Genomic DNA, 69779 nt, shown 5'->3' with positions numbered 1-69779 from the left:
TAGAATGTTCTAGATAAAATGTATCTAGAATATTTATTTATAATTTAGATAGCAACGTGGAAATGGTCCTAGTGGAAGAGAATGGATGGGTGCACAATCTTTATGATATTTGATCACATTTTTATTAGCTGTAAATCCTCCTCATTGTGAAAAATATATTATAACTGATGAAAAATGTGAAAATGTATGGTTGTATGTTTGACATCCTTGGTGTAAAATTTATTTAAAGTAGTGCTCATCACAGACTCTTAAATTGTTTCAATTTTATTTGATCAAAAATCCCAAAAAATTTTTATCAAACTAAAGTGAGAGCATTAACAAAAGCTCATTTTTTCAGTGATTACAGCTGGTATAAAAGTTAAATATATGACTATAATCATTATTTTTCTTGATCAGTGAGCTTTATGAGTTTTTGATTATCCCAAGTAAAAAGTAAAATACATCAAATTTATTGTTTACTGTCCGTTTATCTAGTTACAAAGTTTTGTGGTTTACATCCATTACTGTTTTTTCAAAAGTGTACACCAAACTCCTTCATCCTCAGGAAGCAGAAGAAATCCTCACTTTTAAAAGTCACGCAGGTACATGAAACACTTGACCTACTGGCCACCTGGTCTCTGCGTCCACAGCAGACGCATGGTGTTGGTCCTTAGAGAGCACACTTCATTACAAACATGGATTGGATTATGTCTTCCAAAACAGACTGACCGTGTCCAATCACTCTACTGCGTCTTTGAATGAAGAATATTCACCTTATGTCTGGACTGGTGGATCGGGAACGCTGACACGCACACACACGCTCAGAGACCGGCCCTCCTGGGGACTGCTACATGGGGCTGATGGTGGAACAGCGGGGCATGAAAAGAAGCAAAGGTGTGTGTGCGGGGGGGGGGGGGGGGGGGGGGGGTGCGAGAAAGAAAGAGAAATGTCTTTTAAATGACATTACCATTGTGAGCTGGAGCAGGACGATGGCACTTTGCAAAACTGCTAACAATGAGCGTGGTAGAAATCCCTTATCCTACAGGGGCCTGGCAGCATGCTCACCATTACCATAGTCATTTAAATACAGTAATCTCATTTTCTGCCTCAGCCGAGAGGGCATGCTAAATTTCCCAGTGTGAAAGGAGGAGGGAGGGGAATGCACAGCGTTCAGGGCCAGCAGGATTAGTGACTTTTCCCAATTTGTGTGTGTGTGTGTGTGTGTGCGTCTGAGTTTATGAGCTTGCAGCAGAAACACACTGCAAGAAAACAAAAAAACACAGTGTTTTCTAACCCTTAAACTCTGATTCTCCTGTATTTGAACTTAGACCACTGTTTTGTGGTTGAGTCAAAAAGTCAGGCTTCAGACTATACTCTGTTTTAACAGTTTTCTTTAATCTGGGCTCCCTGTGATGTCAAAGAGAGTGGACATCTCTAATGAACACAGACGCCCCACCCATCTGTTTGCAGGGGGCAAGCAAAACACAGAATTTGGTATAAAAATGTATAAGTATAAAAAAAGGTATAAGTGGAAGTATAAAAAATAAGAATAAGAGTTCCCCAGTTCCCAACAGATGAACTTAAAGACTGCACGAAGACCCAGTATACCATTAATAAAGACTGTCTGTCCAGTAATGCCAATGGATCCAAGTTCTGTGTGATGCCAGTGAGTTGACTGAAAAAAATTGCACTATTTGACGCCACAAAAATGAGACTGTATTGAATGCCATCATCAAAAAAGATGTTACACAGGTCAAGAAACACATGAAGTCGGATTTTCTTCTATTAGTGGCGGACAAACTAATGAGAATGAGATTCAGTTTGTCCAAATTATCTTTTAGAATATGTTTTTGTTTCAAGAATTTAAAAAAATAACTAAACTAGCAATTTGTTTGATTAATTCCTAGTCTAATAATGTGCAAAGATTTATGATTAGATCCCTGACTAAAATTTCCCTGAATAAGATTTAAAAGTCCAAAAATATTTAATTTACACTGTAAGAAAATTTGCTTCTTTTTCCCCCCAGTTAAAGGGTCATTTAATCAATTCAGAATTAAACATCTAAACAGGTGCATTGTCTTAACTTTGAGCACCTAATATGATGCCGTCTCAGATAAAGTTGCATACACCATTAATTATCAATCCATCAATCAGTTTCCAACTATGGTTGTGTGGGTTTGGGTTTAGAGCTTACCCCAGCTGACAGTCCTAACCCAGAGGGAAAAATCATCTGCACCTGTGGTCAAATTCAATTCACCAGATAACTTAATGCGAATGAGATAATAGAACTAACGGCATCTTGTCTTTGAAAAATGTCAGTCAGATTTTTAAGTATCTAGTCTTTAATTCCAAAGCAAAAGAATACATCTAAGGCTAGAAAGAGCCTTCATGAGGCATAATACGAATCTGAAATAATGAAAATCAAGTATCTTTTTAACTTTTAAGACTCACTGATGGTAAGTATGCATGTAACAAGCCCGGACATCTTTTGCAGTGCAAAGCGTGCCTTTCAGGAGGGGAGGTGAAGTGTGTGAGTGTGTGTTTTTGTGTGTAGGGGTGGGGGTGTTGGTAGGGGCTGCTGCAGCAGCTTTGGGGATATCATATCAGATCGAACAACAAAAGAGGAGCTAGGGAGAGAAAGCTGTTTCCACACAACCTGTTTTCATTCTTCTCCGCTTCCGGTCCAGTGGAACAGTTGATGAAGTTTAAATGAAGCAGAATTAGGAGATCAAGCAGACACAGGAACCGGTGTCGATGGTATCTGCGAGCCCCACCTGCCTTCCCTGCACCCAGGAGAATCGAGCCACGGACAACTGACCTGGATGAAATTGAGAGAAAGAGAGCCACGGTGGAAGGAAAGAAAAGAAAGGCGAGGAGGAGCAGGAGGGGTGGGGGGGAGTAGAGCAGGGCGGAGCAGAGAGAGATAAGGGGATGAAGTATCTCCTAAATGTGATAATCTCCAATCACCTCTAACATCAGTTCTGTCAAGGCCCGGGTTAATGAGCTCACACCCGATCAAGCGTTATGCACCACCGCCCCCACCATCCCCTGATTCTCCCTTTCTCTCCCTCGCAGTTGCTCTCATCATCATTGTTGTTCTTTTGATTTAATCCCTCTTACTTCAGCTGATTTGAGCAAGAGGAGAAAGAGGGATGGAGGGAAGGGAAAAGCCTATTACCCAAGCTCCTCTGCTCTCAACTATCTAAATGCTAACGATGTGAGGGGGCGAGAGAGAGGAGGGAGGGAGTGTAGGAAAATGATGATAGGAGGAAGACACCGAGGGGAAATGGAAACGAGAGTGCGGACGTGTTGGCAGGAGAGGACAAGACGCAGCAGAGGGGGGCTAATCTGCTGTAGCACTGGGTCTCCGGGATCAGTTTGGTTATTTTGAAAGCAGGTTAGCTGAGGAGAGAGACCAGTGTCCTGTGTCCTGACCTTTCATCTCTGGGGTCAAACCACCTGTTCTCGGCTGTTTACTTTCACTCGAGCAGTTTTGACACAGCAACACTAAGAATCTCCCGCCGTGTCTGTGCTCATTTTTACCTGCTTTCACTTTTCTATTGATTAAAACACCGGGGGAGCACGTGTGCGTGCCGCACTGAATCACATCTTATATGTGTCTGATTTGCTTTGGCTGGTGTAGTTGGTTGGAAAACACTGGGGTAAAAGCTGCGGGTCACCTTGAACTGAGAGTAATGCCTGTTTCGATCTGGTTCTCTGTAGCGCACCGAGGGACCAGAGTCATTTTCAGATTATGTCGTTATGAGTTTCCACTCCTTGCTCCCTGCCTCCTGGACAATTGTTTTCTTAGTTAGGCTTCTTGATACAGTACCCAGAGGCCCGTAAAAACAACTGAGTCAATATTTGGCAATAGCTTGAAATGATGATTATGGTTTGGCACGACCACACCGATGCAGTGTTTGTGCGCTGAGCTTTAATTGGACTACAAATTCTCCAAAGAGTGTGTGTGCAATTCCAGTGTTCCCCGTCTATAATTTCACTTTTTGTGAACTTTGCAATCATGCAGCGGTAGGTAGCGAATCACCTGCGTGTCACAAATTAATTGCCATACAAGTTCACATGGCAGCTCAGCTAATTTACAAGGTGACATGAGGAAGAGAAACAAGGTGCCATGTGCCACTCTTTCAACTCGAACAATCATTTTGATTTGTTTTCACTGTCTGGCACTCAGCATTTCAATTCATCTGGAATACACAAGAACAATGGGAGGAATTTGCTCGAAAACACACGCACCCGTTTCACATCTCCCCGAGAAGCACTTATTCTGTGCATAACAACTCTACCCCTCAGATACTCCTCTTTCAAAAAAATAATAAAAAATCCCATTTGATTTCACATTGTCCAATGAAACAGTGGAGGGTGAGAGGCAAGTGAACAATCAATCTTTGTAATGTGATCCATGGATTGAGCGTGGTGAGTAAATGTTTGCACAGGCATCCATCCAAGCCTGCAGTCAAACGAATTCTGCAGAAAAGGAATCTATCCAGGGCAGGCCTCTCTCTTTATCTCTCTCCTGCCCGACAGCAGCAGGGTATCAAGCACATTATATTCCAGCGCTCTGTGCATTTTTCATATAGGCTCGCCTTTTATGTTTTATGTACGCCAGCTCAGGGGAGAACAGCTGTGTGGGCGCCGCATCCTCTGTAAGTTTAGAGGGAGAGAGAGAGAACTCATTTCAGTGGGAGAAGTGGAGCAGAATGCCAAACGCAGCAAGCGCAGTACCTGCGAACAAACAGGAGCTGCAGACCAAGGCCTGCCTCAACTATTACATTACCATAATACACGGAAACAACACCTCGCATGCTGTTACTGCAGTAATTTGAAAACAGATTGACAGGATTTACAAGTTCTCAGCTTATCTTCACCGTGACCTCTGTGACCTCCGTCTTCGCTGTCAACTTTTGGAGTAAACTCGTGTGTTCGAGGCTTATTTGCAGACTTTTCCAGGATAATCTGGTATTACATATACAAAAGTAAATAGATTTTTCTTTTTTATCATATTGCATTTGATTCTTTGGAACTATATACAGACCCCTTCCCCCCGTCCCCCCAAAAAAGAAGAGGAAAAAACATATAGTGTGATTTTATAATTGACCCTACTTGCTCTTCCGTGCAGAGTTGATAAATCCCCTCCGGCTCAGAGAATAATGCACTGCTTATATGGAAGAGCTCACTACAAGTCTTTGAGAGATTAAGCTGCATTGGAAATTAGTTTCTGTGCTGTCTGTACAAAATGTTAACATTTTTGTTTGCCGCTAATGCCAATCTGCTCCCAGTAAACAAAAGAAAAAATAAAATGAGACAAACATTGTATGTAAATAAGTCTGAAATGCAGAAGTTTTGAGATTTCTAATATTATTTAGATTAAAAGATTGATTAAACAGTACAGTGGAGTATATTTGTATATCGATTATGTGTTGCCCAGCCCTGAGTACAGCATATCGATTATACTATGTCACAAAAATCTCTCTCTATTTTTTTACCAGTATTTTGAAAGGGAGGAAAACTAATTCATAGAGACTCGGACCCTGTGGTAAGGTCTTTTGTGGAATATTTTTGCCTCAGTTAAGCTTCAGAGTGGTCAAACCTTAGTGCCTCTCACAGACTGAGCTCCTCTGCTGGAGGCAGGAGGTGAAATCTTTCCTGTTTAGAGGTACACACTGCCACCCAGTGTTATCGGGTCTAAGGCAGGAAGAGCTGAAGTCCACTGAAGTTTGTCCAGTGTGCTACTCGTTGCTTCAGCTTGAGCCATCTCTGCTTTTATGTTCCCATTTAGCCCACCAACACTGACTGTGTGATGCTTATGTAGAGTGCATTAAAAAAGCTTCTAAATTAAACATCATACTTTGTTAGAGTTTTCTTAACGGATGTATAAACTCATTGTCAAAATTTTTCATCACACATGAAGCGGCCTGCCAAGTCATGACAAGAATATATGACTCCATCATGGTTTAATCTTATAATGTGAATGTTGCAAGGTTGCTTCACATCATTTCATCAGTCTTTGCTTTCTTTTGGATAAAAGAAACAAGGTGACCTTTAGGAAGCAGTCATGAGTTTAGACAGTATAAGGAAAAATGTGGCTTAGCAGTTGCTGAAGCATTTAATTACCTCCATCCAATATTGTTTGGCAATTTGATTGTTATTAGGTGCTGATTGTTTTTGTTGGAAAACTAAAATATATGTGGATGTATGGATTATAGTGATATTAGAGGAGTACAGAATTAAAAGTAGGTCAGAAAAATGAAGAATAGTAAGTAATTATTTTTGAACCACATGATTTTGATTTTGATTTTTTTTTGTTTTGGCTTCTCCTACATATAACTCGAGTCTACCCTGCTGACACAGGGCTTGGGGCAGGTTAGTCCATCACAGGATAAGATATTTAAATTTCAGTGTGCACAGTACTGCAGAGGTTGTTGATCAGTTTTTGAAATGCGCGTTCCATTTTATTTTCTGGATTTTTCTATGAGTGAATTATCAGCTCAATGCCTGGTCCTCATTTCATTCCAACTGATTAAAGTCGTTATTTACGTATTTATGTTCAGTCATGAAGTTTCTGGCAATTCTGAGTTAATGTTGAAACTGTCTATCACTGTTGCATTCAAACATAAAACAACTGATGCCCCAATGGGTATATAAATAGCTGGAAACAAGTTGAAATACTTTATTCTGACTGGATCAGATAGTGAAATTATTCTTTATGGAAAAAATAATGACTGCTGTCTAGTCATGTTATTAATCCAAAGCCGTTTTCATTTGCTTATCAGTGTTATTCCTGAGACATATTGGCATAAACTACATAAATATCCATATATCAATAAGAGGATCCTCTGTACAATGAGGTCTATAGCAATTCTCCTGTGCAGTGCATCAGACAAACTATGCTCTGCTTTCAGTTTGTTTCTGTTTGTGCTGCACCAGCTTATGTTTGACGCCTCAGTTTGTATTGTAACAACTTGCCAGCTGTTTTTTGTAGTCATATATCTGCCCATTCACATCTACATCCAGCACATTTTTTGTCATAACAGTTCACTCACTGCTCTGTGTGGCTGCCTGCTAATAGTGACACAGTGGATGAGGAACCACCTCAATGACCCCTAGTGGTCAATTATTAAATCGCTTACCAAACGTCTCTACTTTTGTCTTATACTTTTGTATACTTTTTATTTGAAGAAAACAGAAGTGCTACTAGGATCAAATGTAACATTTCCAGACAAGTTTTTAAAAAACATGTATTTACACCTGCTACTTTTCATTTTGGATAAAGTCTGCAGGATGCTGATGTGGCTCTCTGTAATTTATAATTGATCACATTACTTTGTACTGTGATACATCAAACTAGCTAGTGTCAGCCCTATCTAGACACTTCAAGTACTTGTGTGGACTATTTGGATCCTAATTGATTCTTTTGTTCACCTTAATCCCCATCAGCATGAGGCTGAACCTCCATTATTGGCTAAGAAAAGGAGAGACTGAGAAATGGGCAGATAGAGCATGAAGAGAGATAGTTAGGGATGAGGAAAGATAACGAGGAGGACAAAGTACCCTGTAGGATTAGCAAAAAGGGTGGATAATAGGGAGCAAGTCTGGCTGCAGATAGAATAGCCTATCAAGTGAGAGTGAAAATGGGGGAAGGATTGGAAATGAGCGAATCATATGCTGTAACTTATCCTCCTAGTTCACCAGAGACCAAAGACGCTTTGGTTTCAGCTGCAGGAAGCCCGAAGCCCAGGTAGCCTCGGGGAGATTGAGGGGTATTTTTTCACACATGAGAGGGTCTTAGCTGTACCTAACTGGCCACATTGGCCACCAGTCTTGTACACTGGTCCCAGCTTGGTGCTTTGTCAATGTGCTGTGACTAATCCAGGAGGGGTTCCACATTTTCTCTCACCCTAATTAAAAGAGGATTAGGTGAGGTGGAGCTCTAGACCACTGCAACACGCACAGCCACCATCCCTTAGTTTTCCCCAGGATAATTGCACTTTGCCTGGGTTTTCTGTGCGTGCCACCACCTGAACTCAACAACCAGCTCCGTCACTAAAATGATTGGTGTTAATACTGAAGGAGCTTACAAATAAGGATTGATCCAAAAGAAAAAAAATACACTAGCACTTCGTCAACTGGTGTCTACATATGGTCTATACGCTCTAAATCTGCTCCAATTTTGTATTTCATTACTGACTGTAAAATTTAATCCTGATGGCTTTATCTTCATTTGTGCATGTTCTGTAGGGATCTGTAAAGGGATTTAAAATACCGTGGCCTATTAATTTTTCCTCAAAATACCGTTTTCTTTGATAATTATTAATTCTGATTTAGAGCAAAAGAAAAGAAAAAAATCCCAGTTTCGATGCATTCACATCCTTCAACATTTCATTATTGAACTCGTAGGTGTATCAGTGTTAAAATGAATATAAAGATAATAAAATAAAGTAAGCCACCTTGAGTGCCAAATTCAGGATTAACTGCATAAAGATAATGATTATTTCAGCCACAGATTATATCAGAAGTGTTCTGTGGATAAAATCTTTTCCAATTATTTGGCTTGTAGGTGGCTTGTGCAGTCTAGTCTTTTTTTATTTGTTTGTGTTTTTTTAGGATTTATTTTTGCCTTTTAATATTATTATAACATAACAATAGAGCTTACAGGAAAGGACTCAAACCTGGGCCCCTGCAATAGCCTTTTGGTACATAGGTAGTCTGCCCAGCCTACAGAGACTGACCAACTCTAATGTTTAGTATTCAACAGGTTTTTATGGTTGCTTTGTTTGACCTGGAAATCAATCTCATGCCATTTTGAAGCATGTCTTACTTTCTAAAATGCCTCTGGAGGCAACAGTAACAAGCAGAGAGGAGGCTTACTGGAGAAGCTGTAATCAGGTATTTACAGATGTGCCCTTGGCAGAAATGTTCTCCATTGATGAAAGAACAATGCCAAAACACTGGAACACTTAAACCATGTCAGGTGGAGGACTCTAAATAGCTAAACAGCTAAACAGGTGTGCCTTTATCAGGTAAACCTGTTTAGCTGCTTGATAACTGCTGCTTGGGCTTACAGAGAATGGTCCAAACAATAGAAGATTGAAAAAACACTGCCTGGTTTGATGACTGTCGATTTCTACTGCAACAGTTGGGGGGTTGGATCAGAACTTGGTGTAAACAGCATACAAGTATGGATCCATCCTACCTTGTATCAACAATTCAGGCTGCTGGTGGTTTAAATGGTGTGGCAGACTTTGGGCCACTTTTTATCAATTGAGCATTATTTAGACACCACAGCCTGCCTAAGTATTAGTGTTGACCACGTCAGTTCCTTTTAAACCACAGTGTACACATTTTCTGATGGTTGTTCCCAGAAGGATAACACAAAGCTACTGCAGTCAAATAGCAGATCTTAACCCAATAGAGCATCTTTGGGATTTTATGGAACAGGAGATTCACATGCACAGCCAACAAATCTGCCGCAACAGTGTGATGCTATCATGTCAACATGGCATAAATTCACTGAAAATATTTCATTGCGTGGGTTATTAATGGAAGCTACTTTCAGTTATTAGCATAACCCTCGACAGTAGCCTGTAAATAGCAGGTTAATTTAAATAGCTTCCAGCTGCCACACTGAGTAGACTGTTACTTCCACTACATTTTTTGTATGTGAGGAAGCCATAAAAAAGTCAACCTTGCTGATCTTTCTTTAACCTCATGAGGCGGTGCAGACTACATAATGTTTTTAAGCTCATTTGCAGTTGAATTGTCTGTCAAGGTCTATTGGTGTACCAGACCATCTTAAATAAAAAATGTGAGCTCCAAGCACTGAGCTCAATGTCTCACTTGAAGGTTCTGCCATTTTTTTTAAATATTCAACTACATCTCATCTCAGCTTCAGATGCCAACACCTACATGCACATTTTTAAGTCAAGCACATATTTGTGACATCATTAATGCTATATATTAGGCTTCAAAATGTAAGCAAACAGTATAATATTGGAAATACAGTATAAATATTGGGTCAAATATGCTTTGGATTCAAAAGTTAAGTATTAGATTTTGGTGGTCAAAGGATACTTTGATCTGTGTGAAAGTCTAGAATATGAGAAATTTTTTGTTTCAAACCAGAGGCGATGCTTATACATCTAGTATAAATATCTCCCCATCGAACTGAACACATTCAGTTTGACTTGACATGTTTTGTTTCTTTTAATGAGACTTCAGTAGGGATAAGAATGACAAAGTCAGGACAGATCAATCAAATTAGTTTTACAAGTCTTGAGCCACTCCTCACATCTTTATATTTTGCTTCCAAGGACCTATAATTTGTTGTAATTTTTTTCTTATTTATTCCTATTAATTTTTAAGCAATGTTTTTTCAGACTCTCTAAAATGTTTCTTTTGAAATTAAACCAGTAGAGAACAAAAGAAGAAGCGTCTGGCATAAAATACTATCTACAGCAGATAAACAGAATCTGAAGGTCTTAAGGAAGGGCAATAGGGAAAAGATTGTATTGGTATGCCAAATTGCACAAGAACTCGACTAAATATTAGCAGGTCTTATTGAGTGATGAATCCAAACTTGAAATTTTTGGTTCAGATCATTGTTGACATGTACAAAGGAGGTCAGGAAAGAGGTGCAATAGTGAGCGTCTACATCAATCTGTAAAACACAAAGAAGTCCTGTGATGTAATTCATTTCAGCCTATGGTGTTTGGGGACCTTGTTAAAATTGATAGTATTGAATGCAGAAAAGTACTCTTAGATTTTGATCCACTATGCAATGCCTTCATTTTTTTCAGTGTGACAGTCCCAAACACATTGGCAGTGCAGTGAAAACATACCTGGATAGAAGAAACTCACAATGGAAGTCGATGATGGATTGGCCTCCCCAGAGCTCGGAACTCAACATTACTGGCATCATCTTGACAGAAAAATTTAAAAAAAGGAAGTCAACATCCAAAGGAGAGCTCTGAATGTCCAAGAAACTTGGAAAACTATTCCTGAAGACCACTTATAGAAATTACTGGAAAACCTTCCTAAGAAAGTTCAGACTGTGAAGAATGACTGTGGTCACACCAAATATTGACTTTCAAGGTAATTAGAACAAACTGTGTTCACCTTATACGCTGTTTGTTTTGCCGCATATATTTAAACATTTCTTAGCAAAACATTAAGAAATGAGAAGTGACTCCAGACGTTTGTATAGCATGAACAATAGTTTACTGAATATGAAACTTCCTCGTTCTCTTCTTCTCCGGGTGGTTTTTCCAATGTTTTCTACAGTTATGGGGTATTCCAGGACGTGGAATGGAGCTGGGCTCAGCCACGCCCCCTTGCGTCAGATTACTGCAAGTAAAAACTTGGGTAAACGTCACCTCGTACTAACTGGCTGTCGCCCATAGTGAATAAATATATCGCTATCATTTCCTACTGTCACTGTTAGTTATTTATTATTTGGCCGGGACTATGGCTGACGACAACGAAGATGCTGAAATGAAACAAGCCCGAAGTCGCGAACGGCAGTTAGGTAACGGCTGCTTAATTTTCTACGCCTTACTGATAGCTGGACAGAGATGGCGTCATAAAGTCAGTGAGCATTGGCCCAGCCGAGTTATTTGGCTTTTTCTTTAAGTCAGCACTTAGCTGAAAGTTTTACTTTTAGATTAGCGTGAAATTTCTAATTAAATGTTGGTAAAAGTACATATTTTTTTAGTGATCAGTACTTAAAAAACGAGCTAGCTAGCTCTGACCGTTAATAAGCCGTTAATAAGTTCCACTCACACGTTAACCGTCCAGTAATGTTTTACAAGACGGTAGCGTTTAAGAAATAGAATTAAACCACGTAACATACATGTTAATTACTGTAAAAAAAAAAAAAAACTATTGTAAGTTAAGTATAAGCCGTTCATGGCATTCTGACTTGTCTGTTGAATGGATGTTGACAGAAGTAGAAAGCTGATTTCTTAATATGTTTGCTTTTTGCATAGCACATTTACATGTTTCAGGTCATCAACAAATTTTCATATTAGATAAAGAAAACCACAGCAAACGCAAAATGCACTTTCCATTTATGTATTAAGGGGGAAAAGCCATCCAAACCCTACCTGTCCTATGTGAAAAAGGAATTGCCACCTAAACCTAGTAACTGATTGTGCCACTCTTAGAATCAAGAACTACAGTCAGGTGTTTGGATGACTGGCCACATGTATTTCACACAAAAAAGCTTTTTTGGTCAGCATTGTGTTTTTTCCTTGGCACTCTTTCATAGATCCTAGTTTTGCTGATCTCCTTCTTATTGTTGACTCATGAACACTGTTCATTAGATGTTGTTTTATATTCTTTTGTGACCTCGTGGATGAATCGTTGATGTGCTCTTCTAGTAAATTTGGTACGCAGCCTCTTCCTGGGAAGATTTATTAACGTTACAAGTTCTCTCCATTCATGGATAGCGTCTTTCACAATGGTTTGCTGGAGTACCAAAGCTTTAGAAATGGAGCACTTTCCAGAGTGATAGATGTCAATCACTTTGTTTCTTTAGATTGTGGCATGTTGCATTGGGGGGTTTTTTTTGAGATCTTTTAGCTTACCTGCTTTGTCAGACAGGTTCTATTTAAGGGATTTCTTGATTCAACTATTTGAACTCAGCTGAGAGGAGGCAATTACTTTTTCACATAGGGCCAAATAGATTAGGATTTTTTCCTTCCATTTTACCTTTGAAAAATAAAATCTTAATTAAAAAATAAAATCTAAAATATAATTTCTTAGCATCTAGAAGAATACACATGTAGATATGTCCAAATATACAAGATTCAGTATGCATTAATATATTCTCATAGTTGGTACAAACCAGTTGAAATCATGCTGTCTGTCTTCTTTCCCCAGCTTTGGAGAACCCAAACACTGACATTGGCTTTTGTGGCAGGATTCTGGTTGGGCTCTCCCTCATTTTCCTGCTGGTTACTCTGCCCATCTCCATATGGATGTGTATTGTGGTCAGCTACTTAAATTGCAGTGCTATTTGTTTTATTTTAGAAACACCTTTTAAAAGCTGGTGACGCATGGTTGTTTACCATTCACCCAGATAAAATGCATCTTTACTTTACAGGAAAACTCATTTCTTTTTAAAAGTAGCATGCATAAGAATACCTCCATATCTAGCTGCAAGAAAAAGAAATTACTCTTATATATGACAGTGGGGTTGTTTTTCTCTGTATACAGATTGTGAAGGAGTACCAGCGAGCTATTATTTTTCGCCTGGGGCGCCTTTTGTCAGGAGGAGCCAAAGGACCAGGTAAGAAGTCATGTTTTATTTCTTTTTCTCTTTTTATTACACCATCATGTGTTTTTTTTAAATAGTCATCTAAATATACAGTTCCTTTATTGAAATGTTAGTAGTCTTTAACTCATAGATAATATATTTTTCATGCTTAGCTGTGGCTGCATGGATCATCATTCAAATGTCCTGACATTTCTTTGCAAATGTCAGTTGTTGGACATTTGTTTAAGTGTTTCAGTGGCTCACTTGTAGTTAATACAGAGCTGCTTCAAAGGGGCGGGAGGAGAACAAGCACTGGTCAGTGTCCTGTTACCAGCCATTTAGCTTGTCCGTTGTTTTAGATGCAGTCAATAAATTTAATATTGATTACTGCTTTTATCGGCAGACTTAATGACATCAGTTGCTATGGCAACCCAGAAACTCAAGGAGGAAATGCACTGTGATAAAGTATACAGGGCTAGGAAAGTGGCATATTTAGTTTAGATTTTTTGCCCCTGCATTCCAGTAGATAGTTTTCAATTAAACCTTTATCAGCTGAGCTTTAAATTGGAGGGTTTTTTTCTTGCATTAAATTCAGACAAACAGTGTAGAAAACTTACCCATCGTCACACAGCAGACCACAGTCACTGGACTGATTGACATAAAATAAATTTTTCATATATGATGTGTATTGTTGAGTTACATTTTTTTTCACCCTTTGTTTTGTAGAGCACGCCAGTTGTTTGGTTGGGGTTACTTTACTACAAAAACCTCTAATTCTATCAGTCTGCAAGGGAGCGCAAAAAGTTACATAATGTATATCCAAGTGTCATTACAGTGTGGTTGTTAAAATGCCGGCGTGGAGAAAGTACTGATTAGAGGTATGATCCGTTTTGCTCATATAGCAAAGTATTGGGCAAATTATGCACCCTGATGATGGCACCAGATGACAAAAAGAGTCATGAAATCACAGAAGCAATTGCTGTTGATTCTCGGGGCATATTAATGCGTGTACCAAATTTCATGGAAATCCACTTAATGTTTTTTTAAACAACTCGACTCAAAGTCACAAAAGCCAACTTCATTTTGGGGGATCACAGAAACATTACCATGCATCATCTGGTAACCAAATGTAGTGCCAATTCTTCCAGTAAATCCTGAGGATTTCTCATTGGGGGGGGGGGGGGGTAATGTGTGTTACTTACTATTTTGTGACAGTCCATAGTGTAGTTTTTGAGACACTGATTGACAGTCCAATATTTGTGTTGTTAAAACCATGAAAAAAACCATAGGAAGAATCAAAGAGAAGCATGGGGCAGTGGGTCCTGTTGTGTTGTGTTTACAAGAGCGTTTTCTTCCTGCTGTTGGGCAGAATGACACAAGGCATGTCATTGCTAAAAATTTAAATGTGATTTTTTGGTAGGCTTTATAGCAACAAGACCAAAGACAAAGTGGGCACTCAGGCCTCACACAGGGGCCCGAGTGAACCTGCACCCACAGAGCTGTTCAAGTGCTACAGCATATTTTTCTGAATGCCTTATCCATGCGATCAGTTATGTAACTTGTGTTTTGAATGGCAGCAGATTTGTTAGAAGCATAGAAGTAAAAAATACAGACTCCCACGAGGTACAATTTGCATACACCTCACAACTCACTGTCTCTTTATCTTTGATTTCTTGTTGTACTAGATCTAAAAACCAGCAGTGTCCTCTCAAAATGCTGAAACGTGGCTCCTCAGAGAGCCCCGGGCTTCAGTTTATGACAGCATGGGGTTAATAATAGCACCTGCAACCTGCAACTCTTGGCTTCTCTATCTACGGACTCACAAAGAAAGTTTACTGTAAAATCTTTCATTCTGCCTGAAACTGAGATGTTTATCGATAAACATGCTTATGTGCATCACAAGATGTTTTTCAGACTGTATTAGACCAACTGGGACCTTTTTACTTGTCTGACTGAGAGTGCTTCAGATTTCATGGTGGAAGTGGCACGGGGAGACTGTTGTTATCATCATTGCCCCTCCCGAACAGATGTCTGTGATCTCACCATTTAAATTTACAATATCTTGACAGGAATGGCATCCAACCACTCTCTATCTGGTGTGGTGTTAATGTTTGCTAAATGATTGCACACCTAGCACATGTCTATTTCACTAGTATTGTTTGATGCACTAATTCAATCATAGTGACTTGAAACAGGCTAATGAAAGCTGCAAATATCCACGGCTTTGCCTTGCTGTCAGTACAGCTGCAGTCTCATAAAGCGAGAGCTTGACTTGGCCTCCTGCCAGGATCTCATTCATCCTGGTCTTTTCAAACATTTGTGAGGAAGCTTCCTCATTATTGTGTTTACCGTAGCGTTAGTCTTTGTTGAAACTATTTGCATTCTTGTGATTCCACAGGCTTGTTCTTCGTCTTGCCGTGCACTGACAGTTTTATTAATGTGGACATGCGCACCGTCACCTTTAACATCCCACCACAAGAGGTACGACATGCACCCTTCCAGTTACATTAAGCAGATCACTTTCACAGGAATTCAGCTCATGTAATAATAACTGTGCGTAGTTATTTTATTTGTAGTTTTTTAGCTTATTACACAGTATTGTGTAAACACTGTTCTGCTCTCAGGTTTTGACCACAGACTCTGTGGCAGTGTGTGTTGATGGCGTGGTCTACTACCGGATCCAGAATCCTACTCTGGCCGTGGCTAACGTCAGTAACGCAGATGCTGCTACGCAGCTATTGGCCCAAACCACCCTGAGGAATGTCCTGAGTAACAAGAACCTGGCAGAGATTCTGTCTGACCGTGAAGACATTGCACATTTTATGCAGGTAAACTCCTTCAGCTCTTTTCTTAGCTATAACTGTGACCCCAAAACATGCAAGAAATAATTATACACTTCCAAAATTTACTTCTTTTTTTTTACATTGTTTACATTGTCCAATAAGCCTTTGAGCTGTCACTCTAAGGGTGTGTCCAAGGGTATGACCTTACACATTTGTTATATGTGGTATATCCAAAAGGTATTCCCTCATCTCTGTGAAGTCCTTCTGTCTCTATTGGCTCATTGTTAAGGCATTTTGAGATGCCATCTTGCTCTGAGCCTTGTTTACCAGGTGCATAATGCAGCTGTCACCCGAACTGTGTGTTACTGTTAAACTAACAAACTGCTGTAAACTGAGAGAAGCTTAGCTAATCCCATGTTTCTATGACGAGTCCAGCTTTTAGTTTGCTTTAGAATTTAATTATTTATTTTTTCCATTAAACTTTTACTTCCAGTTTATGGTGAGCTGCTGTAAATGATTAAATATTTATTTCCAATTCAGAGTCACAGAGACAGTAATCAGGAGGTACTTCAGGAAGTGGACAAATGTCTGTGACCACACCTCTTACTCGCTGAATTCAGCAATGCCGTTGGATTGTTTAGCTGGGTTTGGCCTGCGTCTCTTACTTCCACTTGAGGGAAATCTCACTGCTTCAGCTTAACAAGACATTTTGGACAATTCTATGCTTCCAACTTTGTAGGAATAGCCTGGGGAAAGACCTTTTTTGTTGCATACTGTGCCCTAGTATACAAAGCAAGGTCCACAAAGGCATGGTTGGATGAGTTTTGTGTTGAAGAAGCTGACTGAAAGTCCACCACTGGGATGAACTAGAATGGAGTTTGTGAGCCAGGCCCCCCTGTCCAACACTGGTGTCTGACCTTACAAATGCTCTTCTGGATGAATGGGCAAAAATTCCCACTGGTAAATCTTTGTAGCAGTAACAGCTTCCACTCCCAGAAGAGTTGTATAATCATAGTATGATCAACGATGACCAATAGACACTTTTTCATGAATAGTTTTGCTCATAAAATGTAAAAATAGACATGCAATGTGTGACAGTGTGTAGATGTAAAATGTGTGTCTGTTTCTCTGCTTTGTGAGAGAAACGTGCCACCACTGTCAGCTCCATCTGCTGGACAGTTTTGAAAAATGTAAAACTTTGAAAGATGAGGGACATCCTTCTCATTCATTTAAAAACTTTGTGATCTATTGTTGTTGGGTTTTTTTTAAACATAATTTCTATTTTTACAGATGTGGTACTACAAACGGTACATTGCATGGCTGTCTCCTCAGGTCACTCTGGACAATGCCACAGATGACTGGGGAATTGAAGTGGAGCGGGTGGAGATCAAAGATGTGAAACTGCCCCCTCAGCTACTGAGAGCCATGGCATCTGAGGCTGAGGCCACCCGCGAGGCTCGAGCCAAGGTAAGGCGGTTCTACATCCCCATATCACTGTCTAAACACAAATCTTTTAAGGGAAATGTCTTCGAGGACCATCTGAGAGACGAAATGCTGCAAATTAGCAGCAACTGAACTTTCAAAATAAGATCAAGGGGATTGTCTGGCCATTCATTTACTAATGTGTGGGAAACACTGACCTATTGTTCTCAATTGTTGTCATTTTTCTACACTTCAATTTCATAAAAAGGAGAAAAAAGTAACATTGGGAGATTTATGTAGTTTGTAAGGTTACATACTGGTCTAATCCTTTTAAACAATAGGTTATTGGAGATTTTAAAAATTGGTTTAAAGGAGATTTACAAATAAAACAAGAAATCTATCGCAACCCAGAAAAAAGGAATTCTGCAAGATTTTGTAATAAGAATAGTCGTAACTGTGGGTGTAGAGGCTTCTTCCACTGGGCTGTGAGATCAAGGAGCTCTTTTCATTTTCTTCCCTCCTGTTTCTCCTCTTAAGGTGATCGCAGCAGAGGGGGAGATGAGCGCATCGCGGGCGTTGAAGGAGGCGTCCCTGGTGATTGCAGAGTCTCCGTCAGCCCTGCAGCTGCGCTACCTTCAGACCCTGAACACCATCGCTGAAGAGAAGAACTCCACCATCATTTTGGCACTTCCACTGGAGATTTTGCCGAAATTCGTCAATACACGAGAAAGTGTCTAAAAAAAGGAAAGAAATGCACATACTCCCAGCATGCATCACTGAGCACATATACATGTGTAATCAACTTCATTGCCTCACCGTCATTACATCTGACAGCAGCCAGCTTATTTTCACATAGGTTTAATTTATAACTTCTTTTTATTTTTTCCCAACTTTATAATCAAAGAAAAAAGTGACACAATCTAGGGTACCATCTTCTAGCCCACAGGCCTTCTTTGAGAATGTACCCTTTATTACAAACCTTTGAAATTTAGCATATTCTGTGTTCATCTGAGCTGGAGTTGAATATTTGTTTTGCCTCAGGTGCTCGGGCAGGTTAGCGGGTAGCTTGAGCCAGCAGTGGCAATGCCCCGCAGTCATCTTGGTGTGTCTGCCAATAAATGACCACTGATTCAATATATTATATAATATATATAATAATAATGATATAGTATGAGTTTTTAGTCTTAGCATAACCTTTAACTTGAAGTTTTATTTATTTAATTGAGTTTTCTTTAGTTTTTGTTTTAAGTTGTTCCTATTAATTCATTAATTTGTTCATTTATTTATTTATTTGCAAGTTTGTTCATTTAAGGCTTCAGAAAGTGTCCAAGTATCAGGAAGCTGAAACATGAGTTATAATTTATCATATTTTTTCTTTCAGCGTGTAAATATTTAAACATGTTTGAATTTATATATTGTGAAAATGACACGTTTTAGTTCTGTTTTAATCTGTTGTTCTGCTTTCCTACATTTAACATAAGTGTTTGGACTGTTTGACCAAGAAGTGATTTATGCCTACAGCCACGTGAAGTTTATTGTTCTGCTGTTGCCACACAGAGGAGTTCTTTGTTAGGAAAGGGAAAGGTTGTTCGATTTTACTTTAGTAAGTCGTGTAGTTTTGGTTTCTGTTGCGGTAACAATAGTGACATTTAGGGAATTTTGATACATATGGAAACACAGCCAGTGGACAACACTGTGCTGCTGTGTTCTCTAAAGACTGTTTGATTGATTGTTGTCCAGTTTACCAGTTTTCATTGTAATGTATATGAATTTGTTTCTGTAAGAAAACCTCAGACACATGAATAACTTTTTGAAGTTTAGTTCAGGATTAATGCCTGCGTTTGCTTTGTTGTTGTTTGTAGCACACGTTCTTTTGTGCAGTATGATTTGATATGATTTTATTTTGAGTTAAGTGTATATGACTATAAATAAATCTGAAAGCACGTTTGTGTTGATTTAATTTCTTTCAGGTCAGTGTGAGAAGTTAAGTGTTTGTAAAAGCAGAGGCAGAAAACAGCTGGTATATTTTAATTTGGTTTATTGAATTGATTACAGGAAACCTTAGAAACTGCCACAGAAAGTGGAGCTAATAAAGAAGCAAAGCAGTGGTTTTCCGCTAAAAGACACCGCAGCAGAACACAAGCTTCCTGGGTGAGAATCTGTGGCCTTATTTTAAAATAAATATAACATCTAAAGGTACAAAAACATCAATAAAGACAGTACCCTTTAAAAAACAAGCTTACTGTAAGCTCAAGGAAATCATTCTAAGGCATTGGTTGTATTGCTTTTTATAAGCTGTTTTCTTGGCAGTAGCTTTTGTAATATTGCAGGAAAACCAAACTTTAAACTGTCTTCTTTTATGTTTGTTATATTTTGCTAGTAAACAGGTTTTTATTGTCAAACATGGGAAAATCGCCTTGAATGAGAGTCGTAGTTTGAGGCTATATGTAGTGCAAATCCTAAAGGAAAGCCTGTGTATCTGTTGAAGTTCTATTTGTACTGGTTGATTTCACTGGTTTCAAGGCACGACAGTAGCATTTGAGACAAAGTAAAAGAAAACAGTGATTCGTTAAAAAAAGAAGAAGAAAAGGGAACATGTAGCTTAAAAAAAAAATATTGCTGCATGGTGACAGGTCATGGCAGAGAGGTGGAAACAAGGGAATGTTCAGATGTTCAGTTCAGCCATAGCGCGCTCCAGAGGGTCGGTGGTCCAGTAGTCGTAGTCCCAGCCCAGGAACCAGCCAGTGAACGTGGGCGGCTCGAAGCCCTGCTTGATTTTGACAATGGGCGTCCTCGGGTCTCTCTTGGCCGGATCTGTCTCAATGTAACGGACCGCTGAGGAAGACGAGTTTGAATTAGTACAAGGATTAAAAGGGTAGCAGAAGATGCTTTATGCTTTGACTCTTGGTGACACTGCTGCTCTAGTTATGGAGCACTTTGCTGTTAATGTATGTATCAGTAATTATGATGTCTTTTAAATAAATACATTCTGTTTTTTGATTAAGTTTTAATTTTTTTTTATCTAATGATTGATGTTGTGTTAGATAATTTGCAATGCCAAGAGATTGTCCAAGCGGTATTTCTCGTCTCCTATTCCACATGGCATTGTTCTTTCTCCTCATAATTGCTCACCAGATGCCATAGCTTCAGTCTTCTCCTCCTCTTGGGCCTCATTTCCAATCCAGACAAACACCTAAGAATAAAAAAATAAATAAATAAATAAAGGTTTATTGTGGAGTTTGTTCTTTTTGTGGGCACTGATTTTGCTCTGAATGCATATAGTACAGCAAAGGCAGTCAGCTTGTTTTTTTTACCTGCTCCCAGGTGTCCAAGATCATGACATCATCAGTGGCAAGGTCATCTTGGGTCATCTCACCTGGTACCTCCTCAATCTGAGAAGGAGAAGACGGATTTAAGGGGGCTTTATTTTTATGTACACGTAACGAGAAATAAAGACACAGTGCACTGTTTTCAGCAGGTACTTTGAAATATTCTTGACATCCTGCACATGCTCGTGCAATACCAAAGACTTGAAAACTCGAGTCAGAACAGGACAAAACCAATGCAGCAGGAGAAGAAAACGTACTATAAAGTTTCCAGTCTTATTGGAACAAGCAAAGAGACGGGGTGGATGAGCATCCATCTTGTCCTTGAGTCTAGTGGAGGTGCGATACTCCGTCTTTCCACCCAGAGCCTCCCAGAACTGATCTGTAAAACGACAGAAACACTTCAACCATCAGAATTTGTAAGAGGGCAAAACAATAGTTTGACATTTGGGTAAATCTGTTCCTTTTTTGTTGGTACAAAGCCAAATCAGGTTTTTAGTTTAGCATAAAACCTGGAAGTAAGCCTGGTTCTGTCTAATGGGGAAGAAAACAAAATGCTTGGTTTACATTATCAGGTTATCACTATTTTTAACTGAGGTAACTGCTAGAAGTATCTGTTAGTGGACAGATGTTCCAGTGATTTCACTGTCATCACACTGAAGCCGGACGGATTCCTCTATTTGCACTGGGAGGTAGTGGGATAATAGATGTGCATGTGGGAAAATGTATTCTGAAAATTTCAGGTCAGCCAGTCTGACACTTAAGTCCCATTTCTCCCCGATCCTGGCTCTCGCTTCAAATTCCAACACGTCATCTTGACCATGCTTTCATGCCTATATGCACTGAGTTGCTGTCGTGTGATTGGTTGATTAAATATCTGTATTAACAACCAGTTGAATAGGTGTACCTAATAAAGTGTCTGGTAAGTGCAATTGCAGTGTTTCCCCACACATAGACTTTACTTGGGCAACCTTATTTTGCTATTTATTCATTTTATTTTGCCCATGTGGAAACTGGTGGTTTTCGTCAAGTGAGCAGTGGTTTACAGGAAAGATAAGAGCACTGAAAATGTCAGTGCTGTTACATCACCTGCCATAGAGAAAAAAATATATAATACCTGTAAACATATATAAAGAATGAAACAAACCAGGAGCTAAAAGCTTAATGGACCTGCTGAGGTGTTTGCAATATTGTGTAGTTTTTGTTACAATTATACTTGCCCTTCCAGCTATACAGCTATTTAATCAATTTTTAATATACAAAATTATTGTTAGAGCACCTTTAAGGGTAAAATAAAGCAAAATAAAACAAAGTGTAAATGTAAATTTGCAACCAGCATCTGTGAAACAGCAGGTACCTGCACAGTACAGCATCAATTTTGAATAGAAAATCTTTTCAACCATCAGAAATAAAATGGTGAGTTTCTCGTTTGTCTTTTGCGAGGCCCCAGCCGAGGCCAGTCCTCAAAAGCAGGGTGTTTATGAAAAATTGAATCTGTTATGTTGTAGCCTGAGGTGTTTTTATATGTGAAACTGTTAGCAGGGAGTTTCTTCTTCTTGAGCTTGGAAAGCAAATAACAAGACTTCTGACAACATCAGAAGGGGTGATGCAATCAAGTCTGCTTTGTTTCAATATGGATGAACATAAGCGCTTAGCCGAAATACAAAAAGGGAGCTATTTAGCCTCGCATTAAAGTGCTATTTTAACAGCCAGACCACACTTTGTAGCTTACACAGATACAGTTCTGAGTATGTTAACAGCTGTTGGGTCTCAGCTTGACTTAAATGCAGCAAAAAAATAAAATAAAGGAGAGAAGATGATAGTGGAGGTAACTGTGTTTATCCTGTTTCCTCACCGCTCTCTCCTCCCTCGGACAGCTCTGAGACAGACACGCCCAGGATGTCACACAGCTGCTGAGCTCCCTGCTTCTCTGTGTCGCTGGCACCCACTCCCACCCACAGGAAGGAGTCGCCGGGGGTCACCAGAATAAAAGCATCATTGGAGTTTAGGTTGGATGCCTGTGCGTCAAGCTGCATAGAAACAGAGATATTGCAAGTTATCATGAGGAGCTGTTGTACGGTGACCTTCTTAAGTGTTGGTGGTTTTTCATTTTTACCAATATTCATGCTAGCATAATGCTTTATTTGACATTTTATGCCCTCTAACAACAATTCGAGAGGATATTTTAAAGGAAAGGACATCGGTGTTTTCCATTCTTACTATGCATTTTTTCCCTTTTCCTCTTAAATACCCTTAAACCATTTACTGAATACTTAAAAAAAACCCTTCAAGTATCATGTGCTTCTGCTTTCCTTTAAAACCTCTAATTGTTACTTCATTGTTAATGGACAGCGCTTAACACATTTATTAGATTAGAACACAAATATTTCAGAAATCTGTTAGAAACTGCTTTGCAGAAGAGAGAAGAAAAAAAATAAAATAATCGAGGAATGATTAAATTCAGGTAATGAATGAGACGTTTCCTCTTACCTCCACAGCTCGTGTGTGTCCTGCAGAGTTGGAGCGCACCTGGAAGAGTCGAGTCTCAGCTGGAGCGGACTGACCTCCTTCTCTGGACGTTCCTCCCTTGTACACAATCATGGGCTTTCCTCCAAACAGACTCATCAAATGGGCCGGCTCTTTCCCCTGCACCACCCTCACCTGATACACAAATACTGAATTTAAATCTCTGCATCTAATGAAGTTGTTGTCACAGCAATTCATATCGAAAAATACCTCATGCATTTTGATGTTACAAGTGGTGCTACCAAATCACTGCAGACACATCCTCCCTAATTGTGTCCTGTGAAATATGCATCAACAAGGTGTGGAAAAAAAGTCTGCAGTAGTTCCTACCACTGACGCAAGATGGCAGCACAGAGCCAAATCATGCCATACCCTGAGGTGAGAGTGAGATCTGTGATATTAGTAACCATGGTGAAGATAAGGTATGTCCAAAACAGTCTGCAGTTTTTTGTAATAAATAGTCATAACTGTGAGGTGTTGCAGTCAGTGGTTCCCCTAATTCAGTAAGCACTGCACATTACACTAATCCTGAGCTTGCTGGGGCAAACAGAGCAGAGATAAATATTTACTGATGAGTTTACAGGGAGAAACTATTTGTATTACATGAAGTTTAACACAGAAAGCCAACATGCTTTTTTATGTTCTGCCGTTCCTTCAAATATTTGACATTTGATGCTTTTGGCTTGCTGCAGTTGCTGTTAGATTAAAGTTGAGTTCATAGACTGCATATACAAGTGTGAAAATTCCTTAATCCTGCAATGCATCCTATTTAATGGTCAGAAGGGGTCAACTTCTCTTAGTGAAAAAAGCCTCTAAAATCGATGAGAAACCAGCACTGCTCCTCACTTTGGATCCACTGGGACTTTGCTATGACCTGAGTAGAAACTTTCCTGACAAGGTTTTGGACAACGTAGCAAGTCTTATTTAACATAACATAATGCTCATCATCTAAATTAATGTAGCATATGCGTCTCGTGATTGACAAGTCCCTGCAATGAGAGCGATTTCTCAAATGAGACAGAGGTGAAAGAAAAGTTCAAACTCTGGCTTCAAGCCAGAACTTGACCAACAGGTGACATCACGCTTGCTATGCTCATCCTTAAGTACAGCCTGTGATCAGTTTAGTTTGACAGATGAGCAAATGCAAAAAGTGTTTGGTAATTGCAAGATGAGGAATCAGGAACATGAGGACAAATAAATGGGTCTGCTGCTGATTCCTACACACAAATTCAAACGCAAACAGAGTCGTGCCACAACACACGGACAATAAGAAGGCCGTACATGCACACGCGAGGAGTGAGCAGTGAATGACCAAAGATTCGTATGAGTTCAGAGCCACTCATGAATATTTAGGCCTCACAGACAGGCTAAGGCATCATAATGTTGGTGTGACATCAGTTCAGGACAAAGGACAAAAGTAGTGTGGCTTATTTATGCTAGCAGACCGAGCTGGCGACAGAGAAGGAGGGAGCCTCCCATGAAACTCCACAGTGGAATGTCCTGTTTGTGTTTCAACGAGTCGTTTTCATTATAAATTCACTTTAGCTCATTATTACAGTCACTAAACCTGAAAGGACTTCTCAAAAATGAATAAAACAATACCCTCCAGTAATTATAAAGAATGGGAGAATCGAGAGAATATGTCCTTGTTGCTTCTATTTTTTCTGTGGCTCTGGACACGAAACACATGAATCCCTTAGTGAAGATGAGGAGCAGGGAAGGAATGAAGGAAAAATACCTGAGTGGTTATAGGAGCACCAACAACCTGAGGAGATAGAAAAGGCCAGAAACCAAGCAAGTGAGGAAATGAGCAGCAGCACGGAAACCATGAGGAAGAGGGAACACAGTGAAAGGATGTAAAAGTCAGACAGGACGTGCTAAGGAAGCCAGACGTGAGCAGAGTCGTTGATGACAGCGAAGATCAAATAATATATAAGCATATGGAAAAAAAAACAGAAGCACACTAAAAAAACAATATGTTGTACCTGCACAGGACCGCCGCCGAGTTCTTCATCCAGCTGTGCGCCGAGGATCGCAGAAGCCCCAATTTCATCCTGACTGGAGTCCGCTCCCTGCCTGGGAAACAAGATGAGTTTATCAGCTCAGCATTCAAACATAACAAGAGGAACTGACTTGGACAAGGCATATGCATATAGCCCAACCTATAAGATTTATGACTGTGATTAATCTAATATATATCAACTTTGTGTCTCTCGCTGAACTTTCTGAACTTTGCACCTTCTCAATCTTTCCTCTGTGTACTTTTCACAGTGAAACAAAAGTGCAAAACTGAACTATGATTGGTTTATTTCCAGTGACTATTACATGAAATTCAGTGCTACCAAAAGATATATCCCCCTTTTTATAGTATTGAATGACTGATACTTAAATTTGTGGCAACAAGTTTAAGCTCCAGTGACTGAACTAGCTCTGAGAGGGGGATACAATGAGTGTATAATAACAACTTCATAATGTATAAATTTCTATGTGAAATCCCTTTGTGCTTTACAAACGTAATGTACCTACAAATTTATTTCTGACTCCTCAGCCTCAATGTTTACTTATGAATCAGTAAATCTGATCAGGCCCTGCTAATTATCTAAAAAAAAAATAATACAGCTCCACGCCGGCTGCTTATATTTTAGTGCTATAGTCTGATGACACCTAACTTTATGATACAGACTCTAATTATGATTCCACAGTCTTGAAAAATTTATGTCTCACCACATGTAGATGATGTGTCCCTGGCGCCCTCCATGAGAGTAGTTGTAAAGGATGATGTAGCTGTCTCCTCCATAGAACTGTCCATAAGTGGATGGATCCACTGGGACTTTGTCAGATCCCTCTATACGCCAGATCTAACAGGGGGAAAAAAATAACATGGAAAACATAAAATTAAAAAAATCACATTTAGTAGGCTGTAGATTTCAAGGTGCACCTGCTCCCCCTACTGGAATGGAAAGTAATGACACACACAGGCAGCACTGAAAGCAAATCTGACACATAATCACAAGATGAATGACAAACCCCCACCTGTTTCTCTCCGCTGCCATCGTCCACCATGCCATGCTGGGCGGCCATGGCGGAGGATTCATGTAGGGTGGCGGCATCGAAAGGCACCTTCTCAATCTTTGCGATACTGTTAGCGATGTAGGCCACGCCCAGGCCCACGGTCTGATCTTTATCGCGCCAGTCTTTGAAGAACTGCTTGAAGAGCGGCGTCTCGCCCATCTCAGGCAGGATCTGGACCTGCGTGTGTTTGGGGTAACCCATCTTCTTGATGAATTCGTCTGCTGCCTTCATCGCTGCTTTCCGCTCTTCCATGTTGGCGTCTTTGCCTGAAGAGAAAAGACATTAAATGCTGGAGAACTAAATGGAGAAATGTTACTGGAAATCAAAAAAGGAGGCCAGAAATTATTTCTAAACCTGGGTGAGAAAGGTCATTTGGTGCATTGACTTCCGCACTACTATAAATATTACAAAAGAGTTCTGAAAGTTGAAAAGAGTTGGTAACGAGAAGGTAAATAGTTTAACTTTTGTGAAATGCACGTATTTGCACTTTTGCTAAGAACGACATGAGACAGCTCTGTAGTCTGCAAGAGTGGAAAAAAGCAGCTCAGCCAAGAGCCATTTCTTGAGTCCGCTGCACCACCCTGCACTGACCTTTCCAGAGAAAGATCTTTCCATCAGAGCCGTGGTCCAGGATAAAGCAGTCACCAGACTCCAGGGTGCTCTGAGCGAAAGGGTTCTCTGCTGCCACGAGAGTAATCGACATGGCTCCAGTAGCATTGGACACCTGCAGGGGAGGATGGGAAGGAGGATGAAGGAGCTGCCAAGCAGGGAAAAGTACCGCTTTTCAGGAGATTGAAAGGCTGCTGTAGACGCTGCTTCCTCTTGATCTTTTAAGCCAGGCAAATATGAGCAAGGGTTTTATAAAAGATACGTCTCTTAATTGATGTCAGCTGGCAATTTTACTCTATGAATCTTAGAAATATGACGCTCATTACTTTATATTTTAACTGATGAATGATCACAAAAAAGGGGCTGTAGGAAACATTTTGGGGGTTATTTTAGAAAAATTGAATATTTTTCTAAAATAACCCCACAAAATGTTTCCTACTCTCTAACACATTATAGTTTTACCTTAATTATTATCTAAATGTGTATTCCTGATAGGGAGTTTGTATTTTTGGACTATATCAATTTACACTTACTAGTCACTTTATTAGGTACACTTTCCTTTTACTGGTTTGGACCCTCTTTTCCCCTCAGAACTGCCTTAATTCTTTTTAGCACAGTTTCAGCAAGGTACTGGAAACATTCCTCAGAGATTTATTGGCAGATAGATTGGTATGACAGCATCACATGATGGTGACTGTGGAGGTACAGTGAGGCCTGCCCAAGAAACCACTTTGAGATGATTTGAGCTTTCTGACATTGGATGTTACCCTACTTGAAGCAGTCATCAGTTGATGTGTACACTAGTAAGAAAGAATTGTCAGCAATATATCTCAGGTATACTGTGGCTTTGTGGTGTGACCTTCTACTGCTCTAGCCCATCTGCTTCAAGATTTGACATATTGTATCTTCAGAGATGCTCTTTTGCATACTTTGGTTGTGCTTATTTGAGTAACTGTTGCCTTTCTCTCAGCGCAAACATTATCCCTTATTCAGACCACTCTCTGTAAACTATAGAGATGGTTGAGTGGGAAAATCGCCTCAGATCAGCAATTTCTGAAATACTTGGACAAACCCGTCATATTTAAAGTTTAAAGTCACTTAAATCTTTTTTTCTTTCTCATTCTGATACTTCAGCAGGTCATCTTAATCATGTCTACCTGCCTAAATGCATTCAGCTGCTGTCAGGATTGCCTGATTACTTGTGTTAATAAGCAGTTGAATAGGTGTACCTAATAAAGTGTGAGTGTATATATGTGCAAAATAAACAAAACATTTATTACATTTTTTTTAATCTACTTTATTTTTAGTACTTTGGGTGCATCGTTCTGGAACTAAACTAAAACGTTTGGGGTTACTTGTAAATTGTTGTTGTTAACAATCAATCATGAATATATTAATTCATCATAAATAACTTGATTATCTTTTTATAATGACGTTTCTATATTGGTGTTTAGAGGCCCATTTCTAGCAACCAACATTTTTTATGTTGAAGAAGCCACATAATCAGCCTGTCCACAAACTCACAGGAACAAAAACTTTCCTTGCTCATGTGCCAGGCACGTTTTTAAGTGAGTGAACGCCATGTTTGTTTCTGTGTTGTTGTTTTTTCTTAACACAACCATGCTCTGACCTTGTAGAGTTTAGCCCTCATCCTGTTTGAAGCATCAGCTTTGATGTCATCCGAGTCTCCAGCTGGCAGATCTGGTTTGGGACCTAACACCTGAGGACAGAGGCAGAGATTTTAATAAAAAAGCGACGCATGAAGACCTAAATTTGATCTCATAATGCACTGATCGCACCTCTATCATCTTCTCTCTCTCCACCCCCTCATCGCAGACATAAACTCGAGACCTCCCACTGCGCTCATTATCACGGATCCCCTTGGCAACCTGAGTAGCCTTCAGCTTCTCAAAGCGGTTGCTCTGGGAGCCACACCACTGGTAAATCTCCTGTGGGGTGAAAGGAAAGACAGTGGATTGAATGAAGAAGAGCTTTTACAAGTCATTTTTTAAGATAAGATCTATGTATAAGATTTACATCTCCCAGGTCCAGGATGAAACAGTCTCCCGTGTTGAAGCTGTCCCAGCTGACCGGCACCTCCGTTGCCCTGACCACGCGGCGTCCTTTAATCTGGAGCACTCGCTGCACCGACACCTCATTGGTGACAACGTGCTTGAAACCAGATGCCACACCTCCTTTCTGCAACATGAGAATCGCATTTAAAAGTGAAATAAAATAAATAAATGAAAGTAAAGTTACTCCAACTGTAAATAAGTGAAATATGAAAAAATAAAATGTTATTTTGAGCCCTGTTCTCTCCTCAAATTTACTGCCCTCTTGATACATCTGTGGCAAAAATGTACATACACATAGAAACTGTATAGAAAAATCCTCATATATCAATATTTCACTTACACAGCTTGAACCCTTATCAAAATGATCAAATCTTCTATTTTTGCATCTTACAGTATACTATGGAGCCAACTAGGGGGATTTGTTTCTATGCGTGTGAAACATCTAAATTTACAGCAGATGTTTCATGTAACAGTGAACGAATAAAGGAACTGAGATTTTGTTTCAAAATATGTTATAAATATAAAGTATTTCTTTACATGAGCCTGGTTTTAAAAGCATCAAAAAACATAAAGGAAACACACCCCTCTAACCATTTCTCATATTCCTCTTAGGTAAATTCAAATGTTTCTGCTAGTTCAACAGTGGCACCTTACCATGTATTTGATTCCAGACTTGAAGTAGCCCAGAAAGGTTTTGGACTCGTGTCCCTGCACCTCACGGTACTGGATGGGTTTCCCCCCGAGGAAATCGTCCATTTGGACCGTAAAGATGGCTGCTGAGCCGCTCTCATCCTGGGTGCAGAAATCACCTGTGCGAGAGAAACCAAAGAAGGGATCCATCTTAAATCCAGCCCTCACAGTTCTGCTGAAAAATAACCCGGTTAGCCATATTTTGTGTCTGACCAGTTCTCCCAGTGAGGACTTCAGTGAGTTAGGAGATCAATATGATAGAGCAGCAGCGGGTCAGAGCCCATCCACACACATTAATACATGTAACATTGTTCTATTTATGGGCACACAGTGTAGTCCATCAGCATGTGGGTGGATTACATCACATCCTGTTTATTGGTAAACTGTCTGTGCCAAGATCAATCAAGCTTACGAAAACAAAATAAAATTAATAATCTGACTCAGCAGTGTAAATAATGCTTTACCTAGTAATACCCATTTCCCATTATAAATACCAACACACACAGCACAAATACAAACAGTGACAACTAACTGGGATTTGAAATTGGAAATGAAAATGTTTTGTCCTCATATTTGGTGATTAAGATGATTATCTTACCAGAACATCAATGTTGGTTGGACACATCCAATACACAATTATAACTTTCGCCCTGTCTCCCTCAAGACAGGGCAATTTTCCCCATTTTCCCTATTTAACAAAGTATTTTATTCTATTTGTACAGTACTGTATTCTATTGTATATAGTATTCTTTCTATTTTGTATAGTATGTTATTCTGTTTATCTTATTCTATTCTATTGTTTTTCTCTTTTTCTCTTTTTTCTCTTAATTTTTTACTGCTCTTGTATTTTCTGCCATGACCAAAAATTTCCCACGTGTGGGACTACTAAAGGTTTATCTTATCTTATCTTATCTTATCTTATCTTATCTTATCTCCCAAATTTAATCAAATAAAGAAGTATATAGTATATAATTACTTTAGCTTTCTCTGTAAAGCTCCTACTGCTTTGAAATTTTCCCTTGACATAAAGTTTTTTTTATTTTAAACCGTCATAAATAGTTATACATTAAACTGTATTGGGTAAGTCATTGGTGAAATAATCTACAAACTTTTGCATGCACGGTTTAAATTTTCAGCATTTAAATGTAAGACATTATGTTGCATTACTTGCAGCACTTCCTCCTCTTTCCTCTGCTTTTTTCCCCCTTTCCTCCCTCTCGGTTTTGGGTTTGCATGTGTAAGAGTTATTGTGTATCTGGGAATCACAATTAACGACACCGGCTGGTCATCTCCCCAAAACACCCGCTGGCTTTTCACTTCACACTCGGTCAAACAGATCGGCATCCTAAATGATAGTGCCAAATAGTAAATGGTTATACCAAACTCCTGTAAAAATACAAGAGTTTGCACAGCAAATTCTTTGCGAACACTGGTAAAGGTGTGTTCTTTACAATATGATCTGTGATTGATTTTTATTGCTGTGGATGGAGATGTGGAGCTTTATCGTAAAATCATAAAATCTCTATGAATATTACATATAATAGGAGCCAATTGTGTTAGAAAAGGGAAACCTGTAATCTATACAGCAAAGTCTTCTTTCGTTGTGTAAATGTTATATTAACTAGTGGCAGATAACAGCTGACACATCCAGCTGCCAGTACTGTACTGTACTGTAATTTAACAGGCAAATTTCTCATAGCGTGCAGTCAGGCTACGTTTTAGTTCTCACTTCCAGGTATTTCAATTTCCAGGAATTTACTTTCCTGTGCACCTGTGCACCAGGTCTTCACGTGGTATTCAAAACCAATTATCTGCAGGGCGGCTCCACCTGTCACATTCTTCTTTGGCTGACCTGCCTCTCACCTTATTTGCTCTTCCTACTTCAGCTCTCCACTCTGGCCAAGATTGCCTGGTCTCCTGTGCTCACCTTCTACTCACTAACATCGGGGTGACCTCCTCTCCAAAAACCATGTATCATTTTAAATATGCAATAAAGTAAAAAAATTTTCATAATAATCCTGTTTATGAATTGTTACTGAGTTCAAACTCATGTTCACTAATACTTTAGCTTAAAAGGTCATCTTTTACAAGAATCAGCTTTTTTAGGGATCTCCATACTTCATTTGCCACTGAGAATATCTTAAATTTAGTCCTTATTAGGTTTTAAATGCATGAAAAAAAACATCTACTATTAAACACCAATCCTCATTCGTTTCACAATCTGATAGAAATGATACAGTACTCCTTATTATCTGATAAAACTGTTTGCCAATGAGCCATGTGGTTTTCTGTTGCTTTATGGCACATGACTCACTGTCCTGACTAGTTTCAGCCTCTCCACTGCAGCAGCAACAACAGGCAAAATTATTTTCCAGGGCCTTTATCCTCGTACTGTTCCTCATCTGCTTTGCAAGTCAAACAAGATCACACTGGAAAACTGAGATCATCTTTATTTTTTGCCACATCACAATGGAAACAAATACAAAAAGGCATTTCTCCCATGTGCTACTAGGGGTTTTGTGCTCAGTCTCAGTGTGACCTTTGATTATTCGCAGTTTACTTTCACATTTGAATAATCCAAAAGAAAGAACAGCACTGTATGGTATCCCCTCCAGTTAAAATGGTCGACTCTGAGTAATAAGCCAGAGATCATTTCCCTTTCACGGCACTCACCCAACCAGAAGTGGAGGTCGTACTGCAGGCTCCCGGAACGCTGTTTGATAGTATTGAGGATGAGGTAAGCATCTCCGGTGTAAAATCCCCCGTGCAGGTTCTCAGGGACAGGCACCAGGTCAAAGTTCTCCACCCTCCACACCTGGAGGCCTGGCTGCTGTCCAGCTCGCTCAAATTCTGGGTGGTGCGCTGCCATCCTGCATGCAGGGAAGTCACAGACCTTAAGTTAAGGGCTTTTGCTACTGCACAGGCCTAAAAGAAATACAGGTCAATGAGCTAAACAATAAACTTAGTTGGTCAAAAGGCTACTGCACCAATAAAACTTGCAGAGGTTGTAATAACTTTAAAAAGTGAAGCAGACACTGCCCACATGAGAGCTATAAAAGCCACTCCCCTTAAAGCTCAGTGGTTGCCATGAATATAAAGATAAAGTTTTGTTCTAGTTAAGTATTAATACAGAGCAGAGTGATTCATCCACTGTGCTCGGGGTATTTCCTCTAGAGAGCAGCAAGAGGAAGCCATGGCAGTTATGACTCATTGTTATCATCATAAACTGTTAGTGATGGTGGCAATAGAAACACTTCTGTGTTTCTGTATAACTGTCTATTTGTATATCCTGCAACCAGGGGTTTAAAAAAGCCTTTAAATGTGTCTTTAGATAACTACATAGTGGACAAATCTGCTCAGAGACATCTGTCCAATCATAAACACACACACAGACACACACATAGACCCATTCATTCATATCTGACATAATGCCACCCACAAACAGTTTCAAGTAGGTGCCTGTGCTACACTAGATTACCGCCTACTGCCTTCTGGAACGTGTGAGCGGATGTCTCAGATCCTAAAATGAGAGCGGGGCATCCTGTTTAAAAAAAAATGTGGGTAAAATTTGAATAGTTTTTCACTTTTTGCAGCTGTTTTGTTGTTTGGGTAAAAATTTCTAATGCCAACAACACAATTCATACCACGATGAGGCAATAATTTAAAAAAAAGTATGCTACAAATTCTGCAGTAAAGATCAACAGCCCACACAGTCACAACATCCTGTACCAACTGCTTGTTACGACATAAACACTACAGAGATAACATTTTTTCTGCAGTGGAGTGGATTAGTGCTCTAACCCAAACTACAATATCAAGTTTAGATGTTATAAAACTGTATAAACTAGAGTTCATGCAGTTCAAAACGAACACAGAACCTAGTTTTCCACAGGAATGCTGCTCATGTACTGCCTTTCAATTTGCATGCACACTGAAGCAAGAATCGGCCATTCTTCTAGGCAGGCGCCTGCCCACAAACATGGCAGGAATCTGCTATTGACCTGGGAAGAGGAAAGTGGCTCCGAATTCATGCAACCAAGCCAACAAATGTGGGGCTTCTTTCCCCCCCATCTGTGCTCTCTTCTTATGTCAAACTCAGTGCACATTACTTTGTAGCTAAGGAATGGTTTGAGATGGAAAAGCAGGCGGATAATTTCACAGTGAAACACATGCAGTCAAAACAGAAGCTTCCTGGAGTCATACGAGGCCAGGCACCACCTGACCTTCCATGACTACACACAGGTTTGGCTGGACGGGAAAGATCTAAAGCCATGAGGCGATGCCATCACGGCATTATACACAGTCCTTGTAGATTTCCCCTTGTGAGAAGCTTGACGGTCACAAAAACCATAAATGATGCTTCTTTAGCCACATAAGAAGAATTAACTAACGATACCAATGTTGAATAGCCAGTTTCTGAAAGCCTCAACACACATAAGAATTCTAAAGAATTAGTGGCTTGGGTCATAAAGTTCTAATATGTTTTCTTTGATAAAAAACAGTGTAGAAATTGTAGAAACAGTGTAGAAATTTGTTGTGAAATTGTAACAATTTCACAACAAAAGTGACCAAGAAACTATTTCTAATTTGGATTTTATCTATCTTGGATCACCACATGGGCTAACCTCAGTCTTTCTACTTAAGCTGTCAAACACGAGCCAGCCAAATTTCCTACTGAATTCCTGTTTAGATCTATTGCTGTGGTCTGGAACATCAAAATGACACAGTTCAGCCTTTACATAACAAAACTTTTGAGTTCAATAGTTTCTGTAATGCTGTTGTTCAGGCTATATAGTGAGACTGTATATCATCAGTACCTTTTAAATTCGTTCTCGCTTTCTTTCCATAAATATCACAGGAAAAACTGAAGGTTTGCAACTTTTTTGGAGAGCTAGATGAGAGGTTCAGAGAGCTACCACTTCCATGTAGCATGCTGAATCCTGGCCTAGCATGAAAATTTAAAGCAATGGAAGAAGCTAGCTTAGCTCTGACAAAATTAAAAAATGCAGGGCGTTGTAACTTCCTGATGTCTTATTCCCACACTGAGGTTTTCCTGTACCCCCAGAGGCTGTAACACCCCCTCTAAGACCTCAAATTTCTCTTTTAAAAGTCTCTTTTTAAAAGTCATGTAAGTGCAGAAGCAACCACATCCTCCCAAGATGGCTACTTCCTGGCAACTAGCAAAACACTGTAGTGAGATACAATAACACTGTGCTCTCATGCAGCTGGTAATAAATCAGGTGCAATGCTACAGCATTTCTTTAATGAAACCAACATACCCAGAAATCTGCAAACAGCTTCACTTTAATTTGAAATCAAGCAGTAAAGGGAATATTTTTACCCCAAGCTGGCCATTACACAATCATTTAATATTCTCATGTAGAGGGTGCAAGTTTTATGAGAGGTTACCTCTAAATCACATTCTCAAAAACATACCTGAAAACAAAGCTAGGTTTCCTTAACAACTGAAGGGTTTTCATTTAGTAGCTGCTGAGTAGGCTAACTTCCCTCTTAAACATACCACTCGTGGAAAAGACAGCATCACTTCTGTGCAGCTTCATATTCTGAAGATGATCATCTCTGTGGCACTAAATAAACATGACTGGCTGTGACTGTGATCTTTTCCTCTGATGGAGAAAAATGTTCTGTCTTGTCTCCTGCACATCAGAGCTCTTTCATCCTAGAGTTAGGTACGATCTCTGACTTAATAAAGCAAACATCAGAGGGGATACACTCAGCATCTGAGCAACCTTTGAAGAATCAAAGCCAGTAATGGTGAAAAAAAGAAGATGAAAACTTACACGGGGAAAAGGTTAGAGAATGAAGTTTAAGGCACAATAAGACTCTTACAAATACAAATGTTTATGCTTGTATGAGGGGCAGCAGCTGACTAAAACAGCTATTCACTATTCAGGGTTGCTTCACACTGGATAAAGTGACTCAAGGAACGGTGGTTTGTTGACTCAACACAGCCTAAATAGAACCGGTCACATGACCTGTGGTCAGTCACAGGCATGCTGAAGAAGGGAGGCGTCTGCCACCAGCCGCACACTGGCATTCAGTCAGTTTGTACCCCCTCATCTGTGGACCCACCCACCACCCCTTCGCCTCCTAACAAACAGGGAATGAGAGCTCATTCCAGCTCCAGTTATCTGATCCCCTCCCCCATTCCTCACCAACCTCTCTTTTGTGTCTGCCTTCGCTTGAGGCCCGAGTGAAAACTCGAAACTTGTGCAGGTCACAGCATTGGATTCATATGACAAGAAATAAACTGTTACATAAGCCCTTGTGATTTGTCTGCTAGTGTCCATTCTTCAAAAACAAACTCAAAATAGTGTTATCTGGAAAATCTTGATTTTTGGGGGCCAAGGCAGCATATCATTCCTGGGTTTCTCCCAAATAAAACAATATTCCTCCTTCAGGAATGGTGTGTGTGTGCGTGTGTGTGGGGGGGGGGGGTATTTCTGGTGACTCATTTCCTCCATGCATGCCACTTTCAGCCTCTTCAAGGCTGCTGAGCTGCCATGTAGCTTGCTCAGGACATATCAGATAATGCTCTGTACAGACTCTGTAATAGCCACTCTGCTTCCCTCCCATCTGTTGACACTGTGTAAGACAAAGAGAATCAAAATGGCTGTTTATGACTTTGTAAATAACCTACCTGATTTATGGATGGCTGTCAAAGGATATGAGAAACTTATTTCAGGAACAATCAATATGTGAGTAGCCATAGCTGAAAAGCTCTGTAACCACTTCTCTTCTCATGTAATGTGCAGAAAGTTTCAAAGATGGGATTTCACTCTGTATGTGTGCATATGAAGTGAGTTTTCCAGTGAGTAATTAAGTAACAAGTAATGTGTTACACATTACTTTCTTTTAAACAGACTGATATTGTGTAGTCAATTTCACAGCAACAAAAGAAAACTACAGTAAAATGTTTGCTTTATGTATCAGTTATAGAGAAGTCATTATGATTGGGGTTGCACTGCTGCCTCAGGAACTTGGCAGTTTGCAGTCATTCGTTCATCTGTGCACTTAAAGTACCCAAAGACAACATGAGGCAGAAAGCTGAAGTTAAAACGTAAGCTGACCGTTAGATTAATGATCCTACAAACATAATTACATCCACCATGAAATCACTCAAAGCTAATAATTGGAGAGTTAGAGGAAGAACTACGAGAACTTTGCATGTTTAAAAAAATCAGAAGCCAATGTGAGCTACACACAAGACTTACAAGAAGTCAATTCTGCTTAATGGGACAAGACTAGCTTCTGGGGCTTGGGGTGTATTCACATATATTCACGTATATACAATGATGATCACTTTCACAAGTCTAATTTAAATGGCATTTAAAAAAAATATTTTATAAAAATACATAGATCTAAACTTAACTTTAACTTGTGGTTGAAGGCAGCCTAGATATCCTTAGTCCAGTTTGATTTATTTGACAGTCAAATCATAAAATAAAATTTTGCGGTGACTGAATGCCAAACATCCATCCATAGCCACCATAGCAATGCTTTACAACACTGACACACAATCTCAACTTTGTAAAGATTGGGACAATAGTCAATACTAGACTGCATGACCACAAGAGGCAGTTGGTCAGGAAATGGATATTTAAAAAACACAAGACATGCTCTCATTTTTCATACAGGGTCAGTCTGCCAGGTTGTCTGAACTTAGCAGCTTACAGCTCTCTTGGCCTTTTCTGACATAAAAGGTTGTCTTTTTCTATTGGTTTTGAGCCTCAACAAAGCAGACTGAGTGCTAAATTATAATATTAAAACTGCTATAGAAATTATTTTACTTTAATCCTACTGAATGGGGCAGCCCGGAATGTGTAATTTCTATTAAATCTCACAGGACCTTTATTTTACACAGGTAAAATATCCACTCCTGCTTATCTTAACAGTGTTATTAATTGTTAATTGAGTTCATGTTTGCAATGAGTTATAAGTATCAGACACTTTCAGGGGTTGGGGCATTCTTACTTTGACGGGCGCTGCAGATTTAGCATACAAAAATGCTCTGCTATGACAAAGACACACAGTACTCATTAAAGTAAGATTCTGTTAAAAGTTTGATATACAATATAAAATTTCTAGTGCTGTCAGCGTTAACGGGGCTCGCTCCATGCGAGGGCTGCATGGCATCAACGCATCAGCGCGGTTAGCTCATTAATGCGTTAGCGCCGTGTAGCAACTTGCATGGGGCGATCTGCGTTAACTCGCTAATGGAGATTTGCCGCGGTTATGGCGTTAACGTCATTTTAGCGAGATTAACGCTGACAACACTAATAATTTCACTATGAAATGATTTCTGAGTACAAATAAAATGTTTATGATCTATTGTACAAAATAAGACTGTACAAAGATTAACATTAGCCTGTTTTATCCATTCCAAAACCAGCTTTCATGTGTGTTTGGGAGCAATTGTCCTGTTGGAACATCCAACTGTGACCACGTTTCAATTGTCCAGCTGTTGATTTGAGGTGAAGTTGAAGAATTTAGAGGTAATCTTCTTTCTTCATCATTCTAGCAAAACAGCCCCACTGGTGATGTTACCACCACCATGCTTGACAATTGGTACCGTGTTCTTGAAATCCTCACTTTTACTCCTCCAACCATACCTCTTGTCATTGTGGCCAGATAGCTCAAAATTTCTCTCATCTGAACATAAAACTTTTTTCCAGAAGGCATGTGGCTCGTCCATGTGGGCAGCTGCAAGTTTCAATGGAGCTTGGAGCTGTCGATTTTGGAGCAGGGGCTTCTTTCTTGGTTGGCCCCTGGTCAGTCCATGGCGATGTAAAACTCGTCTCACAGTGGACAGTAATGGTGGTGTACCAGCAGTTTCCAGTTCATGGCAGGCTTGAACCTGCCATGAACTGGTAGGTCCTGAGTTATTCATGAACATCTGAACTAATTTCCTTTCATCTGACGGTGACAGTTTGGGTCTTCTTCCAGACATCAGCAAAGTGGTGACACATCCGAGTAACTTGTACTTACATACAATTGTTTGAACTGATGATCTTGGAATTTGTAGTTCTTTAGAAATAACTCCAAGAGACTTTCCCAAATTGTGTAAATCTACAATGCTCTGTTTTAGATCTTCACTGAGTTCCTTGGACTTTCCCATTGTTCTGAGTATTGGTCAATCCAGACAGAATTTTGCCAGAAGCTTGTTGATGGCTACCAAAAACATCTGGTCAAGGTGCAACTTACTAAGGGACATTTAGCCAAATACTAGTGAGCGTAAATACATATTTGAACCTGTATATATATACTTTTGACTCTGTGTGCAGTAAAGAAATCCAAAATAAATTCTAACTTGTGCACCCAATTCTTGTTTTTGAATGTTATTAAAGATGTATGCTGTACAATCATTCCACCCTGGAAAAAGAACAGTTCAAAGACATCATTAAAAGCCCAATATTACCATGACATTCATGCCCGGGATAAGTGTATGTAAACTTCTGACCACAACTTGGCATGCACCCATTCTTGTTGTTCCCCAGATGAGCCCTAAAGAAAGCATGCACACTGTTGTTTAAGGCGTATAAATTTGAAGTAGGGTGTAGTTCAGACACCACTTAATCTCTGGAGTGAGGAGCTGACTCAGTTCTTTCTAACTTTTGCACACATCATACAGTCTGATGCACTCAGTATATGCTCGCTACAACTGTCACGAAGAGGATGTTGTGACGGATCTGCTCATAACTGTTTGGTTATTTCTGTGGCAACCACAACCACAGTAACTAGTGTTTAGGACAGAAGGGTACACTCAGTTTAGTCCACGGGTGACACATCTAAGACCAGTAAAACTTTTTGTATAATACTGCATTTGTGTGTAGTGATGTTAGCTACACCACACCATGAATAACGGTGCACTTTATTAATAAAACTCAAATTGTTAAATGGTTTCTGTAATTTTCATGCTTTGCAACAACCAACCTTTGGTCATATGTTCGACACAACAGCTTTAGGATACAAAGCTGCTAGGTAGAATCTCACAGTTTCTACCATAGATCATGAAAAACAGCATGTTTCTATAGTAACATGTTGTTTGGGTTTTTGCATCACATCATGAAAGTCACTCTGAATACAGTCAGACAGAGTGTGACGTCAGTTTTTATCCACACTGCATTTTCAGGAATCATTTCAGCTTTCCGTCGACTTGTCCTTATATGGCAACACTGCCTTGCATTATAGCTAATTAAAAGCTAAGTTTAGCACTTTTTCTATTTATTAGATAAGAAGAATATTGGTTAAAGTATAACAAAAACCGTAATTTCACCCTGTAGTTTAGCCTCTCTCTCTGTTAAACCTATAATCCAGACAGAACTAACGGGCGTTAAATAACGCATCAAATTACCGTCCTGCAATCTGTGCGTCAGGCTACATATTTTCTTCGAATAACGTGGGTTAATAACACAAACCTTACCTGAACGCGGAGGTTGTGATCTGGGGCTATAACGGACGGACGGGTGTGGACCTGAGCTGCAGCAGGAGCACAGAGTCGGTAGTTCAGCAGAGCGCAAAGCAGCTTTTTATGGTTCTGGCCCGGGACTCACTATATGACACACCCTCTCCGCCTGTCTGCTGCACCGCCTGCTGCATATCTGTCTGTCTATGTATAATGTAGCTGGGACAAGATGCACAGAATAACCGGTACAAGTAATAGCTGCTTACATATTTAGGGGTTCAGTACTGGCTTGGCTATTTTAATATTAATTTTTTTATGAAAGAAAAAGAAAAAAACAACAACAGCTTACAAAGGTGTTTTTGTTTGGTTGATTGGTTTTGTGTGCGTGTATGTGAGACAGTTTATTTTTATTGTATTTTTATTCTTATTTATCTTTTTCTATGGGTATTATAATAGAATCTCTGCCACAACTGTAACTTCCGGCCACGACTCACTCTTCGTTCAGGAGAGGGCTTCTTAAACAACACTGCCCCTGTCTGGTACTACTATATTACCATACTATTACCTATCCTACTAATAAAAGCTCATCAATGGCCCTCTTGTGGCCTAAAAAGCAAAGAGCAGGCTAGTTTTTAGTCACCTAGCTGGCATACTCAGACAAAGGTTGTTTGAGTGACTGAGCAAGAAAGGTGGTTGGCTGTGCAGTTAGTTTAACTTTTGAGTGATGTTTAAAAATAATAAACAGACCTTAGAAATTTCCCTTACTATTGTTAATATTATTATTATTATTATTATTGTTATTATTTACTATTCTAGGGGATATTTATACACACTTTATGTTGAATAACAGTTGTGATAATGAGTGCCTGTAAATAAAGCATGATTGCTTCTCGTTCACACTATCTAATATGATGAACATCAAGGCAGCATAAAAATGTGCATCAGCCAAAAAGTGTCACATTTGATACGCGTGTTTTTGAGACTTCTACAACATTAGTGTGGTTATTTTTTCAGGAAAAAAAAAGAATAAAATGCACAATACATTTTTAGTCAATAAACCGCAAATAACTAACAAACTAACTAAATGAATAGATAAATGAATAAAATGCTGGATGTAGCAAAAAAAAATGTTACAAATTAAAATTCAAATATGAAAATTGATATTTGATTTCTTTTGTTTTTGATTTGCCAGGAGTTCAAGAAGTTCTCCAGTTAAAAGACAAACAAACAAACAAAACAAAGTATTTAATTATTCCAGGTTAACATGGTTAATAACATATTTATGAAAATAACAAATTGCTTTGAAGATATACTGTATTGTAAATTGCTTTCACTAATGTGCATTTCCTTCTTCTTGCTAATATTTGGAGCTGGACCATTTACAAACAGAGGAGCGTCCAGTCATGGATGAAAACATCCCAACAAGAAAGTCTTGTTTTCGTGCCATGCTTTTTCAGAGTGACATATGCTGCCCTCAGCCTGGCATGCAGGAAATCTGGTAATCCTCAATAGACAGAGCTGCACACTTGATCGGACTTAAAAGGTCTGTTCACCAAAGCAGATGAAGAAAAACATCCCACACTTCTGCTGCCTCTTATTAATGATTTCCTGATTCTTCTTTTGCACATTTTTATTTTTAGTGATATATCTTGGCAGCTACTTACAAAGCTCAGAGGATGACTGCTAATGACTCTGGCAACATCCTGATCAGCAGGTTCGGCGTTTTCCATTTTCCTCATAAAATACTTTGGTGCTCCTTCAGTAGACCGGCACGCTAATCTGTACAGGCATGCATTGCTTAGGAACACAAATCCTAATAATTTGGGTGACTCCAGGCTTTCCTTGTACTTGAATGTCACCAGGAGGTGGACATCTAAACTTTGTTCATATTTTTAAACTCCCATTTCCACCAAGTGATGGTGCTGTTGACCTCTTAGTTCTTCAGCTATCATTGCTTTGCTAAAGTTTTCATTTGTTTTTCTTTTGCTTTATGATTAAATATAAAATTGAAGCCTCAGCTGTACTTTGTGTTTAATGCTAAATATTATGAATATCTCCTAAAGCTTTAGCATGGTGGCATTATCATCGACTAAAATTCCTGCTAAGGCATGATCCCAAGACAGTGGTGGAAAGAGTTGTTTTTAGAGAATACTAAATATATAATCCCAGTGGAAACAGCTAGCTGCAGGGTTTGTGGATGATTCTTAAAAATAGACTTACATGAAACTTTGGCTGCCAGCTGGTCCGTGCAAAATCAGAGGCTTTCACAAGGGGTGTCCATTACTCCCATCTGCTGTCCTTAACCTCCTCAGTTAAACTTTCTTTGTCTCCTGCTTTCTGATGAGAAGGTCAAGCAAACAGATGCACTTTCGCTGATAATAACTGAGATGGGGTTTTAACTGTAAATGTCTAATACCGGGCTTGAAAACACTGACAGGTAAAGTGGGTCAGAAAGAATTGTCTTGCAAAGAACTGACAGCTTCACTAAGTCTAAGATATTATATTTGGCAGTAGTGTCTCTCTCCAGCTGAACAAGCATTTAGAAACAAAATATTCATTTCAATCTCTTTCTTCTTCAGGCTTGTCTTTTGATGGTATTTCTTGCGTTCCTGAATTAGCACAGATAACGGAATGGTGCATTTCTATTTTCTTCGGTAGGCATACTTCCCCTGAAGAAGATAAAGGATCTCAAGGATCCATGTGGGTGGTGAAACTATCTCTTTGCCATCTGAAGGCCTGTGTGTTTGCAGTGCTAACAGACACTGGTTCCTTTACAGTATGCATGACTTACTGAAAAAATAAAGGAAGAGGCAAAGAGAAAGAGCTTGTTTTGAAATTTTGACTGCAGTAAAATTTGCTGTGAAAAAGAAATTTCGAAATACATTAGTCGATACACATAAAAAAAACATTTATAAAAGTAGAACCAGGGTACTATCAATATATCAATGTCCAACACCTCTGCACCTCTGCATCTAAATAATTACATTTACTGGTTCCTCATGCTTCCATGCATCCATCCATCCTCTTCCACAAAAGCAGTGATTAATTAGTTGCTAATCCGAAGGTCACCTTTCACCTGATTGTTTCTCTGTCTGATCTGGCCTGCGGTAACCAGGTTTCCTACTTTAGGTGGGACTGTAAAGCAGTCACCCTATCCTATAGCATCGTGCTCTGCCACATTAACTCTGCATGCCCTCGTTCACTACATCTTCTGAGGCACTCCTATTTTCCTGTATATCCACTGTTCTTCTTCTGTATATGTCCAGACCATCTCAACCTTATCTCGCTAACCTCATCTCCAAACCTGCATTCCCTCTGAACCACTCATTTCTAATCCTGTCCATTCCAATAACTTCCAGTAAAAATCTTAGCATCTTTAAAATCTGCCTCATACCTTTTTGCAAACATCACACATGGACAGTTCTCGCTACCATCTTCCTTTCCTTTCTCTACCTCCCCTTTCATTCTTGCTCAGGTCTTATGTCTAAATTGTGATTCCCTCACTGAGACTGTAAGTCATATTTTCAGGAAATGTACATATATATTGACTCAAGTTGTGGCAAGACACATTCAGAGTAATCTTAGATAGCTTATTGGGAAGTGATTTTTTATTATTATTATTTTCATAAGATTCAACCTGAATCCAACAGAAAAATCGTGCTCTAGCCAAGCATGCTGATTTGATTCAGATTTGGTCATCCTATCCCGGCCATACTGTGAAAAGTAACGGAGTACAAGGAACTACAAGAACTATTAATACTTCCCTAAGGTTTGTATCGAGTTGCAGTATTAATGCAGAATACGTTTATACCCTCTTCATCCAGATGTGAATACGCGCGTGCCCGTGCATCTGCTTTGCTGTGTGCGCGCGCATTATAAAGACCTTTTAGTTCACGTGCGGAAGAGACTGTGGTGCGGGGTGGGGAAGAAATGACTTGTGGGATGCGAAGTAGCCGGCGGCAAGAGAGGCAGAGGAGGCTGATTGACACACGGAGAGAAACGTCAGGGAGCGTAGCGGGAAATAAAAGAAGGAGAGTTATAAAACATCCAGCTTTACGGTTAATTTAAAGCCTCGCAGACATTTCGATCTGCGCACACGAACAGCGGATACCGAGCGGAAGAAAAAAAAAGTTCAGATCCCACGAATCAGCGCGTGGGAGTGGGAAGCAGGATCGTGACTGACTGAGGCAAGCTCCACTGTCTGTCTCGTTATGGCAGGTAATTGACTTTAACCGTTACACATAAAATAATATGGACGGGCTTGAGTCTTTACAGTGAGACCCCGCTCCTAGGAGCTCTTAGCTGCGGTAGCTGCGAGATTTCGCAGTCGAGTATCGGTTTAGCTAACGGTAGCTAGCTAGTGCTAGCGTTAGCTAGCCAGCTAACTCAAGTGTCATCCTCCATCTGGCCTGCCCTTACCGGCTAATGCTAGCTAGCTAGCTGGCTGTTTACCGGCCCGGGATCATTTTCGTAAGCTAACTGTGCACGCCGTATATGCTAGCTATTCCCAAAACCTCAGTGCTCAGATTTTTAGCCTAAGGTTGATTTTTTTTTTATTTCGAAAAGATTAAACAAATGCCCAGAAGGGCAAATTTTGCCTAGCATGCCGCGATTGGCTTCGCTCAAACTTTGACATTACCCACATGCAGGCTAGCCCTCCAGGCCCTGCTGCAGACTGAACAGTTTTTGCGTAAAATGAGTTAAAAGTCATCAGGCTTGTTTTTTTAACACGAGCATGCTCGAGCGGAAAAACAAGGAAAAAACCTCAAAGCGAAAGAAATAAAAGCACTATGGTCTAAACCAGGACTCTGGCAGAGATGGGTTTATTTAGCGCAGTGTTGATTTTCAGTTCATTCATCAGCTCAGTAGTTGTTTGAAATCGTGTTGGCCTTTAGCTCCCCCCGTAGCCAGACGGGACTGATACTTGTAAAGGTAATATCTAGTGACATATTTGGTACATGCATTTGATTCATTAGGGTGGAGAAATTAATGACACTGCATGTTATCCTGCTTTTGAAACAGATTTTTGAGTTCACTTTGAACGCCTTTTTCTTTTTTGGGATCTTTGTCTTGCAGAAAGTGCAGGCACTGTGAAGCTATTACATTTTGTCCAGATCAGTACTTTTATGATTCAGTCCAGAATGTGTGTGTGTGTGTGTGTGATGAATCCGTGGTGACTCATAGATGTCCTTCATTTTTCTTCAAAGCGCGTGTGTTTCAATGTTCTTAAAGACAAATCGGACCAGTTTCCACTTAACCAATAAGAGAAACGATCATCTGTGGAAAATATGCCAAACATTTTTGTTGTGCAATGAGCTATGCTGATGGAGAACCTGTTGAGGCGAGTGATTAAAAGTTATTATTGAATCAGACAGCAAGTTTTGTCTTGTTGATGTAGATTTTAAAAATAAGAGACTGGCATTAGGAGACCATCTGCCTCCTGAATTGACCAGGCCTAAAATAAAGAATGTGTGGAGATAATTACTTTCACATCCAGGCCATTTGCAGTTTAGTTGGTATTTGTGAGATTTGAACCAGACTCTGTATCTCAAAGTGAGAAACCACACTACCACCACACTACCAACTAATCATGGCTTAGATCTAGCATGTTTATATTTAAAAATTGCCGGTTTCCACTTGTTGCTTAATGTGCCTGTGACCCAACAGTAATATCTTTATGTTAATGTTAGTTTGGAGAAAAAATGAAATTTTTGTCTGTTTTCTTTGAGGCTAGAATTGCAGAAGTTGTGAGAGGATATGTGCACATCTGTGACCACACACATTTTTGCCCTGTCTCTGTCTCTTTTTAATTTCTAACATCTTATCAATTATCCCTTGCTGTCACAGGCAGCAGGGGACACTCATGTGATAAAAGTTTTCTTGGGAACTTGTTTACATTGTCCAGAATGTGAAATGTTATGTAATAAACCTGCAACCACCCAGAACTAAATATTTATAATTGTATTTCTGTAGGTCCTGGAGGTGACATGCAGTGGTGCTTCTCTCAGGTGAAAGGAGCAATCGATGATGACGTAGCTGAGGGTAAGTGATTTGATTAATTCAGACTAATCGATATTGCACAATTTAGCCATAATGGGGTATGCCTTGGTGAAAATTCAGACATTTATTCTGTTTCCTGTTGGCAGCATTATGCAAAATCTACCAGAGAGTGAGTCTGAGGCTAAGGCAGAATCGACAAAATATTGGTGCTGATGCAAATCCCGGTTTTTCATAATTCAGTCACACTAGAAGCTTGTGAACAGACATTCCAAGCAACTGTGGCCCCAGGCTTTTAGGAGACCACCAAGAGCTGACAAACTTTCCCCTTTAACCAATCAATCTAGGGATGTGCAATGACATTTCTGTAAGAAACCTCCCCAAAGGGGCCCCACATGGGGGTGGGGGTGCAGAGTACACCAGCTGTTTCAGAAACTGTTACATTGAACTGATATCTAATGTTGCTCCTTTCCTGCTCAGACGTGTGTGATGTAGTGATTATAAAGTCTGATCGGACTGTTTGCCATGGTAGAGGACTGTGCTTTTTAAGTGCCCTTCTAGTTTCCACTGAAGAGGTGCAACCCAAACATTTGATGCTGCTCCTGCTTTACATTAAAGGCTTTCCATTGGTGAGTCACTGGAAAGCTCTTTTTGAAAAAGGCAATGCAGACATGTAGGTTGGTGCTGGAAACTCACTACTGGGTCCTTCTGTACCTTCTGTACATGGATCAGCCACTAGATTTGGAGGTTTTAGCATTTTCAAGAGGAATGCTTAAAAAAAAAAGAAGCTGAGTCAGGTGTTTAGATAATTACCTGCTGATGATGCATGGCCACTTGTGCTGTTCCATGCACTCTGTTCTTGGTTGCTCATTGTGGGAGTATCGTACTTTTCAGGAAAACGGGACCTCCAGATGGCTGATGGACAAAAGCTCAGAGGCTGAAAGGATAAATCAATAGCTGTGAACCACTATCATATGCTGTAGAGTGGTTTGTACCTCTGTTAGATGTGATTTCTGGTGAATTATATTATAATCTTAATTTTTGTTAAATAATTTTGGTGATGTAGTTATACGGAAGGTGAGCATCAATATTTGTATTTAATTAACTGGTAAGTGAGTGAGCATTTAAAAATATATATTTAAGTCCATCTTTCTTTATTGCCCCCAGTATTTTGCGAGAGCGCTGTAGTGTTACATATTGTTGAGCTTGTGGGTAACTTTTGTATCTAAAGAGTTCATGAATTGTTGCAGTCTTTAAACTGTGTGGTAAGACTCAACAACAATGGACTCCTATAAACAAGTCACTGATGTCAGCAAAGTAGGGGGAGGCCATAAAAAGATATGAAAACACTTCAGCTCATATTTACAGCTTTTAAAAAAAATTATTTGAAGGAGGAAATTATGGGCAAATGTGGAAGTCAAAACAAGATGGAAGAGCAACATGACTGCATGTTTCCTTTTCCGAATGGAAATATTATTGCACAGGCAGGAGCTGCAGGAAGGTTTAGCTGAGAGATGGGTGGACTGTACAGCACTGGTGATATGAACTATGGGCCATCATATAGAAATACAAGAAGAGTTTTCTAGCACAAACTCTAAAGGCACGTTTGAAGGAAAAAAGGAGCAGGATTTGATTAAAAGAGCACTTAGTCAGATGTTAGGCATGTGGATGGAGATATTCTGTTTTGAGGCGGGAGGTCAGTCTGAGCTTGTTTTGCAGGCAATGGTGGAGGAAACAACTAAATAATCAGCTTATTGTGGAAATAACCTGTAACGCGACATGGCTATCACAGATATTAAAACGATGGATAATGAAAGTCAATATATATCCACACTGTATGCAGTGAAGTGAGAAATGTACGATTTTTTTTACTGACAGAACATGTGAAAGGGTTGGGAGCTGTCAGACTGCTACAGAGTTCCATGTGAAGCATGTTGCCATTCTCTAGATGCCAGGTACACGGCCATGCCTGGAGTTTTGCAACAAAAAACATACAGAGAATACCATAGTACTGATATAGGTCTTTCACTGCTTTACAAGTAGCAGCATGTCCAAGCTTTTCAGGTCATTTCAAGCCACATTCTAACCTTATTTCAGGATTTGGCATTTGTATTTTTGATGTCTTTACTTTAAAAATTAACCAAATACAGTCTGTCAGAATGATTTGCTTGGATATATTAATCCTTACTCTAGGCCTCAGGGACTGTGTCGTTAACAATGACCACTCGCTGCAGTTTCTTGGAGCATTGTCTTTCTGCTCCAGTGGGCAACAAAGGGTTAAACAACTGTTTATGTGTGAGTGAGCTTCAGTGTATAAAGCAGCATACTGCTGCTGGGGGGGAAAGTGTAATTCTGTCAGAGTAAGAGGGAAAGAAAAGATGAAAACTAGGTTAGCGATCGTTTTCCATCTGCCCGACGTGCTGTGACATCCTCCTGCATCTTCAGGGCTACTTGCCTCTCTCCTCTCTGATTCTCACAAGGATAAATCCAGGGTTAGTTGAGAATCACTAAGTGGTTTCCTGGTGTACTTTCTCAGTAGTAGAGGGGCACATCTGTCTTGGTATGCCACTTTCAAAATGTTAAAATTGCACATGTAATCTTATGTCCTTTTTATTTTTTTTGCAGCGGACATTATATCTACAGTTGAATTTAACCACACAGGGGAGCTGCTGGCCACAGGAGACAAGGGTGGACGCGTAGTCATCTTCCAACAGGAAATAGAGGTACAGCTGCGTGGTTAACTTCTGCCTAGTTTGATTCCCACACATTTTAGAAAAGGTCATCCTCTGAACTTGGTGACACAAAGTCAGAACAGATGATTCTAGTTTTTGGAAGCTTGTCTGTAAACAAACAATAGTGGGCTTTATTTAAAAGATGATTTTGTCTGATTTCATACAGAAACCTTTTAAACAAATTTACTCATCTCTGGTTCTCAACAGAACAAAAATCAGCCTCAGTTCCGGAGCGAGTACAATGTTTACAGCACTTTTCAGAGCCACGAGCCAGAGTTTGACTACTTGAAGAGTTTGGAAATAGAAGAGAAAATCAACAAGATTCGCTGGCTTCCTCAGAAGAATGCTGCTCAGTTCCTGTTGTCAACTAATGGTAAATTTCTCTCTTTAATGAAGCTGATGATGACATATTTAACAACAGTCTGCAGTGAGTTTAATTTTGAATACAGGCATTAAAGAGAAATGAGTGACTCATAGACCCCGTCACACTTGACTCAGATGTGGAGAGAACTAGATATTAAAACATAATATGATCATTTCCTCCACAAGATGGTGAAATTAATGAATCTGCTTGTTAGTTAAGAGTAGTACTTTATCTATCATAAAATTGCTACCTGACTCTTGTGAAACCACCATCTCATGTATGTAGACGCCATACACTTGCATTTTATAGACGGCACTGAGCAAAAAGTTCATTATTTATAGCACCAGGTGAAAAGGCAACTTTTTCAGATTACAAACAGTTTAAGAAAGTCTGCTGTATATCGACTGCACGAAGACCTGAATTGCTTTAAAAATCTCATAAATCTATAAGAAAATAACATTTCCATTTAGTGTGCCCAACAGTTGGTAATGTCATTTAAAATGTCTTTTTCTTTTCCACAGATAAAACGATTAAATTGTGGAAAATCAGTGAACGAGACAAGAGGCCAGAGGGCTACAATCTCAAAGAGGAGGATGGGCGCTACAAGGACCCTAACACTATCACATCTTTGCGGGTCAGTTCTCAAATCAACCACAGGCTGGTTCAAGGGTGTGGTTAATCAGACAAACCAGTAGTTCTTTGGAAGCAAAACCTTTAAAACCTGGGTGTGTCAGAAGTTGGGAAGGGCTACTGGTTTGTCATCCTTTGCTGTTGCTGATGGTAAAAATGACTGTTATTACTAATCCGGGCTGTCTTTTTAGAACCTTGTGTAACCTGTTATTGCAAAGCTAAGACTGTGTTCTGTGTTCCTGTTTAAAGATATGATGGTGCTTCTTATTTTCATCTAGCTAATAGCCTGATGTTGTTTCAAATCTGTGAAGAGCTTTGAGCCAGCTAACTTTCACTTCCTTTTCTCATCACAGGTACCAGTTTTAAAACCCATGGACCTCATGGTGGAAGCCAGTCCACGGAGGGTGTTTGCCAACGCTCACACCTACCATATCAACTCTGTCTCAGTCAACAGCGACAACGAGACCTACCTGTCTGCAGACGACCTCCGCATCAACCTCTGGCACCTCGAGATCACTGACCGCAGCTTCAGTATCCTTAGATGCATGCGGTCATGTTTATCTGTGCACCTGACTTGTCCATTAATCTAAACCCAGATATCAGATGATCTAAATAGGTTTAAGTTTGTTTTGTCTCAAGGCTGTCTGTCATCAGCCTGACGTTTTTGTCCAACGGGGATGAACAGTGAACATAAAAGCATCATTATTCCTACACCTCAGAGCAAACCTGCAGGAAGGTTCTGCCTCACTCACTCTACTGTGGCTGGTTTGCGTGTGTGCACACAGGCTATCATGCAGTCGTGCACCTCTGACACAGAACAGAAGAGATGGGGACTGAGATGTAACCTGGTCCATTGTTTTCTAAAGTCTTGCATGGAAAAACATAGCTGTAGCCATGTCCAGTGACTAATATGACTGTTCGTTGTGGGTCTTCAGTGCAATGGGAAAACAGAAAAGACAAACAAAGAAATCTTGTAGCTCCATGAAAAAAACATTTCAGGACCTACATCGGGTCACTGTCCTGAAAATGGCTCTGCAGGAGGTCCCAGAGGGATAGTTCCTGCGGTTCGAGCATGCACACATGCAAGGTACAGGTTGCCCTAAAATGGCCCATTAGCTCTTGTGGTAGTAAACCACCTGTAATCGCCCAGTTTGAAAGTCACTTCAGCTTCTTTTGGTAGGTGTCAGAGTATGAAAGACGTTATCCTTCCTTACCCACATGCTCCTCAGATATTGTTGACATTAAACCGGCTAACATGGAGGAACTTACAGAGGTGATCACAGCAGCAGAGTTCCACCCTCATCAATGTAACACCTTCGTTTACAGCAGCAGCAAAGGAACCATCCGACTGTGTGACATGAGGGTTTCAGCGCTATGTGACAAGCACTCAAAGTGTGGGTACCTACTCATCATACTTTTATATGTCCCTTCTTCTACCCTGACAGGCAGATTAAGTACTGGATTTGTTATGCAAAGCACTTTCATGTCACAGTAGACCTTTGGCGAACACTGCAGTTTGACTTTTTTCATCTTTCTGTCATCCAGTGTTTGAGGAACCAGAAGATCCTAGTAATCGCTCCTTCTTCTCTGAGATCATATCATCAATCTCAGATGTTAAATTTAGCCACAACGGACGCTACATGATGACTAGAGACTACTTGTCTGTAAAGATTTGGGACCTGAATATGGAAAACAGGCCTGTGGAGACATATCAGGTGAGAATGACAAATACTTAGAAACTAGTGTGTGGTGTCAAGTTTACTACACAGTTATGAACAGTTATGAAACGACTGGCAGTAGGTTCATGCATTGATGCCCTGGTTGCCACAGAATCTTCAAATTGTGGCGATCTGTTAATTTGTTAATAACTTTGTGATTTTGCTGCTAATATTTTACTATCAAAATGATTACAGATCATTTACTGTCATTATTTTGCATAGGAAATAATAGCACATAGATTTTTTTTCATTACTGGAATGTAATTATCTCAGGTGGGCTCTTACTGTTTGCTATGTCTCTCAGCTAGAGAAAGGCTAGAAAAGGACTATAGGCATATTTTAGGAAATGTGATTGAGAGGTGATGCATGGAAAGAGGAAGGAGGATTGACACCTAATATTGTCTGATAGTGTCCACAGCCTGTTAATGAAACTCTGGTTTTCATATTTACTCATTTGATTTTAATGCACTTTTAGTTTTTATTGTATTATATGCAGTGGTAATTCATGTCACAATTGGACAGTGGCCATTCTTTTCTTTTTTTTCTCTTTTTTTTTTTTTTTGCCCAGTCATTCCTGGTAATGTAATATAGTGGCCACTAGGGGGAACCCAACCCTGAAAGATAGGGTTACAGATAATGACAGGCATTTTAGATGTGCTTTTTCACAGATTCAAGCACCTTCTGCTACTTTATGGGGGTGCAGGAGATTTTGAATATTGGAGGTTTGTCTTTTGGAAGTCTCCTTTAAAAATTTCTTATCATCATGTTTCTGCCCCCCCCACAAAAATCATTACAGGTTCATGAGTACCTGAGAAGCAAGCTGTGCTCGCTATATGAGAATGACTGCATCTTTGACAAGTTTGAATGCTGCTGGAATGGCAATGACAGGTAAAAGGTTTGAGACACATGGGGTAAATGCAATAATAACACTAGGAAATTACATAATCTTTCAGGTAGCACTTTGTTTATTGCTGCCATGATTTTAAAGATTACATCTTGCAAGTTTTTTTCCCCCCACTCTTTCTTTTTGGTTGGTGCACTGCACATTTGGCCTCGATCCATCAAACCTTGTTTGTGTAGCACCTTTCATTCAGGTTCAAAGTGCTTCACAGATATCTGCCAAAGCTGATAAGACAGAACAAATATATAATAAAACCAATAATATGCAACGATAAGCAATTAAAGATAAATAAAATAAAATCAAAGAAATGTAATATAAATGCCATTTTAAAATGACTTAAGTGTATAGAGATTGCATAATTTAATATATTTGAATGAAGAAACATGAATGGAAAGTACAGATAGATAAAATGCAGTAAAAAGATAAAAACGATAAAAGGTAGGAAAAATAATATGCTATAATCATTGGATAAAATAAATAAATAAATAAAATAAACCAACGCAATGGTACATAAAAATAAAAAGCTTTCAAAGAACAAGTGATAAAATGATTATTAACCCTTGAACACTAAGGTCTGGTTTTTGTAACACCATCACTGATGTTTTCTGTAAAAATATATTAAATATATACACAATGGATGTGATTTGTTTGTTGCTTTAAAGCTGATTGACTTTTCAGCCTCCGGTTGCCTATGTAACCCTATAACATATTTATTACCACGTCATGTGTCAGTCAGAAGTAGTCTTTATTCATTGGTAGACATTTCAGTGACTTGCCAGGTTCTGCCCACTTTGATTGCCAGTGGTCATTTCACCCATACACCTGGTTGAAGTTATCCTTAACTTTCTTATGATTTCTGGCAACCACGTACCTGGGAATCACTTCTGATGTGTAAGCAGTTTTAGAGTTGTCCTCTAATTGCCATTCACTTGCAAACTAGTGGTGCACAAAGTTTAAACTTTCTTTTCTAATGGACATTGTTTTTGGATAACTTGATTTGATGACTCTCACTTTTCCCACGTCTCCCCACCTACTCTGGGCAGTGTGGTGATGACCGGCTCATATAACAACTTCTTCAGGATGTTCGATCGCGGCCACAGACGGGATGTGACATTGGAGGCGTCCCGTGAAAACAGCAAGCCCATGCAGGTCCTGAAGCCCCGCAAGGTGTGCACAGGCGGCAAACGCAAAAAGGATGAAATCAGCGTGGATAGTTTGGACTTCAATAAGAAGATCCTGCACACTGCCTGGCATCCCCAGGACAACATCATTGCGGTGGCAACGACCAACAACCTCTACATATTCCAGGATAAAGTGAACTAATTGCAGGGTGAGCTTGTCACATCTGGCGCGGGTGATGTCATTTTTAACCACCCGCAGCCTCACAGCCTCATCCAGGGCGATCTGTGGTGGTAATGCCGACAACCAGCATCCCTGTCCGGCCCTACTGAGTGACCAGACTTTGCCACTAGATGTGGACAGAGGAGGACTTGCTCTTGCCCATCATCAGTCTGTCTGTGGCAGAGTGATGCCTGCCTTGTTGTTAAGTGATGTTGTGCCAATTTCTTTCTCTTCATCATATTTTTTTTTTTTTGCCAACCCGCCTGCCCTTTACTTTTCTAATGTGGGTGAAACAAGTTTAATTTCCTTAAAATTCTGAATACAGACACACTTATTTTTATAAATACCCCCCCCATCCCCTAAAATGGTAGAAAATGAAAAACACCTAGTTTGTCCCATTATTATCCTGTGCCATTGTAGTGTTTACTTTTCTAAGAAAAGTTTGACCTTTGTTTTGTGTACACTTTTTTTTTTTTTTCACTAATTCATCAGTTCTGCTGTCTGTTTTTGTTGAGTGTCTTCACATTTCCTTTTTTTCATTAAACCATACATTCATCACAACTTGCTGCTCATCTTGGACACATCCAGGATTTTGAGAAGTACAGTGTTTTTTGCTTTCTGGGGGTTGTTTTGTTTTGTTTTTTTGTTGTCCGCTCAGATTTGGTCCAGTGAGGTTTTTGTCCTGCTTGCCGTTTCTGTCACTGTGCCTCAGGCTCTGGTTGGCCAAACAGGCCCAAACTCAGTAAGAGCTCCTTCTTTGTTTTTGTTTTTTTTTTTTTTTGTTTTATTCCCCTTGGGTGGGTGGGTGGGTGGGTGTGTGTGTGTGTGTGTGTGTGAGTGTATCGTGATATCTTTGTGCATCGGCTCCTCTTCCTCCTGTTTTTTTTTTTTTGTTTTTTTTTTTCGTCTTCAATAATAGTCAGGTATCAGAGAAGGCCTATTCAAAGATAATTATGATGGTCATATTTATATTAAAAAGGTTAAAGAGTCAACAGGTTTGTTCCGTCCTATTTTGTGAGATGAAGCCTAACCTCAAAGCCTGACCCTTTTTTTCTTTTTTTTTTTTGAGGGGGGGGATGGATTTTTACCCCCCCAATCCTGTACCACAGCATTCAGTTCAAGCTGCACTTCACAACAGGGAAGAACATCTGATTTGACACTGGACTTTGTTGCTGCACCAACTCAAGTACTTGGATGTCTGTGATGTGAGACTGCAATTTTTTTTTTTTTTTTTTAAAAAGAAAAGATTATTTGAGGCATTACATTGTTTAAACTACTGCAGACGTAACTGATACTGTAACCGTGATGGTGCAATGAGCCTCACAGAAGATCTGCAGCACTTGGATGTCTCCACACCCTATTTAAAAAGTGGACAGTTAAGAGTATATTGATGCCTCTAGTAATGTATAACTACAATTTTAATCAATGACAGTGGGGAAAAAAAAAATAAAGGAACTACTTTTTGCATCCTTGTGAATGCCTGGTTGTTGGTGGGATCTCATCACTGCTCAACTGATCTTATGCAAAGTGTTACAGCTGGATTATCACAGAGCATTGTTGTTGACATCATTAAACTCCTTCAGTTGGTAAGGGGACTTTTTTTTTTTTTTTAAAGCTGTTGCCCCATCATTCACCGTGCAAGACGTACGTGCAGTTGCGATTAAGGGAGTACTTGATGGACGTGATAAAATTCAGCCGCTGAACGTTTATTGAAATCAGCTGATAGGGTGTCCACTTGCTGAAAGCTGGTAATAAGCATTCATCTGGCTCGTGGCTTGACCGCGTGTGTACGTGGGGGCATACACGTCCCGTCCTGCATGGCAAACTCAGAGCCCGTGAGCAACAAATGCAGATGGTTAAAAAAAAAAAAGAATTCTTAAAAAAATACTTTGGATCTTCAGTTGTTTTCCAATTATTCATGCATGTAATATCCTGAGCTTTTGTTTTGTTTTTTTCCGCCTCGTTATGTAATTCGACTCCCCCTCTCTCGCTTATCAACGGGAGGCTGTGACGTCATCAACCAGCTTCCCGGAGAGAGGGAGGGAGCGAAGGCGTGAGCGGGCTCGCGGGGAGACTGGCTGCTTCCAGACCAGCTAACGCTCGAAAACAAGCGACAGCTGTGCTGTAGCTTAGCTAGCTGCTGTCCCCCTCAACCCCCATCTTAAAGAAAAAATACAAAAGAAAAAAAAAAAGAAGCACACGACTCGGGTCAATTCTCTTATTACAACTCTGAATGTGTGCAGCTAAAACACTGCGCCTTTTGCACTGACTCGAGCCTTTTATGCAACCCATCCTGCTCGCCAGGCACGACGATGTCCGACGCTAACACTACTTCTACAGACAACAACGGAGACTCGGGGCTAAACGGTAAGCTAAATCCTAACCAAACTGCTCAACTGTGACAGCTACCCGGTCTATATTCTTTCTAAAATAATTTCTGGATGCTTTTATAGTAGGTTTATTGCAGGGCTAACCAGTAATTTTGTATGCTTATGTATTTTTTTTCTCGGCAAAGCTGCCTACAAGGGGGACGGTTTACAGAACGGTATGTTCCGTGTGTTTATTGACACTGTTTGGGCCAATGGTGTTTTAGTTGTACGCGTGATTGACAGGATCCTAAGCCAATCAGCGATTGGTAGGTAGAACGTAGAAGTGGGGTTTAAGCTTTGTCAACAAGGCTAGATCGAAAAAGTTTAAAGTGGCAAAAATGGGGAAATGCATTTTGGTAATTTAACCTGAATGATCTTCGTTCGTTTCGTGGAAAGTAGCAAAAATAAATTTAGAAAACTAAAGTACCACTACTGTCTTTAAGATTTTCGTTTGCTTGGAGTTTTGAGGTTACTTCTGTCGTTCATGTAACTTTTTTTCCGTCGACATAAGTTTTTGTTGATAAGTGGAATTAAAACTTAATATTCTTTCCCTTTTTTCCTTTGGTTTTCATCTGCTTTAATTTATTCTGCCAAATAAATGTCTGTCTAAACATTTGCACTTTGCTTTGTTTTGTTTTTTTTAACTTTAGTTTCGTAGTTTATTAACTAAGTCCATTGGTATTTATATAAAGATATGAAATAAATATTTTACTTCAGACCATTGTTTGCATTGAAATCAGAATCAGATTACTTTATTAATCCCAAGGGCGAATTGTTTTGTTACAGATGTTCATTTATACAAATACAAATATGGAAAATCTCTAAATATATAAAAAATTCCAAAAAATACCCAACAAAATTAAGTAAAACTAATGTTAAATTAAAAGTAAATATCCCAAAGTTAGACTAATGTTATGTACAGTATAGATGTGATATTATAAGTGGAAAAACACCTAGGTTTCATCAGGAGCATTTATAAAGTTTGATTTCCTGTGTTTGAATGAGTCTTTTGCTGAACTTGCCTCTTGGCTCTCCATCTTGTGCTGAACAGCTACAAGGGTGTGAAGGATTGTCCAGTATTGACCGCAACTTGGCTAGCATCCCTCTAAAACATGCCCTTAAAGGTGGTGTGATTAGAACGCTGACACTCCGGCTTACTTACTTGAGGGGGGGCTCTGCCTAGACAGCTTTTGTGATTCAAGTTTTACAACATAAATAGCATGCAATGACTTGGCATGCCATTTTTGGCCACAACAACAAGGGGACAGACCTTATACACATGACGAAAGAAATTGGTTGGGGAGGTGAGGAGTATGATACAAGATGCAGCATGTAAGAACACAGAGGCTGGTTAATTTTAAGCCAAAGTCTGCTGGATAGGAAACAAACTTTCCAGCTGGTTTTCACACACATATATCATTTTGAACAACCAGTGGAGATTAGCTGCTTCTAAAAAAGGCTAGAAAATTGCCAGTTTTTGGTCACTGGATGGTAAATGTATTCCACCCGAGTTCATGGCAGACATTTTTAGTATATATATGAAACAGCCTGTTGAATATCATCTGCCCAAATTAGAAGATCAAAAAGAAAAAAATGTGGATCTCAGTGCATGTACTGTTTGTGTTGTCACAGAAAAACCTGTGACACACCTATAAGGACAGCTAGCCCTTGGACAGCTAGCCTGGCCTCTCCCTCATAAGGGAGAGGCCAGCAGTGCACTTTGTAATCTGATTCTTTTTAGGTGTTTTCTCACTCACACCAGTGTCATAAATATAGTTATGTAATCCCAGGGGTCTTGAGTCCCAACATGCGACCATGGATAAGCTTGAGCCTTAACATCAGTAGATCAGAGGTCATATCTATCATGTCTCACCCCTATGAACCCCACCAACAGCTGATGGCTGCGCTGTGGCCAGAATGTTCGGATGCATCAGCACCATGGCAACGTGGTTTTAGTCCACAGAGTGGAGACAATGGCCTGTCAACAGCAGCTTGGCTTGCAGTCCACCGTGTAATCTGCAGGATGAGTGTGAGTGCTGAGTCGAGGCCTGTTAAGAGGGGGGATGGGTAGGGGGGAGGGGTAGGGGGGTGGGCTGCACCCTTTGCTTATAACTGGCCTGTTGCCTATGAAATTCTGTGCCACATGGTGTTTACATACTGCAATGGTAATATTTATGAGGACTTCCTCCTCTTTTTTTTTTTTTTTTTTTTTTTTTTTTTTTGTGGAGTAGGAGGAGAAAGTGTTTTAAAGCTGCGTAAATATTCCCCCCTCCCCCTTCTCAAAATTCTAGACTTGGCTAATCTGCCCCCCTCTAAATTTGTAACCCATCTCTGACATGCTGTACTCTTTAGTTACCAGTTCATGTCAGACATCACGTACAAATGGGGACAGCGTCATATATCACAGCCACAGCACATACTGTACGCTAGGAAGAATTTACTGCTCTTTCACCACAGGGCTGTGAAAATGACATTACTTTTTAACTTCTTCAACTGCCAGTTTTGGGCGCCCAGCTTGTCTCTTTCCAGGAAATTCCCCTCAGGAAATGATTGTTGACATGCTCTGTCTTTGTTGTCTTGCATGTTTTTGCTTGGATTTCCTAGTAAAGGCCGCTTTACCTTATTCAGAGGGAATGCTGTGGCTTTGTCACACCCTCTACCAGCCATAAAACAAAAGGCAAATATTGTGACAGGTCGTGGCAGGATAACAACAGGTGCAATTTATCATCTGAATAACCAGTCAGATGCCAGCTGAGAGAAATGTCTTCCAAGGCTCCAGCTAAAACTTTAACGCTTTCACTAGTAGTTCAAGGAATCTGTCACCCTGTGGGTGGCAAAGAGACTTCTGTTGTCATAACAGACATAAATCAGTCAAATTCTGACTAATGTATGTAGACATGCAAAACTCAAAGATTTAAAAAAAAAAAAAAATAATAATAATCAGTGGTTTTAAAGACTTCCCCGTGTCTATGGGGAAACGCCTCTCAGACCTGACATATAAGCACTTTCCTGATGACTTGATGGACTCAAATGGTCATTTCAGGTCACACTTAATGTAAGTTTTGGTCACTTACAGCCCTGGACCTCGTTCAGACATCTCTATTTAAATTATTATAATAATATCTTTTTGATGATGGTTACTTGTTCTACACTTTTTCCTTAGTACATACGGGAAAAAATATTATGTCATTATAAAACCATTCTTTGCGTATGTTACTGTGCTTTCCATATTATCCATGATTGTGGAGATAAATTATGATTTGAACAGGTTCTACAGGCCTAAAGAGTGGGAAATTTGCAAGCTTACAGTTGATTCACTTCCTCTTTTTAAAAATTTAGATGATGAAAAATTAAAGCCATTTAGAACTGTATTTAATATGAGATTTCCTTTTAACAACTCTCATTTTTCTATATGAGGCTAATTAGAAGAGAGTTGATAGCTGTATGCTTCTATCAACACACAGTGAGTTGGTAACAAATAGTGTTTACGGTTTAGAACAAAACATACATTTTTAATGGATAAAAAATGTTCTGGGGCATTAGGTATACCCATATATGATGTATACTTTTATGGCTTGCATGCAATTCAAGCCCACACCAGACTTCCAGGTTTTTCCTGCAACTGTAACTTGAGAGCAGGTGAACTACCCCCACCCCATTTGAACAAAACTTCAACTACCCATTGTTGTTTATCTCTCTACGAGCAAAAAAATTTTGACAGTCGTCTGCTCTTCTTTCTCTCCTGCTCTCTATTGTGTAGTCAGACCTGCTGAGCTGTTTCCTCATGGAGAGCCTGCTTGAGGTTCCTCTTTGGCTGTGTGCAAGCCAGTAATGGGTATAAACAAGTTTACTTAGAACCAGCAACAACTCGAAACTCATTACTGGGCACAGCAGTGAGTTTCAAAGGCTAAGAATGCTTAACTTTAATCAGGGTAGTTAATGTCCTATCCCGCACAGCTCTAGGATTCGGCCTGTTAACTGCAACCCATCAAGGTTTAGGGTTGGGTTTTATTTCATTCACAAGCTAAAAAGGCACATTTTCAGAAATTTACATTTTAAACATGTCCTGTCATTGTGTCTGGTTCGTGGTTTTCTTCCTTTTTTGTTTTTTTGTTTGTTTGTTTTTAAGTCTGTAATTATTTTATAAAAAGTGGTGGATGTTAACTTTTTAAAAACCTATTCGGTTAACTGTTTGATAACCTGAGTACTTATTTTCAAGTCCATGCACAGGGAAGCATGTGCACGTGTCTCCCTTTTTGAAAAGCAATGCAAAATTTAATCTAATCTTTAGGTTAACACATGTTCATAGAGTCCACTGGATTTCTAAAAATAGAAGCTGGCTCATGTTTATACAAAAAGATTTAAGATAACAATGTTTATATTGTGATAAGAGAACCAATCTTTTTGTTTTTAATTCTAATAGAAAGAAAAGATCCAAGAATATTTTATTGTTATTTTTTTTGTAAATAAGTAAAAGACCAACAACTGGAAAGTAAATGGTATTTCTTGAAATATAACTTTGACCCTTTAAACTCAAAGTTCTTGTAAATTCATAAGCCGCTAGTTTTCTATCTGCTTGTTGCAAGAACACCTTTTATGAGAGATTACAGTTAGCCTAGCAGCAAAACTCTTCTCTGTTTGAGTGAAAATGTTTTAAAATGAAGCCTTTAACTCACATCAGAAAGAAACAAATAGTGAATAATATTTCTGTGTTTCTTCCCTCAGGGTCCTGGGTGGAGTTGGAGATGAACAGAAATCACCAAGCCCAGTCATTGTCAACAGTTGGCTCTGTTTCGGGCCTGCTGCCGCTCCCTCAGGTGGAGGAAGAGGAGGCCATAGTGGGAGGCTTGGAGCATGTCCCATCCTCTTCTTCAATCCACAACGGAGACATGGAAAAGATCCTGTTGGATGCCCAGCATGAATCAAGCCGCAGCAACTCGTCCTGTGACAGGTACTTTTAAGAACAAACATCGCTCGAGCTCCTCCGTATATCTCCAACCCATTCAGTTTATTCTTAACAACAAAGTTTCATTTTTAGTGCAAATATTAAAACTTTCAGAATAAAACCAGCTTAGTTGCAAAGCTTCCTGTATTCCCAGATCTGTTTGACATTAAACACAGATGAGGACACAGGAGTTTGATCACGATCAAGAGTCAAGAAAGTCATGGGTTCATAAAGGCCTGTATTTATAGAAGATTTAGTCACATGGGGAAGTTGATTCCTCTCCAGCTTTTTCCTGTGAACTTTCTCTCAGCGTAAAGCTACATGCTTCAGAAATGCAGATTTAAGAAAAAAAAATTTTTTTTGCTAAAGCCATACGAATTGCTAAAATAAAATCATGCATATTTATGTTCTTATTACGTATTATTCTTAGATGTTAAAAACTGGAAACGGTTATCTTAAATTGCACAATTGAAGCCCTTTTTACACTAACCTAACAGGCAGCATGTATTAGCAAGTCAAATGCCTCTGAAGTAATACTGGGTTTTGGCTATGATGACCTTATTTTCGCCTGATTCTTACCAGTGACATGCTATGACAGGGAATAGTACTCGATGAAGTGTTAGCTTACTGTGCTAACAGCCTATCAGATGTGATATCTTCAGGGCACAGTGTAAACACACCTGTCACCTGACTAGCATGATGGTGTTAAACCAGAAACTATGCTGCACTTTTTTTGTTCTTCTATTTTTTTTCCAGGCATATGTTTATTTACAAAACCAGCTTTTATCTGTGCATTTTGGTGTGAAAACCCTACAACCCTTGAGAAAATTGCTTTTAGGCTCCATTAAGACTTTGTGCAACATAAAAACCCCGTCTTACAAGGTGTTAAATACTGGACAGTTTGCTTCTAAAAACTCTTTGGGAGCAGCTTCTCTGTCACAATAAATCAGATTCAATTCAGAGTTGAAAGGGTCTCAGTTGACTTGCTTCTTCTTTCAATAGCAGACTTCACAATTTATCTGGGATGTAATCAACAAACTGACCCTTTGCCTTACAGCCACATCATGTGCTTGTGTGTAATGCTCAAAACTGTGATAAAAGGGACCTTATCAGTCTGCTGTCAGTAAGTCACCTGAGCATGATTTCAGATATTTGAGCTGAGAGCAGTGTATCAGCAAACTGCTCAGAAATGATCAGGGACACAAGCACTTGACATATATTTTGTCATAACACTCTCAGAGCAAGGCTGGTGTCATTTTGCTCAGAGGCAATTAGGCAAGTGTTTTCTTTACTTATCTTTCTGAGACGCTTGGCACACATTTCATCAGAGGGGTCAGAGTGAAGGAAGAGCAGCACTTTAAAGGACTTTTAACTCGTAGCAAATAAATACATGAGGCAGTATTTAAGCTACAAGTTGGCATTTTAATCCTGTTATTCATATTAAGTGATTCATTTGTTTAAAATTTCACAGATCCCTAATGACGAGGCATTTATAAGGCATAGTGCTTGTGGTACAGCAAGGCGGATGTGCTGTGGAATAGGCTTTAGTGGTATTTGTTTATAGATTGTGTGACAAAACATTTCTCACACTGTAAACGCTACATGACCTATGGTTTCTAACTCTCTGAAGTACACTTTAATATTGCAATATCACCCAAACCTGAAATGGGTTGGTTAACTGGCTACACCAGCAACAGATGGGGCTTTTTTCTACCCCAAGGTTAATATAATATAGGGAGCCTTCATTTTTGGATTTTGTTGTCTTGGGTCATACGATCCAGTCCAGCCTAGTGTTGCAATGTAAACTAATGCATAAAGACTGTATTGCTGTGTGTCAGATCAATTTGATAAGGATCCGCCAGCTGGTACTGGTACAATAAATGCTGATATTAAAGTAATATTTTTTTCTGTATGTAGAACACATGACCACAGCATATATGCTCTTTTGTACTGCTTTCATAACTGGTGACGCAAAACGTGTACATCACCTGTTCACTTTAACCTCCTAGGACCTGGCGTCCACATATGTGGACATCACATTTTGGGTTATTTAGACCAAAATATTCCATTTTGCTCTACAAGGGCCTGATATCCACTTATGAGGACACTATACTGCTACTGTTCCATCGAAATTTTAAATGAATATCCTCATATGTGGCTCTAATTTTTCTTAGAAACAAAAATTAGGTAAAAAAAAAAAAAAATCTGGTAATTCTTTTTTTTTTTTTTTTTTTTACATTCATCAGGTCCCAATCAGCCCAGATATCAAAGAGAAATTAAAAATGCATCCCGTGGAAGAGTTCGGGTCTTAGGAGGTTAAAGTTACATGAGGGAATTGTGAAATTATTATTTATTTATTTATTTTTTTAAACCACAGCCCCCCACGACCCCACTCTCCCCAGGATGAGGGTCAGATCATCTTTGACGCGGAAAGAAGAGACAGCCAGGTAAGACGTAAGCATATGTATGCTCTCATATGCTTCATCAGTCTGTTGCCATGGCAGCTTCAACCACTGGCCCTGGAGGGGAATGACAGCTGTTGCCTGCCTTTAGTTTCCATGGAGATGGCTGCCACACCCAGTGTGTATTTCTGTATCCTCTGCACAGCCTGTCATCAGCATTATGGTTTTACTTATGCATTTTCCTAGTGTCAGACATCTGAAAACATGGCATGCACATGCTCAAATATTCCAAACATGTCTCGTTTGTCCTGACAGACAGGTTGTGAGGGTCCTAAAGGCTGCAGGCTTTTATTGCTAAACTACATGTTTTTATGCCTTTAGTCTGAAGAGGATGTCTTGGACAAGGAGAAGGACATGGACATCTTAATGAAGGACGCAGATTGGGTTGCAGACTGGTCTAGTCGACCGGAAAACATTCCCCCCAAGTAAGTCTGAACTCTGTAAACATCAGCCTTCTGCGCGCAAGTGGTCATGCTCAGCTGCTTGTTTGTGCAGAGAAAGGAAATGATCATTATGGTAATAAAGTCACTCTAAAGAACAAATACGAAGCCAGCTGCTATAAGGTCAGCTCTGATGCTGGAATAAAAACTATATATTACTTAAACCCTTGAAAACCTAAAGATTTCTGTAATGTATCTCAGATAAATGTGCACGACATCTGTGATACAACCTAAGATCTCATGCACAGACTGAGGCCTGGGTAAAAAGCAGGTTCCTTGTTGTTCTTTTCATGTTGCTGAAGCTTCTGAAGAAGATTTGCCTGCTAAACTGTGACTGGAATTAAAATTGTGAAATTAAATCAGAGGGGAACCCCTGCCTCAAACATCTCTTTTAATTGGTACCAGCTTTGAAAATGCTGTGGGATTAAAACTAGTTGATTAATCACTTAGTTTTCTTCACATCACATCTACTTTTCTCCAACACGCGAGGTGTTTTAAGGTGTGCAGGTATAAAACAAAGAAAAGGTGCAAACTCTTACACAGAAAGAGCTTGTTTGCTTCATGTGTGACTGAAAGTTATGTTTACATCTATATTTACCTTTTATTGAGAGGCATTAGGTTGTGAAGCAACTGTTCTGCATCTGTAATGCGTGTGTTTTTAAACAGGGAATTTCATTTTCGGCACCCCCGACGCTCAGTAACGCTCAGTATGAGGAAGACTGGGGCCATGAAGAAAGGAGGCATCTTCTCTGCAGAGTTCCTCAAAGTCTTCATCCCCTCGCTGCTGCTATCACACATCCTCGCTCTGGGGCTGGGGTAAGAATTAAACACCACAGATCACCTGTGCAGCGTGTGTTATGTCTAAAGCAAGACTGACAGTAGTTAGTGAAATTTGCTCAACTGATTTATTTATTTATTTATTTATTTATTTTTTAAATGTATGTCAAAAAAGAATAAAATCTTTAAAAAAAAAAACCATGTTGTTGTACATAACCCCAGCAGGGGGAGCTGTATAACCACAGACAAACATCAGCTGCAACCATTCTTTTGTATGTTGGCAGAACAGCTGCAGACTAAAAGGCTGCACACCTGCTGCTTCATAGTGACACTCCCAGGGGTTCGATGTTTGTGATAACACATGGTACAATAATCTTGGCTCCCCAGTCAGACACAGTCATTACACAGCATTAATACTTCAGACATCATCTGCTGAACATGATGTGGTATTCAGTGGGAGATATTAACGAACCAATCATATCAGGGGAAAAAAAAATATGTCTGCTGGGTATTTGCATTCAAGCTTAAAGGGTTGGTTTTAGAGTGAAATGTATCCAATGCAAAACAGTATTTAGCATTAAATCTGCAGATTAAGCAGTCATTGTGACTTGGCAGTCTCCAGGGAGTTGCTTTTGGAAGTTGTTTAAAGCAGTAACTAAGTAACGTTATTATAATGGGACCCTTGAAAGGTATAGCTCTAGCACTATCATCTACCTTCCCCATACAGTTCAATTTAGTTTTCAGCCTCGTGTGCAGCTTCTTGTTTTATATAAACTGCCTCTCCCAAGTTTTGGAACCACTGGTTTAATGTCCACTTACTTTGAATGGATTCATTGAAAGGTGACAGAGTAATTAAGGTACTCCTACCTCAGATCAGGCTTTAGGCACCTTGCCTAGCTCATTGATCAAACCACCACACCCAGTCGTGTTTAACGTCATTTACCTTCTTTTCAGGGTCTACATTGGCAAGAGGCTGACCATGCCACCCACCAGCTCTTTATGAGCATGAACATGAAGAAAAGTGCCTCAGAAGTGGGCAAGCGTCAGAGGAAGTTTTTCTGTCGTGAGAAGAATGCTTGTCTCTCCTCCCTGTCCTGCTTGCCCCTATTACCCCTCCTAAACCCTGAGATATGACATGTTCTCAGGAGAAGTGCATCCTCTTCCTCCTCAGCCTCCCCTCCTTCCTGCCTCTTGGTTTTTTTTTTTCTTGATCTACTGTTCTTACTGTCTGTTGATACTCCCCCTACTCTCGACCTCCCCAATATCTTTCACTAATTTGCATAAACTTTTCAGAAATGAAGGTCATATTTCCTTTTCCTCATCAGTTGGAATGTTTATAATGCATGGGTTTCCAGGGAGGGTTGCAGCATCAAACCAAACTCTTCTTCTACACATGCTGTTTTAGTGCCCTTTTGACTAACTGACAAGGAAGGACTGTTATAGAACTGACCAGAGATTGTGCCACCTGCAGGTGTAGCCCAGTACTCGACCTTGGAAGCAAATTCAGACTTGGCTACGCAGACTAAAAATGTGACCATGCCTTTTTCAGAGTAGCCATTTTATTTAGATATCTTTTTTTTTTTTTTTTTTAATAATTTATTTTGTAATGATGGTGGTTTACTGAGAAGTTTTAAATAATGTGAAGGCGTTTCCACAGTGGCCAACCCATACCACAAGCTCTCATGAAATTCACTGGAGGAGTCTGGCTCTGTCTGCCGTTAGATTTATGTGACAATATGCAGTTATGTGCATACGATTGCATATTTTGCTCTGTGACAAGAACTGGAATACAGGTTGTAGATGGAAAGGCAGGCAGCGCGTCCCATTCGGTGTGTACACTAACAGTATTTTACATACACCAATATGGCTGGGTAACAGTGGTGTATGTTTCAGGAAAGGTTCATCTGTCTGTCCAAACTGTGAGTGTCCGAGTTGTCCTTTCAGTGAGCCTCCTGGTTTCTGCGGAGCATAACCGATCATTTCCTGCATGGTTTTTTTTTTTTTTTTTTTTTTTTTTAACTCTAGACTGGGCTGGGCTTTACGCGATAATAGTTTCAAATTAGTGCGCGCGTTGTGTTGTTCAAAGGTTTGATGCCAAAAGGCCTAAAAGTGAGATTTTGATTTGAGATTTAAAAAAAAAAAGTTAGATATTTGCTTTGAGAACATTTTTGAGTGTTTAGAGGGTATCTCATGAAACAAGTTACTTTTATACATGGAAATTTACTTCCAAAGATTTTAGAGCCATTAAGGAAAATGATATAGCCAGCCGTGCTTCCTGACACTCCAACAGGTTTGCCAAAACAAAAAACGAGGAGAATTAACTTGACGCTGCAGATGAAGGGATCAATTTGGATAGGCAGAAGGTACCCAGTGGTTCTCAATCTTGCGCATGTCTATCTCTTTCGTGATGCTGCAGCAGCTTCTGACTGACTGGAGGAAAGTTTGTGTAAACACAGGCTCTAATGTTAGGACGGCTGTAGCATGCATTGAAAACCTTATCTTTGAGGCTGATCAGTTTGTCTGAGCCAACCTGGATCCAGATGACTTGAAGTCAGTTGGCGTTTCTGCATCACATGCAAGAGTTGATTTGGAGTCGATATGCACTCCACCTGCAGCGAATGTTTTATTTTATTTTGTAATTATTTTTAGTCATTGAGGAGTAAGCTGAGTGCTTTTAAGTTTTCTTCCCCTTATCCACTTGCTCCGAGTCCACTTTATTGATGTTCGCGTATCAGCATATAGCACCACAATGAGTTCCTGTAAGTCGCCACACAACACGTTTGCTTTAGCTTGACGGTTTCTTCCTGTTTATGACACAAAGTCGAGCATAAATGAAAAATGTTAACAAGGACTTGTTCCCTTTTCAAAAATGAATTTCATTGTGAAATTTTACAGTACAAAAGAATAACATACAAAATCTTAAAGGATACGGGGACAGTAAAATTTGACTCCTCATTATGCATACAAGCTGACTCGAAGACTGGCTAAGAACCACTTGCGGGGTGTGGATGTTCTCATTTCAGCCACAGAGATACTAACCTTTTCTTTCTGCCTATGTTTGTATGTGCAGCATTTGAAAGTGGTAATCCTTCTCTCCTGTGTAGTTTGTTTTTGAAATGTTTTTGTTTTTTTCTCCTCTCTTGGTGTTGGACAAAGATTGTGAACGCACAGGAGTCATGTTGGACCCGGATCATGATTTAAAGTGTGAAAACAAAAGACCTCCATTGTTGATGGCAGGGCCTAATGTGAATAGAAATGGAAGGAGCTGAAAGACTCGTGGTATGAAAGTGTTTATTGTAATGCTACATTTGCTTTAATCTCTTTTTTTCCCCACTACATTGGAGAAGATAATGAACATTTTCGTCATTAAAGATTACCTGAATGAAGCAATGTGATTGTACTTTATTTTTCTTTATCTTGAAAGTTGATAACCTGAAGTTTAAATTTTATTTTCGGAAAGAGGAACCACCTTGCAGTTCTTACAAACCTCAATTGAATATTTAGGTCATTTTCAACTGCTTTGCTTTGATGTTGGCTTTGCAATATTTAAATTAATCTTTTGAAGATGTTTAAAGTAGTCTAATCACCCAGTCACATGGCAGCAACCTACTGCATTTAGCCTGTACATATGATCAGGACGTGCTGAAGTATAAACTGAGGATCAGACTGGGGAAGACAGGCGATTTAAGTAACTTAAACCAGATGGGCTGGTCACAGTATCTCAGAAACTACTGAGCTACTGAAAAGTTTTTACAACCAAGGCGGGTAGAAGGGCATATCTGAATGCACAATGTATTGAACCTTGAAGTGGATAGACTACAAAAATTCTATACCAGAAGTTTGGAAAAATGTTGGCTGGTTTGAGTCTTGACTTCTGCTGTGATGTTTGAATGGAAGGGTCAAAATATTGCGTAAACAACATGAAAACGTGGACCTGCCTTGAAGTTTCAGGTGTAATTGTGTGATGTATGTTTTCTTGACAGCCTTGGTATTTGGTGAGCATCATGTAAATGTCACGTCTTACCTGAGTATTGTTGCCGACCATTTCCATCCCTTTATGACTACAGTTTTCCCATCTTTTGATGGCTGCTTTTAGAAGGATAACGTAACAAAACTCAAGTAATCTCAAAGTTGTTGAACATGACTATGAGCTCACTTTACCCAAATGGCCTCCGCAGCCATCAGATCTCAATCCAATCGAGTATCTTTAAGATGTGATGGAATAGGAGTTTCCCACCTTTGATGTGTAGCTCACAAATCTAAAGCAACTGTGTGATGCCATCATGAGGAATGTTTCCATTGCCTTGTTGAACCTGTGCCAGAAATTAGGGTAGTTGTGAATTCAAAAGGGTGTCCAACCTGGTATTAGGTCTACCTAATGAATTGGCCGTGAGTGTATATTATTTTTTTTTATCTTCAGAGGACTCAACTGTGCTTGTATTATTTGTAAGAATAAATTCTAGCTAGAGTTTGATTTTCCTCTGACTTCCATAGACAGCTAATATGAAAAGTCCACAGCTATTACTTTGCAATCCAGTCCAAAAACTGTGCTTTCCTGATGCGTTAGCACACGTAACTAAGACCCGGGGCATCGAGCTTCTCTGGAAATTCCTTTGAGCTCTTGACCATTACAGTGTTAATATTCTCAGAGCAGAGAAAGAAATGTGGCTGAGGTTGTCTTTTAAGAGATAATGAAATGCACAAAACTCAAATTTCAGTTGACATTTCTGTAAATTATACACTTAAATGCTTTTGGAATGTCTCTCCTTGTTTTTAAATGTGCATACTTGTCTATTTAAAGTCTTACCAATCAGAAGATATTATTTATTTTATTTTTCTTCTTTGAAACATCCTCATCAGGATATCCAGATGAGCCTTTGGCTCAGTATCATCTGGATATTTTAGCCGCACAAAGCAGAAGC

General features: G+C 39.6%; 4 protein-coding genes across 4 annotated transcripts; 3 read left to right on the top strand and 1 right to left on the bottom strand.

Moving 5' to 3' along the window:
- The first annotated feature begins 11460 nt into the window (after positions 1–11460).
- On the top strand, positions 11461–18195 carry LOC134631744 (stomatin-like). Its single transcript, XM_063480299.1, has 7 exons — positions 11461–11521; positions 12877–12986; positions 13213–13285; positions 15651–15733; positions 15877–16080; positions 17368–17502; positions 17995–18195. The coding sequence occupies exons 1-7, from the start codon at positions 11461–11463 to the stop codon at positions 18193–18195; spliced, it is 867 nt and encodes a 288-aa protein (XP_063336369.1).
- Positions 18196–19478: 1283 nt separating this feature from the next.
- Positions 19479–40329, bottom strand: gsna (gelsolin a). Its single transcript, XM_063478859.1, has 16 exons — positions 40200–40329; positions 32429–32625; positions 29720–29874; positions 29028–29189; positions 28790–28939; positions 28621–28710; positions 26973–27105; positions 26343–26647; positions 26034–26167; positions 25295–25385; positions 23274–23444; positions 22639–22813; positions 21044–21165; positions 20772–20849; positions 20590–20650; positions 19479–20292 (listed from the first exon to the last, which is right to left on the bottom strand). Exons 2-16 carry the CDS (start codon positions 32622–32624, stop codon positions 20123–20125), a joined length of 2193 nt encoding a protein of 730 aa, XP_063334929.1. The 5' UTR covers position 32625; positions 40200–40329; the 3' UTR covers positions 19479–20122.
- A 3759-nt stretch (positions 40330–44088) lies between these two features.
- On the top strand, positions 44089–54656 carry ppp2r2ab (protein phosphatase 2, regulatory subunit B, alpha b). The gene is made up of 10 exons (XM_063478858.1): positions 44089–44399; positions 46155–46223; positions 48804–48901; positions 49118–49283; positions 49796–49908; positions 50258–50435; positions 51134–51298; positions 51450–51619; positions 52419–52510; positions 53567–54656. Exons 1-10 carry the CDS (start codon positions 44393–44395, stop codon positions 53844–53846), a joined length of 1338 nt encoding a protein of 445 aa, XP_063334928.1. The 5' UTR covers positions 44089–44392; the 3' UTR covers positions 53847–54656.
- Positions 54657–55903: 1247 nt separating this feature from the next.
- bnip3lb (BCL2 interacting protein 3 like b) lies at positions 55904–68243 on the top strand. The gene is made up of 6 exons (XM_063478857.1): positions 55904–56231; positions 60959–61184; positions 63556–63625; positions 63962–64065; positions 64747–64896; positions 65812–68243. Exons 1-6 carry the CDS (start codon positions 56177–56179, stop codon positions 65858–65860), a joined length of 654 nt encoding a protein of 217 aa, XP_063334927.1. The 5' UTR covers positions 55904–56176; the 3' UTR covers positions 65861–68243.
- Positions 68244–69779: the final 1536 nt, after the last annotated feature.

This window comes from Pelmatolapia mariae, linkage group LG7 (assembly GCF_036321145.2).
Source record: "Pelmatolapia mariae isolate MD_Pm_ZW linkage group LG7, Pm_UMD_F_2, whole genome shotgun sequence".
Classification (NCBI taxonomy): domain Eukaryota; kingdom Metazoa; phylum Chordata; class Actinopteri; order Cichliformes; family Cichlidae; genus Pelmatolapia; species Pelmatolapia mariae.
The sequence above is the reverse complement of the archived record's forward strand: the minus strand, read 5'-3'. Positions and strand labels throughout refer to the sequence as shown.

Excerpts from the sequence above, each read along its gene's own strand:
- bnip3lb (XM_063478857.1), top strand. The coding sequence starts at position 56,177 with ATGTCCGACGCTAACACTACTTCTACAGACAACAACGGAGACTCGGGG. Across the intron at positions 61,185-63,555 it reads AGCAACTCGTCCTGTGACAG|CCCCCCACGACCCCACTCTC; the intron begins GTACTTTTAAGA and ends TTTAAACCACAG. Across the intron at positions 64,897-65,811 it reads ATCCTCGCTCTGGGGCTGGG|GGTCTACATTGGCAAGAGGC; the intron begins GTAAGAATTAAA and ends CCTTCTTTTCAG.
- ppp2r2ab (XM_063478858.1), top strand. Across the intron at positions 51,620-52,418 it reads GGCCTGTGGAGACATATCAG|GTTCATGAGTACCTGAGAAG; the intron begins GTGAGAATGACA and ends AAATCATTACAG. Across the intron at positions 52,511-53,566 it reads TGCTGGAATGGCAATGACAG|TGTGGTGATGACCGGCTCAT; the intron begins GTAAAAGGTTTG and ends TACTCTGGGCAG.
- LOC134631744 (XM_063480299.1), top strand. The coding sequence starts at position 11,461 with ATGGCTGACGACAACGAAGATGCTGAAATGAAACAAGCCCGAAGTCGC. Across the intron at positions 11,522-12,876 it reads AAGTCGCGAACGGCAGTTAG|CTTTGGAGAACCCAAACACT; the intron begins GTAACGGCTGCT and ends TTCTTTCCCCAG. Across the intron at positions 16,081-17,367 it reads ACATTGCACATTTTATGCAG|GTCACTCTGGACAATGCCAC; the intron begins GTAAACTCCTTC and ends CTGTCTCCTCAG.
- gsna (XM_063478859.1), bottom strand. The coding sequence starts at position 32,624 with ATGGCAGCGCACCACCCAGAATTTGAGCGAGCTGGACAGCAGCCAGGC. Across the intron at positions 28,711-28,789 it reads AGAGAGAGAAGATGATAGAG|GTGTTAGGTCCCAAACCAGA; the intron begins GTGCGATCAGTG and ends CTCTGTCCTCAG. Across the intron at positions 25,386-26,033 it reads GGACACATCATCTACATGTG|GCAGGGAGCGGACTCCAGTC; the intron begins GTGAGACATAAA and ends CTTGTTTCCCAG.